Source organism: Eschrichtius robustus, chromosome 7 (assembly GCF_028021215.1).
Source record: "Eschrichtius robustus isolate mEscRob2 chromosome 7, mEscRob2.pri, whole genome shotgun sequence".
Classification (NCBI taxonomy): Eukaryota; Metazoa; Chordata; class Mammalia; order Artiodactyla; family Eschrichtiidae; genus Eschrichtius; species Eschrichtius robustus.
In genome coordinates this window covers 1,435,772-1,507,860 of record NC_090830.1, presented here as the reverse complement: position 1 = coordinate 1,507,860, position 72,089 = coordinate 1,435,772, and the positions used below count along the sequence as shown (strand labels likewise).

At 39.5% G+C, this 72,089-nt stretch overlaps 1 protein-coding gene and 1 non-coding gene across 2 annotated transcripts; both read left to right on the top strand.

The window, feature by feature from the left end:
- Positions 1 to 33,407: 33,407 nt before the first annotated feature.
- On the top strand, positions 33,408 to 56,692 carry ZNF365 (zinc finger protein 365). The gene is made up of 5 exons (XM_068547469.1): positions 33,408 to 33,465; positions 35,154 to 35,909; positions 47,959 to 48,139; positions 54,393 to 54,430; positions 55,164 to 56,692. Exons 2-5 carry the CDS (start codon positions 35,167 to 35,169, stop codon positions 55,423 to 55,425), a joined length of 1,224 nt encoding a protein of 407 aa, XP_068403570.1. The 5' UTR covers positions 33,408 to 33,465; positions 35,154 to 35,166; the 3' UTR covers positions 55,426 to 56,692.
- A 1,966-nt stretch (positions 56,693 to 58,658) lies between these two features.
- On the top strand, positions 58,659 to 58,765 carry LOC137767901 (U6 spliceosomal RNA). Its single transcript, XR_011074592.1, has one exon. It is a non-coding gene; the product is annotated as a U6 spliceosomal RNA (small nuclear RNA).
- The last annotated feature ends 13,324 nt before the right edge of the window (positions 58,766 to 72,089 follow it).

The window sequence follows — 72,089 nt, the reverse complement described above, 5'->3', positions numbered from 1 at the left end:
ACAAAATAAACTTCCCCAAATTTTGTTTGCTTGACGGTATTCAGCTGGAAAATTTGGGCTGGTCTGGAGGGTCCAAGTCAGTTTCATTGACATTTCTATTTCCTTGACAGGAATGGATTGCTGGGAGCCTGGACTCAGCTGGGACTGTCAAGTAGAGTGCCTACTCCAGGCCTTTCCAGCATGGCAGATTCAAGTCAGATTTCAGTCAGATTTTTACATGCTCAAGGCTCTAAGAAGAATGTGCCAGCAAACAAGGCATAAGCTATGTGGCCCTTTATGACCCAGCTTTGGAAATCACATAGCATCCCTGTGCCACTACTGTATGTCTGAAAGCTGTCACAAGCTTGTCAGATTCTAGGGGAGGGGCTAAGACCCCACCTCTCAGTGGGAGGAGTGTCAAAGAGTTTGCAGCCATGTTTTAAAACTACCAGAGTTATTCTACTCTTCAGTCTCTGTCTTATTACTGCAGAAGTAAAGGAAAATTGGTAGGTGTGAGTAATATATTTCTCTCCACAGTCTTAGGAGAAGAATATTACAAGGGATTCTACACTTTCTCGAAAATTCCATGTTGGGATTAAATGTACCACACCAAGCCAAATGACTACTGGGTTTCTTGAGTTCCATGCTTCAGGCAAGCCTCAGACCTGTGCAACAGAATGTTTTGGCAGAATTCTTTACCATTGGTATCATTCACTATAAACAAGGCTTCTCTAGTTAGGACATACTAAACCACTCAACCATTGCTTAGATAATGGAAACAGGACATGCACATTTGGAGGGCTGCTTCTAGAATTGCAATTCTAAGAGTTCCTGGCATGTAGGTTTTGTTATGCAACTAGAACCATTTGGATATTTTTTTCCTGCCTCCCAGTAATATTAGAAACAAATAAGTTGAAGTCATAGAATGTATGTTGTCTGGGGAAACAAACTGAATGCACTTTTGGACACAACTCTTTTCTTAAAAATGTCTTATAGTGTGGAAAGAGAATGTGAAAGTGTTTAGGAGGCTAAATTTCTTATTTTCCTTTGTACTGATAAATGGACTTGGCTGGACTTTTTCTACACAAATGAAAGGTAACAGGGAGTATTGTTTCACTATCAGAAATGATCTCTTTTTTTAACCTCTGTTAACTCTACACGTTGCCTGGAGAATTCTTCTCCTAACGTGGAATATATAACTCAAAATTTTTAAAGACACATAATGGAAAATAATTTCAGGAATCAAATTACATTGGTGGAAAATTGCCACAGAATTGTTTCACAAAACTAATGAGAGAGTTAGTTTTAAGAACCAAGAAATATGAGAGATTTTCTTAGTGTCTTGCACAAGACCGCTTTATACCAAGTGGATGTGCAGTCGATAAGGACATAAGTACCAAAATGTCTCTCCTAATCGTCACAGTTGTCTCTAAAATTAACAGTGCAGGTCAAGCCCTTTGTTTACATGAAGGTAATGGGTCAACTAGAGTTCTTGCTATCCCTCAGAGAGGTAATAATAATTATTGGCAGGTGCTGCAGTATTATTATTTAGATAACTTGCCATTACTGAAGGGAAGGGAGGGCAGTGTTCTGAAAGCCTGGGGCACAGAGAAAGTCACTGTGGCTAGAGCCAGGAGAACTGCTGGGATGGCTGACCAGAGAGAGGCATCAGGAAGGGAACCCTGCACCTCAGGAGGCAGCACTGGGATGCTGTGAGCCAGACGCGCAGAAAGGAAAGCTGGGGTGAGGAGCAAGGTGGAGGGGTATACCCATGAAAAATGCTGATTGTGCTGTTTTGTATAAGGGTGTGCCTATCTCTGTAAGCGTCCTGGTTAGGAACATAAAATATAAAATAAATAAATAATTCATCCACAAATCTTAAAATATAAAATAACCTAGTTAACAACTTGGTTATGGTTAACTTAATCTCTATTCTTCAGCCTTACTTGGTAAAGTGTTAACAAGAGTGTAAAGATTCAATGAAATGGCACACCTGGCAGTGTCTTAACACAAAAGGAGTTCTTGATAAAATGATAGTTGTGTCATTAGAAACAGATAGCCCATCCAATTGACTAATTTGAGGAGCATTTTGTAAAGGAACTCTTTATAAAGGCCTGGGAAGGATGTGGAGAAACCCCAAGCTTAGTGTAACTGTACTACTCACCTGAGGCCTGAATAAATAAGAAAAGGGGGCATTTACCAGAACCTGGAGACAGAGAATAGTTGGAAAGGGATGCCCAAGAGGAGCTGGGACTTTCAGTAGACGGATGAAGCCAGTGTGTAGCAATCCCACAGGAGGGAGCTGGGGGAATAAATAATCCAACTGGAGCCAAAGAGTAAGGGAGCTCACTGATGACATCCATATGGGTCAGCCTCCCAGGGGTACAAAGCAGGGTGCATGGAGAGTGGACTTGGAGGGGCAAATGGAAAAGGGACTCAGCATAACCATAATTATAACTATTTTTTTCCCCATTATTCCAATATCTAGTACCAGAATCCTCAACACTTAGCACAGTGCCTGGGACCTGGATTTTCAATAATAATCTGTTGAATGAATGAATAAATTCCCCACCCATGATTACATCAGTTAGGAATTAAGTCAGGTTGATACTAAAAGAAACCCAACTACAGTAGCTTAAAAACACAAGAGTTATTTTTTACGTAAGAGAAATCTGGAGGCAGATTTCCAAAGAGGTAGTATTTTTCTGAGTACATTTTTACCTTGAATAAAATCTGCTATGACTAAGGAAGAAGGTCAGCATTCTCTTGATCAAATAGGATGGACATCAAAGCCCAAATTTTCTCACTTGAGAAAAGAGAGTTATGGCAGAACCACGTAAGTTATCTCCCTTTATCTGTTTCTTAGTCTGAGTCTGAACTAGCCAAATAAACTAGTCATCTGCAACAACTATCTGGATAGTGGAAGATAAATAAACAATGACTGGGGTATTGTGTGTTTGTATATGTGTGTGGGGGGGTATCTTCCATTTTTAATTTTCTAAACCTCTCCCCACCTCACTTTTTGTGCAGCTCACAAACCAATCATGATACTGAATCAAATCCCAGCTTGTTCTCCCAAAATAGTTCTAAAAATGGCCCAATCAAAAATGGCTTGATTGAATTTTTGTCTTTAAATTTAAAAAAATAATAATTGAGAAAAAAAATCAGAAAAGTACAAAGGACAATACATCAAACTCTCATGTCCTCACCAGTTACAACAGAAAACATTTTAAAAATACTTGCTCCTTTTAAAAGTAAAACTTATAAAACAAAATCCCCCTCTAGACCAAAGCCAAGTGTGTGAGAAAACTGGACAGGATGCTAAGGGCAGGGGCCTTTGCCCAGGATCTCTTCCTGGGCCTCTTGGGAAGATAGCCTTGTAAGTTTCCCACATACCAACATGGAAGTTGGCCATATCAGTGTGAACTGGGAAGTTCTCTCTCTGGGAGATACATGCAGGAAGAAGGTTTAGCTTTCCAGTGCTCCTCTAATTTCTGCATGCCACTGATTGGGTCCAGGGTTTCCGGATAGAGGAGGTGGGGGATTGGGTCCAGGGTTTCCAGATAGAGGAGGTGGGGAATGGGGTGGGGGGCTGGGGGTCAAATCAGAAGATTACCCTGTGGAAGTCAGCAGGCCTGGGAAGGATGATCTTATAGTAGAGGCTGTGGGATCAGACTCAAAGCAGAGCCAGCTGGGGGCTACAGGAGAGACCCGGGAGGTCCTGAGCACCATCGAGTGCTAAGATAAGACCAAGTCAGCCTGGTAGCACCACTGGGCCAGACCACATTAAGACCAGATGGTAAAGGACACCAGTTGCCAACTTCAGCTGCAGTGCCAGAGGGAAGGCATGACCAGGCAAAAAAGAGAGATGGCCAGCAAGGGTCCAAGTCCCTCCCACCGCATTCTACCACCATTAGATGGCTTAATCTACCCTAATCAGATGCTATTCGTAGAGCATTAGGGTAAGTCTGAGGGATGGATCATTTTACTCAGTCACACAAAAGATACTATTTGAAACTATAGATTGAATGTTATTACTTTAAAAAATATGCTTCATTTTTATAGTAAAATATTGACATGGTCCATAGATTTATACAATGTACAGAAAAAACTCTTCCTTTCCCATCCACCCCATTTCTAATCCCCCAATAGCATTCCTCTCAAAGAACACAATTTTAATTGGCTTCTTGTGTATCTTTCCAGAGTTTCTTTATGCTATTACTAGAAATGTTAATACATATTTTTAATCTTATTTTTTCATTTTCTTAAAGCAAAGGTAGCATAACTATTTTTGACCCTTTTTCCCATTTAAAATGTATCACCGGGATTTCTGTATCAGGACAGTATATAGTGTACCCATTCTTTTGTTTGCTTTTTTGGAGAGTAGTATAAGGATACTTCATAATTTATTCAACTCTTTCCTTATTGATGAACATAGATAAAATTTTGCTATTATAAGCAATGTTGCAATGAATAGCCTTACAAATATGTTATTTTATCTACATGCAGGTACATCTTTAACAAAAACCAAGCGAGTTGAAATTTAAATAAATGTGTAAAGTGGATGGAAACATTTATGCCACAGAAGATTGGAACATTGCCAAGTCTAATTGCCCCAGGCACCCAGTGAGAAGTATCTTTTAGGGGATCAGATCAGTTAATGGAGAAATAAAGAAGCAACGTAATCTTGGTACATTTAAGAATTTTGTTAGTAAGTTGGCGACTCTACCTCATATCCATAGATACATGTAAGCAAACATTAAAAATAAAATTGGGCTCATAGTCTACACACCCTTGTAACAGTTGCAAGACAGCGATCCACTGAGGCCAGTCCTGAAAGGATTTACAAAGAATGACAAGGAAATTGTCTTGGAAATCTAAGAACAGGGGCCAGGTTAGGGCAGGTTCCTGTGCAAAGGGCTGGAGTCTGGATCTGGAGCCCAGGCATCTGCCAAGAACCCCACAGCAGGAGCTGGAGTCCCTGCTGCAGAGCTGCGTTGACAGCATGGTTGGCTGCCCTCCATCTGCCTGTTTGCCCCGCCTTCAATTGCTCTGTCTACTTATTCTTAATTTTTGTTCCCTCATAGTTTCAGTTTACTACTTCTTACAGCAGTTTCTCAATCTTTAATCTACCTTATTGCCTTTTAACTGAGCTCTCACTCTTATTGTCTCATGATTTCTGGGTTTTTAGTACAAATTTCAAACTTTGCCCTGCTGTGTTTCATCCAGCGCATACAGACAATAGGTTGCTGGCAAGTCTACTAATTGGCTACCCTTGGATCTGTTACTCTCCTGAGCCAATCAACAATAGTGGAAGGAGGAAACGTAGTAAAGCAAGGCCCCCCTGCCTGGCTGCAAGAGGAATGGGTGGGGCTGTTTCCCTCACAACCGGGTGTGGCCAGGGCAGGCGTGTTAACATTTCCAATATATAGAATCATGTAACATTTTCCCATGTTGTTTAATATCCCCACATGATTATAAATAACTGCATAGTTGTCTATCATATGGAAATTCTGTAATTTATATTATGAATTCCTATTACTGGACTGTCTTAAGACTTAAGATTGTCTTAAGTTATTTTGATAATTCTTTTAAAATAAAATGAAATGAAGCCAGGTTTAAAAATCCCTCAAGCTGACAAAAACCATTTAAGCCACTTATGCAAAACTAAGTGGTTCATTTCATGAACGTAAGTGAAATGTAATTTAGGTTATTTCTTGTCAATGTCTTTGATAATCATAAAACTTAAGTCATCTTCCCCAAATGGTATAAGATTATCACTTTTCACCAACCTCCTGCAGTCTGGAAACCCTCAATGTAATAACTAATCATTGTAAAGGCTAAACAACTTCCTCCTTTTCACTTTAGAAGCTATCCTGTAATGCCATGCCTCTGAACTTTATACCAGTTTTGGGTGTGAAATCTCCCCGTTCTTGTTTCTCATTCAATAAATTATTCATATCAAGTAAAGTTCTCTGAGTTTTCTTTCGACAATACAAACAACACTCCACTAAAAATCAAGGAAAGAGGTGCTTTAAGGGTTAGAAACAGGGCTGGCTTCATGGGTGTGACCCAGGCCATTGTGTTCAAAAGGGCCCTGTGCTTGGTTTAATGTTCTGCTATAACTGTCTTGAAATTAGTAGTAATTTTTGAACAAGGGGCCTTGCATTTTTATTTTGTGCTGGGCTCCTCAAATTATGTATATGGTCCTGGTTAGAGAATATATATAACAAGGAGAAAGGGATGAAACAGTGATGAGCATTGAAGAGATGTCAAGAAATTGATCAGAACCCGATCGGTATTTCCCCCTTATGCTTGTGTAGAAAGATATGATACTGATGTATTAACTGATGCATTTTTCCCCCTGTCCACCTTTGTCTCTTATCAATCTCCTTACCTCCACTGGGGCAGCTTCTGGGAAGATAAGCAGGCAATTCTCTGAGTATTAAAATAGGCCTTGGGAATGATAGCAGAAACAACTGTCTTGAGATGAAAGGTGTTCTGAGTTGCAAGAGCCTGGATTCTGAAGGCTTCAGAACAGAATAATGGTTTTCGAAGAAAATATCCTCAGTTCAAGACAGTTTTCCCATCCTCTCAACTATGATATCCATAAGAGAGAAGAATCAGAGCACACTTAGATACTGTTGTTTTCTGGAGAGGTCCTCTGCCTTGGTGTCCACTGCTGGGGCATGCCCTTGAAAAGTTTTGGGGCTCCAGTGACAAAGAAGAGCTGTGCTTCACTTCCTGAGTGGAACTGGGAGAGACAGCAAGCTTCATGGGTCTCCCCTCAGCAGCATGGTTGGGAAGCAATAGATATGGTGGAGGACTGTCTGCCCAGGGGAGCCTGAGACACCCTCACATGGTCCCCCAAACCCAGGTGGGCTGGAAGCAGCTGAATGCTTTCCTGAGAGACCAAGCGACGGGCACAAGCCTCCAACAGAGAGGACCTAAGAGACTTTGTGGTCAGGAGTAAACAGGATCCATATGTACCCATGACCTGAGGCCAGGTGGGAAAGAGGATATTTCAGAGGATGCCATTGAGGGCAGACAGGATCAGGGACCAGAGACCCACCCTGATGCCTTGGAATTACCTACATACCCTGAGCAGGGTCAAAGTGCATCAGGTATCAGAGTAATAGAACATAAAAATAGAAATTAAGTCAGTTGAAGAAAAATGAAATACATTTTAAAAGCTTGCACTTATGGCCTGAGATTCTTACCTGCTACACATACTTTTCATAGGTGCAAATATTTGAGCTTAGATAGTCCCTTGGAGCTCATCAAACACCTGGAAAAAAAAATGTGATTTAAGAATAAACACTCCACTGTTCTTTTAAATGTTTTTACATTTCGTGAATAGTTGAACCAGTGTCTGGCTCCTGAGATACTTTGATAAGCATCTCAGAAATCGACACGTGATGTTCACCTTTTTAGAGGAGTGATTCTTCAGACTTGGCATACTTTTAGCAGTGGAACCTTCTCTTCAAATGAAATATGAAGTACCTCGATATACAAACAGCTAGGTGGGGTGTTCTGATGGGAGATTAGAGTCTCTCCCTTCCTCACTGTCCCCTTTAAGCCTGAGGTGGTCCTGGAGACACCCCCCCCCCAACACACACACACACAGACACACTTGTAATCCTAGTGACTTGTGTACAAGCTGGAAAACCACCACTTGTTCAGACTGTTCTAGTTTTGATGGCCTCATACATAAGAAACAAAATGGTGATGCACTTAGCCGGCTGATTCTCAGTCTACACGTCTGTAAAGGGAGCAGGATGGACTGGCTCAAAGGCGTAACTGTCATTAGAGTCTCCAAAGTGGCTTTAAGGATGTCTGTGCCTGCTTCTCCTTCCCCTGCTGAGATAGTCTGGAGTGGGGCCCAGGGATCTGCAGTGTTAAAAGCACCCCCACCTCATCCTGATATGCAGCCAACACGAGAAGGTGGAAGAAGATGACCTTTGAGGATTGCTATCAACCGTAAAATTCCATGAATAGGAATTTGGGGAGAAGAGATATTTTCTCACATTTTAACCAGATCTTTAAGTGACTGGAATAATTTGCTTGTTTACCTTAATTTGACAAACCAGTTGGAACAAACTCTGGAGGGTAGGAGAGTCTTTTGAGGACTCATAGGCAGTAGGAATAATATATTTTCAACTTCACTGGTGTTAAATCCAACAATGAAGCAGAACGAATTATATTCTCCTAAGAAAGTAAGAATGTCTTTCCAGCAAAAAAGAGTCCTTGGAATAATTATTTGTCCTTGGCTCTTTGGAAAATCATGGTTTACTGCCAGATGGGTATAGAAGAGGAATGATTTTATTCATGTGAATGTCAATATTGCCTTTAGGAGGTAGGAATGTTAAAAATAGTGTTTGAAAATTTTGGAGTCTAGTTACCATATAATGAAATCTCAGCTATAATCTTGCCCTCTCTGAGAAAAGTATTATTCTATTTTTGTTAAATATTTAAAAATTAACCCATAAGGAAATGAAAATCATCATTTTAATCTTGCCTCATATTTGTTTAATAATCTCAAATGATTAATTTTCTAATTAAGGAAATGGAATTGATTTTGGAAAGTTACCATGTAGTATTCATGGTTGAAGTGTTCAATATTTCATTATGACATTTAACCCAGTTTAATAAAAATTCTGCAGTTTTCTAGGAGAGCATTCCCCAAATGTGTCCTATTGCTGCTGTAAGAGATTAATAGAGGTCACACACAAAATATTTCTATATTGAAAGAAGTTTGGGAAACACCACATACCTATATATGTTTGGGTTTGCATTTCAATACCCTAATTAAAGCTCTTAACAATTTCCTTTATAACAGGTGCTTTTACTTCAAGACTATTTATAGACATAGAATAAAAGGCAAAGACAGATTTTTTTTTTAAAAGTTATTCTCAGCCCGTATTTATTCTCTATTTACTCAGAGACCATAACAAGGGGGAACCCACTTCTAATTCTTGGTTCTCCAAATGCAGAAGTTGACAGATTATATGGTCATTCTCAGCTGAGACTCTAAAGCAGATGAAGGTCTGAGTATAATGAGGTTCCTCTCAGAATTCTGAGGAGGAGTACAGGTGAAAAGACACAATTTTGGGTTGAGTTGTTGATTTTTATCCCTTCATCAGGATGATGAAGTCTGACATGTGACGTAGTGGCTACACTGTCCAATATGGTGGTCACTAGCCACATGGAGTTATTTAAATTTAAATGTAATTAATTAAAATTCAATAAAAATTAAAACTCAGCTCCACACATGCACTAGTCACATTTCAAGTTCTCAGTAGTCTCAGATGAATATTTCCATCATCGAAAAAAGTTATACTTGAAACACAGGTCTAGAATACTTGTCCCAGCCATTGAACCCTAACTCAAGATAAGAATTTTGTACTCTCCTGTTTGTCTGGGGCCTTCTCTATCCATCTACACTGAACTCCTTTGTCTTGACAATTGGTTTTTATTTTATATTTCACAAGATTTTCTCCCTAGGTACTATTTTAGTACCTACCTTAGTGTTTCAGTTATTTATTTTATTTTCATGATTCTGAGAGTTAGCCAGGCTCAGTTGGCGGTTCTTCCTCTTCACTAGAATCTCTTGTGTGACTGCAGTCAGCTGGAAGCTTCACATGAACCTGGAATGTCAAAGATGATTTCATCTACATGCCGGGCATCTCTGCAAGGGTGACTGGAGTGGCTGGGAGCTGGCTGGTCTCTCATTCTCTCTCTTACAATTATGGTTCAACTCTTGTTTTACTCTATACACAGGTGAAAGCAGAAGCTGCCAGACCTCTGAAGGGCAGGGCCTAGAACTTGCCCAACAATGCTTCTATCACATTCTATAGGTCATAGCAAGTCACAAGACCAACTGGAGTCAAGGGGAGGGGAAAGAGTTTTCACTGCTTGATGGGAGGCACAGTTATCTTTGCAGATGATCTATTATACTATCTAACCCCCTTTTTGATCATTACATAAGACATTCTTGAAGATAAGTATATAACAGAACTGAATAATGAATAACAACAAATAAACTTTTACTTTACAGTTTTTACATGCAGAAATTAATACTCGTAAATAAAATTTCCACAGCATTTAGGAGCCAGAGGTGGCGTCATCATAACTGCTGTGGTAAGAAAGGTTGGGGGTGGGGAGGAGTGTGAAATGATTCTCCTTCAAACCCCTCTTCCACCCTTTCTCTTACAGAATCACAGTGTTCATGACTGTACTAAAGAATCTGAGCAAGCCTGCAGAAGACAAGCAGTTTTTCCAAGGGAATTTGGACTTGTCTCCCTTCATATTTACCCATCATGAGATGATTTCCCCACTTTTCTCTGAGGTGCTTAAAATAAATTCTAGCTGGGCAGTTCAGTCATAAGTAAAAGAAATATGTGATGCTAAAATGCATTCATAATTTAAAGATGCAATTGAAAAGCAAGATAACATGTTTTACAAATAATACTTTCCATAATTAGAACATTAGTAATTTCCAGGATGAGAATGTGTGTGTGGAGATGGGTAGGGGTTCAGAATACCGTAAGCTTGTGAGAATATACATTTAAACAATTTTGAATGGCATTTTAACAATATTTATCAAAATTTAAAAACCAGGCCATTTAAGTCAGCATTTCTACTTATAGGAATTTATCCTCATTCCAATAAAGCCTTAGTCAAATCCCTCTCTTAACACACTCCATATATTTAATGACCTTTTCGTCTTTTGAAGAAAAAGAAATATCAAATTGAGAGATAATAATTGTTCACAAGTAAGATGTATCGGGATGGGAATGCTCTTTTCTTAGTAAAAACAGCTTCACATTATTGCCACAAATTGGATGTGTACAGATTGCAGAGTTTATGGAAAATGTCTGTTCAATAAACGGATCCAGAATGCTGTGTAATATTACTCTAACAATTAGGGTGAGAGACTTGGCACGTCCCAATGGATTTCTACCTCAAGGAAGGTAATTGAAAGAATCAAAACTTATTTGCCCTTTGAAGATGTCATTCATCTGTAGGCAGAATCTTCCATGATCATCCTGGTAAAACACAGTGAGTGCAGACAGCTCAGATATTTGAAAGAATTCTGCTCACCAGCAGCAGAATGAAGCCAGTGTGGTAATATCTGAATATTGAATAAAGTTGCTTTGAGTAGAGAATAAAGGTGCTATATAATAACTCTTTTTAGCTGGCTTCTGGGTCTCTTGGGTCCCTTGAAATTTATGCCCCATTACTTATTAGAACCAAAATTAGAACTTGCTTAGAAGGTAATCCTTGGTTTTCAAGCACCTAATTCAATCTGACAGATACTCACATAAGTATGCAAAGATATACATATAAGACTGATCATTCCAGTATGGTTTGCAATTAAAAAAAGGGAAGCAATCCTAATAGGAACTGGTTACCTGGATGATGTACATCCATACAATGGAATGCCAATATACATAGCCATTAAAATGAAAATGTAGAACTCTCTCTATATATTTCTGTGGAAAGATGTGCATGATATGTTAAGTGAAAAAAGAAAGGTACAGAACACTATGCAAAATAAAATATACATTCATCTAAGTAAAAAAATGTGTGTGTATGTGTTTGAATAGACAGAAAATTTCTGAAAAGGACTATGTAAGAAATTTAACAGTAGTCATCTATAGGAAGGGCATGGGATGTAAATAGGGGAATTAACTATACCTTCTTATTATTTGATCTTTAAAAAAAACACAAGCAAGCGTACTTTCATAACTTTTAAAAACGAATTAAATGGTGAAGAAATAAAATAATTGGCAAGGAAAAGGAAAAAGAAAAATTTTAAGTAATGTGTTCTAAAACAATCCCACATAATGTAGTTAAATGATCATTTGAATCTGAAGCACATGGCGGTCAATAGTTTTATGATACACAAGAAAGAATACAGGGTTTGGAGCCAGACGGATCCACGATTAAATTCCAGCTACCCAGCATTTAGAGTAGAGCTTTGGGAAGGTCACTTTCACTTTTAGAAACTCAGTTTTCACATTCGTCAAATGAATATAATCATACCTTCCTGACAAGGAAAATTATGTAGGTAAAATACATGGCATACTGCCTGTGCCATAGTATTTGCTCAATAAGGGTTGCTGCTGTCGCTACACTATATGCAAGCTGTCTGGATCTAAGTCTCAACTTCAGTTTCTACATCTGAAAACAAGAAAAATTAGTACCCATTATATGGGCTACAGAGAGATGAGCTCAGACAATCAGCAAATTGTATTTTTAATATCTCTGCACAAATTTCCTAAGAGCTACTTACAGGTGATTTCAAACTCATGGAATAAAGGCAAAAAATGTTAGTTTCCATTAAATCCACTTCATAATCAGCCTACAAAAGACCATTCTAGTTGAATACCTTCCCAATGGTATTCTCTTATTTTGTTGCTCACAGCCTGGTGAGTTGATTCCTGTGCTGAAGACTGCTGGCTCACATATCTGGGTACTAATGACAGTGTACACCTTAGCGAACTTATCTTAGTTCAAAATCTCCCCTTAGACCATGTTTAAGAAATATTTTTTTAAATACAATTTTTTCTTATGGGTTTTATTAGTCAGGATCCTCTAGAGAAACAGAACCAATAGGATACATATGGATATATATGAGGAACTTTGTAATAGGAATTGGCTTATGCAGTTATGGAGGCCAAGACATCCCACAATCTGCCACCTGCAAGCTGGAGAACCAGAAAAGTTGGAGGTATAATTCAGTCCAGGTCAGAAAACCTGAGAACCAGGGGAGCCCATGGTGTAACTCCCAGTCCAAAGCTGAAGGCCTGAAAACCAGAGGGCCACTGGTGTAAGTCCCAGACTCCAAAGGCCAGAGAACCAGGAGCTCTGATGTCCAAGAGCAGGATATATGGATGTCCAAGCTCAAGAAGAGAAAGAGGGAATTCACTTATCCTCCTCCATTTTGTTCTAGTCATGCCCTCAATGGATTGGATGATGCTCATCCACAATTGGTGAGGGTGGACCTTCTTTACTCAGTCTACTGAATCAAATGCTAATCTCTTCCAGAAACACCTTCACAGACACACTCAGGGATAATGTTTTACCAGCTACGTGGGCATCTCTTAGCCCAGTCAGGCTGACACATAAAATTAACCATCACATGAGTTTTCTGATTTCACTCTGAAAATATTCCCACCCATCCACAACTGCATATACTATATTATTTTTTTCCCAAAATATTTGCTGCTCACATTTAGAAAAAGAAAGAAGGATCATCTATTAGTGGTTTAAAAAAACGGAGTATTTGTCTATGTTTGACCAAGGCCTCTGACAAAATTCCAAGCCAGCTTTCCATGGGAAACGAGGCAGCTTTATTTATTTAGCATGTGATAAATCATATCTTTGTCAATCATTTCTCTATAATATCTTTGTGTGTAGGAAGAGGCATTTGGTATAAAAATATTAAAGGAAATATATTTCTTAGTCTTTTCAATTTACTCTGGGAGCAAATTCTATAAAATGTTGTAAAATTTAACCCATAAACCTTTTAGTCTCTATCTCCAGTAGATATCACCACATCTAACAAATTTAGCAATGATTCCTAAATATCATCCAATGTACAGCCTATGTTCAAATGTCCCTGGTGTCTTAAAACACATTTTTCAATCACATTACAAACAAGTTCTGCATATTATATTTGGCTATAAGTCTCTTAAATATATAAAGCAAAACTTACAGACCTAAAAATAGGAATATCCAAGTCTACAAGAATAGTGGGAGAATTTACATACTTTTCACTAGGTGATAAAACAAGCAGTCAAAAATTCATCCTTGATAATGTTGGTGGGAGTATAAATTGCTACAGCCATGATGGAAAATAGTTCCTCAAAGAATTAATAATAGAACTACCAAATGATCCAGCAATTCCACTCTTGAGTATATATTCAAAAGAAATGAAATCACAAGAGACACCTGCACTCCCATGTTCATTGCAGCATTACTCACAATAGCCAAGACATGAAAACAACCTAAGTGTCCATCAATGAATGAATGGATAAAGAAGATGTATATATATATACAACAGAATATTATTCATCCATGAGAAAGGAGGAAATCCTACCATTTGTGACAACCTGGATGAGTCTGGACAGCATTTTGCTAAGTGAAATAAACCAGACAGAGGAAGACAAATAATATATGGTATCACTTTATATGTGGAATCTAAAAAAATCAAACTTACAGAGACAGAGAGTAGAATGGTGGTCGCCAGGAGCTGGGGGTGGGGGAAATGAGGAGATGTTAATCAAAGGGTACAAATGTTCAGTTATAAGATAAATAAATTCTGAGGATCTAATACACAGCATAGTGACTATAGTTAACAACACTGTATTATATACTTGAAATTTGCTAAGAGTGTAGATCTTCAGCATTCTTACCAAAAAAAAAAAAAATTGTTTTTAAGGTGAAAATATCATTAAACGTAAAGAAGATTTGAAAAAGAGGATTAACAGACTTGACATAAATGACATATGCAGAACACTCTACCTAACAGTGAAAGAATTCACACTCTTCCAGGTGTACATGGAACAAACCTTAATTAATCCCATGCTGGGCAATAAAGAAAGCCTCTACAAATTTGACAAGACTGAAAACATACAGAATATGCTCTTTGATCATGTTGGGATTAAACTAGAAATCAATAATAAAAAGAAAATTAGGGCTTCCCTGGTGGCGCAGTGGTTGAGAATCTGCCTGCCAATGCAGGGGACACGGGTTCGAGCCCTGGTCTGGGAAGATCCCACATGCCGCGGAGCAAATGGGCCCGTGAGCCACAATTACTGAGCCTGCGCGTCTGGAGCCTGTGCTCCGCAACAAGGGAGGCCGCGAGAGTGAGAGTCCCGCGCACTGCGATGAAGAGTGGCCCCCACTTGCCGCAACTAGAGAAAAGCCCTCGCACAGAAACGAAGACCCAACACAGCCAGAAATAAATAAATAAATAAATAAATTTTAAAAAAAAAATAGCTTTAAAAAAAAAAAAAAAGAAAATTAGAAAATAACCCCAATTGCCGGAGATCAATCACATACAGTTACATAACTTCGGAGCCAAAGATGTCACAGTGGAAGCATCTGGAGTATAACAAGGGAGAATACTTTAATAAACTTAGGAAGATTTCTTAAACTGGAAACAAAAAGCACTAATTATAAGGGAAGCACTGTAAAACTGAACTACATTAAAATGACAAATTAAGAGAGCTCTGGGACAACAACAGGCATACTAACATTCACATCATAGGGGTCCCAGAAGGAGAATAGAGAGAGAAAGGGGCAGAGAACTTTTTCGATGAAATAATAGCCAAAAACTTCCCTAACCTGGAAATGGAAATGGACATCTAGGTCCAGGGAGTGCAGAGTCTCAAACAAGATGAACTTAAAGAGGTCCATACCAAGACACACTGTAATTAAAATGACAAAAACTAAAGATAAAGAGCTAATCTTAAAAGCAGCAAGAAGAAAGCAACTAGTAGAAATCCTGCAGGCCAGAGGGGAGTGGCAAGATATATTCAAAGGGCTGAAAAGAAAAAACTACAACCAAGAATACTCTACCTGGCAAGGCTAGCATTCAGATTTGAAGGCGAGATAAGGAGTTTTACAGACAATTAAAAGCTAAAAGAGACCAGGACCACTAAAACAGGTTTACAAGAAATGTTAAAAGGACTTCTATAAGTGGAAAAGAAAAGACCACAACTAGAAATATGAAAATTACAAAAGGAAGAATCTCATTGCTAAAGGCAAATATACAGTAAAGGTAGTAGATCAACCAATTATAAAGTTAGTGGGAAGGCTAAAAGGCAAAAGTAGTCAAATCATCTATATCCACAATAGACTGTTACAGGATATACAAAACAAAAATATGTAAATTATGATGTCAGAAACAGTAAACATTTGGGGGGGGGCTAAAAATGCAGGATCGTTAGAATGCATTTGAACTTAAGAGATCATCAACTTAAAATAAGCATGTATTTATATAGGTTGTTATAAATGAACCTCGTGGTAACCACAAACCAAAAATCTATAATAGATACAGACACAAAATAGAAAAAATAAAAGAGAAATTTAAACATAACACTAAAAATAGTCATCAAATCACAAGGGAAGAAAGCAAAAGAAAGGGGAAAAAAGCACTACAAAAATAACAAGAAACCGATTAATAAAATAGCAATAAGTACATACCTATCAATAATTACTTTAAATGTAAATGGACTAAATGCTCTAATTAAAAGACATAGGTGGATGAATGGATTTTTTAAAAAGACCTATATATACGCTGTCTACAAGAAACTCACTTCAGAGCTAAAGACACACACAAACTGAAATGGAGGGGATGGAAAAGGTATTCCATGAAAACAGAAACAAAAAGAAAGCAGGGGTAGCAATACTTATATCAGAAAAAATAGCCTTTAAAACAATGACTGTAACAAGAGACAAAGAAGGGCATTACATAATGGTAAAGGGATCAACCCAACAAGAAGATACAACAATTATAAATATATATGCACCCACCATAGGAGCACCAAAATACATAAAGCAAATAAACATAAAGGGAGAAATTGACAGTAACACAATCATAGTTGGAGACTTTCACACCCCACTGACATCAATGGACAGGACATCCAGACAGAAAATCAAGAAAGAAACACTGGCCTTAAATGACACATTATACCAGACAGACTTAATATAAACCACAAAGCTATGAGAATAGAAATAAACTTCAAAAACCACAAACATGTGGAGGCTAAACAATATCCTATTAAACAACCAATAGTTAGTGAAGAAATCAAAGGGGAAACAAAAAAATACCTGCAGACAAATGAAAATGAAAACACAACAACCCAAAATCTACAAAATGCAGCAAAAGTGGTTATAAGAGGGAAGTTTATAGCAATACAAGCCTACCTCAGGAAACAAGAAAAATTTCAAATAAACAATCTAAACTCACACCTAAAGGAACTAGAAAAAGAAGAACAAACAAAACTCAAAGTTAGTAGAAGAAAGAATAAAATAAAGATCAGAGCAGAAATAAATGAAATAGAGACTAAATAAGCAATAAGAAAAATCAATGAAACTAAGAGTTGGTTCTCTGAAAAGATTTAAAAAAAATCGATAAACCTTTAGTCAGGCTCATCAAGAAAAAAAGAGAGAGGGCCCAAATAAATGAAATTAGAAATGAAAGAGGAGAAGTTACAACTGACACCACAGAAATACAAAGACTCATAAGAGTTTACTATGAGCACTTATATGCCAATAAAATGGACAACATAGAAGAAAGGGATACATCTTTAGAAATATGCACTCTCTCAAGACTGAATGAGGAAGAAATAGAAAATATGAACAGATTGATTACTAGGAGTGAAATTGAATCAGTAATTTAAAAACTCCCAACAAATGAAATTCCAGGATCAGATGGCTTCACAGATGAATTCTACCAAACATTTAAAGAAGAGTTAACACCTATCCTTCTCAAATTAGTCCAAAAAACTCATTCTATGAGGCCAGCATCACCCTGATACTAAACCAGACAAACTCCCCCCCACAAAAAAGAAAATTATAGGCCAATATCACTGATGAACATAGATGCAAAACTCCTCACCAAAATATTAGCAAACCGAATTCAACATGATTAAGTGGGATTTAATCCAGGGATGCAAGGATGGTTCATATCTGCAAATCGATGTGATATATCACATTAACGAATTAAAGAATGATCATCTCAATAGATGCAGAAAAAGCTTTTGCCAAAATTCAAAACCCACTTATGATAAAAACTCCCCAGAAAGTGGGTATAGAGAGAAACAACTCAACAAAATAAAAGTCATATATGACAAACCAACAGCCAAGATCATACTCTATGATGAAAAGCTGACAGCATTTCCTCAAAGATCAGGAACAAGACAAGAATGCATGCTCTTGCCACTTTTACTCAACATAGTATTGGAAGTCCTAGCCATAGCAATCAACAAGAAAAAGAAATAAAAGACATCCTAACTGGAAAGGAAGAAGTAAAACTGTCACAGTTTGCAGATAACATAATACTATATATAGAAAATCCTAAAGGTGCCACCAAAAAGTATTAGAACTAATAAATGAATTCAGTAAAGTTGCAGGATACAAAATTAATATACATAAATCTGTTCTGTTTCTATACATCAATAACAAACTATCAGAAAGAGAAATTAAGTAAACAATCTCATTTACAAGTGTATCAAAAAGAATAAAATACCTAGGAAATAACCCAACCAAGGAGGTAAAACATTTGTACTCAGAAAACCATAAGACATTGATGAAATAAATTGAAGATGACACAGACAAATGGAAAGATATACCGTGCTCATGGATTGGAAGAATTAATGTTAAAATTACCATACTACCCAAGGCAATCTATATATTCAATATAATTTCTATAAAAATACCAATGTCATTTTTCACAGAACTAGAACAAATAATTCTAAAATTTGTGCAGAAACACAAAAGACTCTGAATAGCCAAAACAATCCCAAGAAAGAACAAAGTTGGAAGTATCATGCTCCCTGATTTCAAACTATACTACAAACGTACAATAATCAAAACAGTATTGTACTGCCACAAAAACAGACACATAGGTCAATGGAACAGAATAGAGAGTCCAAAAACATACTCGCACTTATGTGATCAGTTAATCTATGACAAAGGAGATAAAAATATACAATGGGGAAAAGAAAACCTCTTCAATAAATGGAATTGGGAAAATGGGACAGTTACATGCAGAGGTATCAAACTGGAATACTTTTTCACACCATATACAAAAATAAACTCAAAATGGATTAAAGACTTAAATGTAAGACATTAAACCATAAAACTTTTAGAAGAAAACAGAGGCAGTATGTTCTTTGACACTGTTCTTACAATAATTTTTTGGATATGTCTCTTTAGGCCTAGGAAACAAAAGCAAAAATAAACAAATGGAACTACATCAAACTAAAAGGCTTCTGCACAGTGAAAGAAACTATCAACAAAACAAAAAGGCAGTCTACTAAATGGCAGAAGATATTTGCAAATGATATATCCGATAAGGGGTTAATATCCAAAATATACAAAGAACTCATACAACTCAACATTAAGAAAATAAACAACCTGATTAAAAAATTGGCAGAGGACTTGAATAGATATTTTTCCAAGGAAGATACATGAAAAGATGCTCAATGTCACTAATCATCAGGGAAATGCAAATAAAGACCGCAAGGAGATACCACCTCACACCTGTCAGAATGGCTATTGTTAAAAAAAGAAAGAAAGAAAGAAAGAAAGAACAAATATTGGTGAGAATGTGGAAAAAAGGGAACCTTAGTGTACTGTTGATGGAGAGTTAAATTGGTGCAGCCACTATGGAAGACAGTATAGAGGTTTGTCAAAAAACTGAAAATAGAACTAACATATGATCCAGCAATTTCACCTGTGGGTATTTACTGAAAGAAAACAAAAATATTAACTTGAAAGACATACGCACTCCAATGTTCATTGTAGCATTATTTACAATAGCCAAGATATGGAAGCAACCTGTGTCCATCAATAGATGAATGGATAAAGGAGATGTGGTATACATGTTATAATGACAGATTACTCAGCCATAAAAAAAATTAAATCTTTCCATTTGCACAACATGGATGGATCGAGAAGATATTATGCTTAGTGAAATAAGTCAGACAGAGAAAGATGAAATACCACATGATCTTACTTACATGTGGAGTCTAAAAAACAAAACAAATAAATAAAACAAAATGAAAACAGACTCAAAGATACAGAGAACAAATGGGGTTTGCCAGAAGGGAGTGGGGTTGTGAAGTCAGTGAAATAGGTGAAGGGGGTTAAGAGGTATAAACCTCCAGTTATATAATAAATAAGTCATGGGAATGTAATACACAGCATAAGGAATATGGCCAATAATATTGTAATAACTTTGTATGGGGGCAGATGGTTACTAGGCTTATTATGGTGATCTATTCATAATGTATGCAAATGTCAAATCATTATGTAGTACACCTGAAACTAACATAATATTGTATGTCAACAATATTTCAATTTAAAAAAGAAAAAATAAAATAGATATTACAGATTTTGCTCGATTCTAAGAAGGAATCATAGGATTCTGTAATGAAAAAAATAACTCAGGTGAACTAATACAGATAGCAAAGTAGGGGGAAAGTTTTCCTAATCTAAGGGTGAGGACTCAGTCTAGATCTAGGACATTTGGGTGCGGTTAAGGGAAGACTTCTAGGATGTTCTTGAGGTCAGAAAGAGTATCGTGTGTTCAAAACACTCAGTTTCCATATCTAGGACCAAGCAAACAAGGATCGTATGGGGTAGAACTTTGCTTGAATGCATGAATGATATCACAGAATCTGTCTTTGCAAATAGCCACAGGGTGGCAACAAGAGGAAAAAGAAGAAATATATCTTATTACCAAGATATATACTATTGAAATATATTATATGATATTATTATATGTAGATACAAACTGGATAAAGAAGCCCTGGATAATATCTGAACACTATTCCAAAGGGAAAAATTTTTTTTCTCACTCTTGTAAGATTTCAACTCAGAGAATTCTACCTGCTTTGCTTATTTCATCATGCAACTTAGCACCATATATGTTAGTCAATTTCTGTGTGTCCAATCTACTATGTGGATAAATTGGATCCCCAGCAACCAGGAAGTATATGAATAATCTCTGTGAAGCTCTTACTCACAATGCGTTAGTGATTTGAATACTAATTAGTATTTGTAAAGTAGGAGGAGAAACAGGAGTTAAGTGTTGGTTGATTTTCTACCTGATAGCAACAAACATATCACAATATTATTGCAAAGAAGAGCATCCTACTGTCCTTTCGTCTTGCCAATTTAAAGAAAATGAGTCTTTACCTCAATCTACTTGGAAAGATTTGAAACAGATAAGGATAATTAAAACATGGTCTTCAAAAGGCATAAAAATAATAGTGAAACCTATGCTTCCACTCCTAAAATCTTTTCTACTTGTCACACCCACATACACAAGGACTTATTTTTTTTTAACATATTTATTGGAGTATAATTGCTTTACAATGGTGTGTTAGTTTCTGCTTTATACCAAAGTGAATCAGCTATACATAAACATATGTCCCCATATCTCCTCCCTCTTGCATCTCCCTCCCACCCTCCCTATCCCACCCCTCTAGGTGGTCACAAAGCACCAAGCTGATCTCCCTGTGCTGTGGTTGCTTCCCACTAGCTATCTGTTTTACATTTGGTAGTGTATATATGTCCATGCCACTCTCTCACTTCGTCCCAGCTTACCCTTCCCCCTCCCCATGTCCTCAAGTCCATTCTCTACGTCTGTGTCTTTATTCCTGTTCTGCCCCTAGGTTCTTTATAACCTTTTTTTTTTTTTTTTAGATTCCATATATATATACGTGTTAGCATATGGTATTTGTTTTTCTCTTTCTGACTTACTTCACTCCGTATGACAGTCTCTAGGTCCATCCACCTCACTACAAATAACTCAATTTCGTTTCTTTTTATGGCTGAGTAATATTGTGAACATTACTGGTATATGACTCTTTTTGAATTATGGTTTTTGCAGGATATATGCCCAGTAGTGGGATTGCTGGGTTGTATGGCAGTTCTATTTTTAGTTTTTTAAGGAACCTCCATACTGTTCTCCATAGTGGCTATATCAATTTACATTCCCACCAACAGTGCAAGAGGGTTCCCACAAGCACTTATTGAATAGATTCAGCTGGATATCCACAACTCAAACTTGTTCAAAATGTTAGTCATCATCTTACCCCCAACTCAAAAGGTACACCATGGAACTCTCCATCTCTCCCTCTAAATCTACTCTTCTGAATTTTCTATCTTCATATTCAGCACAAACACTGACCCACTTTCCTAATTTAGAAATCTGGGAGTCATCTTATCTCTTCAACTTTTGCCACATCCATAAAAAAAATCTCCCCCGTCCTATTGATTCTACCTCCTAAATCATATTTAAATCCCATATCTTCTTCATCTCCACTGCCACCACTTCAAGCCATTATCACAACTTTCAGATTTCTGTAATAGCCTCTTTATTTCCTCCTGACTCAACTTTTGCTCTTCTCCAATTTATTTGGTATGTATTGGTTCCAATCCATCCTTATAAAATGCAGATCTCATTGCCTCTCTCCTCAGTTTAAAATTCATCATTGTTCCCTATGATATTTTGGATTAAACACAACACTTTTAGTTTCGTCTCTAAACATATAGTACAACATATAGTAAATACTTTGTTGAATGAGTTAATGTATTCACAAATACCAACATTCTAACCCTGAACAATGAAAATATTCTAAGTGTATTAGCTGGGATATAAATTCAGCTGCATGTGACAGGGACAAAAAGCATTAATGGCACAAACCACAAAAAAGAGTAGATTTCTCTCTCAAGTAAAAGTCTGAGCTAGTATGGTGGCTCTGCTCCCTGAAAATGTGGGGGCCCCGGACCCCTTTTTACTTTTTTTCCTAAGGAGTTGCCTTTGTCCACGTAGCACAAGATGGTACATCACCATGTGCATAGTCCAACCTCTGGGAAGGGGGAAAAAGGAAGGGGAGAGCAGATACCGACCCTTTGACGATATGACCAGGAAGTTGTCCACATAATTTCTGCTCACATTTCAAGGGAAACCATATCCACACCTAGCTGCAAAGGAGGCTGGAGAATGTAGATTTTATTCTGGGCAGGCTTGTACCCAGGTAACAGTTGAGGGTTCTTTGACTATGGATGAAAGGGAGAATGGATACTGGGGGACAACAGTCAGTGTGTAGTGAAACCAATGAAGTAATTTACATATTGAGAGCAATGTAAAAATACGGTTTAAAAACTTCAATAAATCAGACTTCCATTTCCCAGTAAGACATGGAAAGTCCTGTCAGGGTAACACTCCTACTGCAACAACTAGGAAAGACCAAATAAATTTTTTAAAAAATCATATTTTTAAAAACTCAGTGAACTACAAAAGCAATGAAGACTATGCTAGTCTACTCAGGCTGCCATAACAAAATACTTTAGACAGGGTGGCTTAAGCAACAGAAATGTATTTCCTCACAGTTTTAGAAGGTGGAAGTCCAAGATCAGGTTGCCATTCGTCAGGTCATGATCAGGTTCAGGGGAGGTCCTTCTTCCTGTCTTACATATAGCTGCCTTCTTGCTGTGTGCTCCCATGGCCCTTCCTTGGTGCATGCTCATGAAGAGAGAGAGAGCAAGCTCTCCAGTGTCTCTTCCTATAAGGGCACTAATCTCATCATGAGGGCCCACCCTCATTATGTCATCTAACCCTAATTACCTCCCCAAAGCCCCATCTCCAGATACTATAACACTGAAGCTTAGGGTGTCAACACATGGATTTTGTGGGGGATATAAACATTCATTCAATAACAAGGCCTACTACTCATTGCCAAATGAGCTGTCAGTCACCAGCTGTTCTTTCCTCGGAGGCATTTGCTGATCCTGGGTTCAGAATGAAGGTCTGGCTTAGCCAAAAGGAGAGCCTCTGCTCAGGGAAAAGATAAACCAGTAAGCTTTTAGTGGTCATGTGGGCTGGAGTAACACATTGGAGACTTGAGGGGCCTCAAAAGCACAGTGAATACTGGAGCCAAGTGGGACATTGGGGAGTTAGGCTTCTAAAAAGCAAGATGAAATCTCCTGCAGTTTTACATACTTGAGAAAAAAAGATCAGCCAGGGGAGAAGTCCTGTCTCAAGCACAGGATGGTTTCCACATGAAGATATTTGAGTGAGGCACTGTCTTCATCCAAGGGTGATGGGGAAGGACCAAGCTATGTTCTGCGAGTGTATCATACTCAAGGCAAGAGAAGTACCTCCATCTTCAAAGAAGAGTCTTGGTAGTATACTCCAGCAGCCCCTGCACAATGAAAGTTAGAAGATAACTGATGAAATCTTCAGAGAGCTAAAATAAAATTACTTCCAACCTACAATTCCATATTCAGTGAAAATATCTTTTAACAATGGTGGTGGGACTTCTCTGGCGGTCTAGTGGTTAAGACTTCACGCTTCCAATGCAGGCAGTGTGGGTTCGATCCCTGGTTGGGGAAGTAAGATCCCACATGCTGCACAGGGCAGCCAATAAATAAATAAATAAATAAATAAATAAATAAATAAATAAATAAATAAATAAATAAAAACAGTGATGGTGAAATAAGCACATTTCAGACAAACAAAATTAAGGGAATTTGTTGGTAGAAAGTTTTCTCTAAAAGTAAAATTTTAAAGTGTCTTCAGGCAGAGGGAAAATGATCCCAAACAGAAACATGAAAATGCAGGAGGAAATGAAGAACACCAGAAAGGGAAACTAAATTGGTAAATATAAATGAGCATTAATTGTACAAAACAATAATCATAATGTCACATGAGGTTTACATTATATTGGGTTGGCCAAAACGTTCCTTTGGTTTTTAAGTAAATATAAAAGACACATTTTTCATTTTCTCCAAGAACTTTACTGAACAGTGTATTCACCGTTTTGTTCCACTACCTTCTGCCATTTTCCAGGCAACTTCATAATTCCATCTTCCCAAAACTTTTTATCTTTTGAGCAAAGAACCGTTCCAGGTGCCTTTTACAGTCTTCCAGGGAATTGAAATTTTTTTCCATTAAGAGAATTTTGTAAAGGCTGAAATAAATGGAAATCCGAAGGTGCAATGTCTGGTGAATATGGCAGATGAATCAGAACTTCCCAGTTGTAACTGTTTTTGCCTGGTCATCAAAGAAACATGGTCTTGCGTTATCCTGATGGAAGATTATGCGTTTTCTGTTGACTAATTTCGGACGCTTTTCGTCGAGTGCTGCTTTCAGTTGGTCTAATTGGGGGCAGTACTTGGAATTAATCGTTTGGTTTTCCGAAAGGAGCTCATAATAGAGGACTCTCTTCCAATCCCACCATATACACAACATCACCTTCTTTGGACGAAGACCAACCATTGGTGTGGTTGGTGGTGGCTCATTTCGTTTGCTCTACGATTTCTTCTGTTCCACATTATTGTACAGCACCCACCTTTCATCGCCCGTCACAATTTGTTTTAAAAACGGAACGTTTCTGTTACGTTTCAGTAGAGAAATACGGTCTCTACTGCATGCGGAAATACGGTCAAGAAGGTTTTTTTCACTTAACTTATGTGGAACCCAAACATCAAAGCGATTAACATAACCAGGCTGGTGCAAATGATTTTCAGTGCTTGTTGGATATTTTAAGTATGTTGACTATCTCTCGCATGGTATAACGTTGATTGTCCACAATTAATGTCTCGATTTGATTGCTATCAACTTCAACTGGTCTATCTGACTGTGGAGCATTGTCCAGCAAGAAATCCCCAGCACAAAACTTCGCAAACCACTTTTGACATGTTTGATCAGTCACAGCACTTTCTCCATACACTGCTCAAATCTCTTTTTGCATTTCAATTATGTTTTTACCTTTCTTGAAATAATAAAGCATAATATGCCGAATATGTTGCTTTCTTTCGTCCATCTTCGATATTAAAATGGCTAACAAAAATTCACCAATTTTGATAAGTTTTTTTTTTCCATTACAAATAATTGTAACTACTTTAGGATTTTTTTTATATTATGCTAAATCTTTTTTTTTATACAGCATGTTCTTATTGGTTATCTTTTTTATACATATTAGTGTATACATGTCAATCCCAATCTTCCAATTCATTCCCCACCCTCCCCCTGCCACTTTCCCCCTTTGGTGTCCATACATTTGTTCTCTACATCTGTGTCTCTATTTCTGCCTTGCAAACTGGTTCATCTGTACCATTTTTCTAGATTCCACATATATGCGTTAATATACGATATTTGCTTTCCTCTTTCTTACTTCACTTTGTATGAGTCTCTAGGTCCATCCACGTTTCTAAAAATGACCCAATTTCATTCCTTTTTATGGCTGAGTAATATTCCATTGTGTATATGTACCACATCTTCTTTATCCATTCGTCTGTCTTGATAAGTTTTTTTTTTAAATGCATGCTGATATGACAGCTGTCACAATACAATCTAACAAAATTGTTTTGAATGAAGTTAAAGACAACTAAGCACTACTAGAGCCATCTTACAGAAAAAACTGAATGAAATTTTTGGCCAGCCCAATATGTAGAACAATAATGCAAAGTGAGAGACAGGTAATAGTAAAAGTAACAATTTGTATTAATCTATTGTAAGAGAAGGATGTGGGTTGTATATCTAGGAGAACTGTTATATGAATAGTTAATGATAGATAATTACAAGAAAATGGAAGGGATCAATGAAATAATAATTTTAAAAGTTTAATTAGTCCTAAAGAAGGAAAGAAAAATAGAAAAAAGTAACAAAACAGCCTGAATAGAAAATAAATAGCAACATGATAAATATAAATCCAACTATGTCGGTAATTATATTAACTATAAATGAACTAAATACACCAAGTAAAGGTTTATGGTTGTCAGACTGTATTAAACAACAACAACAATATTGTGCTTAAAGTGTCACACTTTAAATATAAAGATACAGGAATGTTGACAGTAAAAAACAACAAAAAATATGCTATGCAAACACTAAACAAAACAAAGGTAGCATATCTATAGTAAAATCAGACAAAGTAGAATTAATGCAAAAAGAATTACCAGACTTGCAGACATAATGTAAAAAGAATTATAATTATGAAATGTCATAATTGTAAAAGGGCCAATTTAGAAGGAAGCTATTTACAATCCTAAATTTGTATGTACTCCATAACAGAGCTTCAAATGAACAGAATGAAAAGAAGCAATGAACAGATCCATACTCTTAATGAAAAACTTCAGCATACTTCATTTAGTAGCACATAAGATAGTCTAACAAAAAAATCTGTAAAAACAATACACAATTGACCAGCTTGATCTAACTGGCTTATGTAGACCACTGCATCAAACATTTACAGAATTCACCTTTTTAAGTGCACATGGATTTTTTACCAAAAGCTTGAAGAATGACTCAACAAATTTGAAAAAAAATGAAGTCAATCACAGTGTGTTTTCTTTACACAATAGAATCAAGATAGAAATCAATAACAAAAGTATAACTATAATAATGCCAACTGTTTGGTAATTAAACACTTTAACACCAGTAAATTTGACAGTTTGGGTGAAATAGATAAATTCCTAAATATATATATAACTTACCAAAACTGTCAGAAGTATAAAATCTGAATAGCTCAATATCTATTACACATATTTTATCTATTATTTAAAAATCTCTCCCAAAGAAAACTCTAGGCTCACATGGTTTCACTGGTAAATTCTTACCTAAATTTAAGGGGAAAAAATAAAACATGAATCTTGCACAATCTCTTCCAGAAAACAAAAAGACAACTGTTTTTCTAATGCAACATTCATGAGAGCAGTATAACCAGAATTCCAAAATCTGACAAGGACATTACAAGAAAGAGAATTAACATACCAATCTCTCATAAACACAGATGAAAAATCTTTAACAAAATATAGACAATTGAATCTAGTGATACATAAATTGAGCTTATTCTAGGAATGCAAGATTGGCTGCTTAACATTTAAAAATTAACCCAACCACATTAACATAAAAAAGGAAAAAGATTATATGAACATCTTGATAGATGCAGCAAAACAATTTGACAAAATTTATCTCTCCCTCATGTATTACATATACATATATGTATATATATACACAAAGCCTTCACAAAATGGGAATAAAAGGCAACTTTCTGAAACAATTAAAGAATAATACAAAACAAAACAAAACAAAAAACAGCAAACATCATACCCAATGGTAAAAAATTGAAAACTTTCCTTCTAAGACTGGGAATGATACAAAGATGCCAGCTCTTACTACTTATAACTGACATTTTACTGGAGGTCCCAGCCATTGCAATATATTAAATGTGTATGTATGGATTTGAAAGGAAGAAAAAAATGTCATTATTTGTAGATAGCATGATTACATTCCAGAAAATCCAAAAGAATCTATAAACTATGTGAACTAATAATTGAATCTGCAATGTTGCTGGATAAAATGTCTTTAATTAAAAATCATTTGTGGGGCTTCCCTGGTGGCGCAGTGGTTGAGAATCTGCCTGCCAATGCAGGGGACACGGGTTCAAGCCCTGGTTTGGGAAGATCCCACATGCCGCGGAGCAACTAGGCCCGTGAGCCACAATTACTGAGCCTGCGCATCTGGAGCCTGTGCTCCGCAACAAGAGAGGCTGCGATAGTGAGAGGCCCGCTCACTGCGATGAAGAGTGGCCCCCACTTGCCACAACTAGAGAAAGTCCTCGCACAGAAACGAAGACCCAACACAACCAAAAATAAAAAAATAAATAAAATTTTAAAAAAAAAGACCCAATAGAGCCAAAAATTTAAAAAAATAAAAAAAAAAATCATTTGTATTTCTATATCATATGCAAATAGAAAGTTACACTTTAAAATATACTATTTATAATAGTATCAATATATCAACGACACAAAAATAATTCTCGCAAAATAAATATCACAAAATATTTGCATTTCCCCAACACTGAGAACTATAAAAATCCTTAAGAGAAACTACATGCCTAAATACATTTAGAAATAAACTTTTGGGACTTCCCTGGTGGTCCAGTGGCTAAGACTCCATTCTCCCAATGCAGGGGGCCCGGGTTCCATCCCTGGTCAGGGAACTGATCCCACATGATGCAACTAACAGTCCGCATGACACAACTAAAAGATCCTGCATGCCGCAACTAAGACCCAGTGCAGCCAAATAAATAAATATTTTTAAAAAATAAATAAACTTTTAGTATCTAGAAAGCTCAATATCATAAAGATGTCAATTCTTCCCAAATTAATCTGTAAAGTAACACTATTCCAATCAAAAACCTAGCAGGATTTTTTTGGAGAAGCTGACAAAGCTGGTTCTAAAATTCATATGGAAATGCAAAGGACCAAGGATATATAAAATAGATAACTACTAAGGACATACTGTATAGCACATGAAACTCTAATGGCCTCTATGGGAAAAGAATCTAAAAAAGAGTGGATATATGTATATGTATAACTGATTCACTTTGCTGTACACCTGAAACTAACACAACATTGTAAATCAATTATACTCCAATAAAATTTTTTAAATTAAAAAAAAATTAACTATCATACTATACTAAAAAAAAAAAAAAAGGCCAAGATATCTAAAGAAACTGAAGAAGAAGAGCAAAGCTGGAAGATTCATTCTACCTGAGAACAAAACCCATCATAAAGCTATAGTAATGAGGACCTCATGGGATTGATATAAAGTTATATGAACTACCAGTGACTACATTAGAAGGCCTATAAACGAATGGTCATCTGATTCATGACAAAGACAACAATGCAATGGGTGAAAGAATAGTATTTTCAGTAAATGTTGCTGGATTAATTGGATATGTGAATAATACATATATACATATGTACCCCTTCCTATACCATTACCTAACAATTAATTCCAGATGGATTGCTGATGGATTGCTAAATGTGAAAATAAAACAATACAGCTTTTAGAGGAGAACATAGGAAGACATCTTCATGACCTTGCAATAGGTAGAGATTTCTTAAAGACATAAAGGGCATTAACACAGAGAAAAAAATCCCCATATGTATATCTAACAAAGGAGTGATATCTAGAACATGTACAAACTTTTACTAATCAATAAGAAGAAGACAACACAAGAGAAAACAGAAAAAAACTTTTTGAACAGACACTTCAGAAGAGGATATCCAAATATCCTAAACCCGTGTGAAAAGGTACTTCAACCTCATTAGCCATCAGGGAGGGACTTCTAAATTAAACCACAGTGAGATTATCACTACACAGCTACCAGAATGGCTAAATTAAAGTCAGAAGATTCCAAGAGTTGAAGAGGATGTGTATGTAGCATTTGGAATTCCTACACACTGTTAGGTTTGTAAATTGGTATAACATTTTGGACTACTATTAGGCAGTATCTACCCAAACTAAAAAAGGGTCCATACAATAGGATTTCGTTTACATGAAGCATACAGAGGCAGGCCTGTGCCATGCTGTTAGAAGTCAGGATGATGGTTACCCTCGTGGAGGAGGGCACAAGTGCTTGCTAGGAATACCAAGGAGTATTCTGAGGCAGGGAATTGCTGTCTCTTGATCTGGATGCTGCTCACATGCATGCTTCTAGTTGTGAAAATTCATTAGGGTTTTCCCTTACGATATGAAAAACTAGTATATGTATATTCGTCTCCAATAAAAAGTTTAAAGTACACTAACAACTCATTTTTAGCGAGATGTTAGACTAGAAGGTAGAGACTGAAGAACACTACTAATTTTCACCTTGTAATAATACTGTTCCAAAGAAGTTATCTTTTCAACTCACCTTATGGTCTTAGCACAACCTAGGACCTGCTGTGGGAGGCTGAGACAGGGGAGGTGGTGGGAATCCTTCTTCCCAATCAGATTTATTTCTATAGCCTATATGTTATTCGCAAGTTCAGTTCTCGCTTGCCCATAGTTCTAAGTGCCCTATTTTTCCTCTCTGCTTCTAAAAACAAATATAACTTTTGCCTAAAATAGTAGGAGAAAATTGCCTGTGTATTCTAGGTCCTAGAAAACAGGCCTTATTTTGACAGAACATCAGTTCCACAATTCATTTTTCACATCATTACATAATTCAGACTCATTACCTAACAATACTCATATTTTAACTGTATATTTTATTTCAGAGCAACGAGTTTTCTACCTCCTCTACAACCATTTCACTTAGGGCAGATATCTCAAAGGTTTCTCCTCACATTATAAACTACTAAGAAAGGAAGGGGCTTTGAAGCTTTGTGAATAATATGCACTGAGAACCTTCTAGCATAGTGGTCATTCACTGCACATTCAACAATTAGTTTTTGAGGGCCCTTAGGGGAACAGGCAATGATCTGGCACTGGAGATACAATGGAATAATGGTCAAGCATGCAGGTTCTGAATTTAGGTAGCCTGGGTTCAAATTTCAGCTATATAATTTACTACCTATGTAAAAACGATCTATTAATTCTACTATTTTTATGACTCAGTTTACTCATTTATGAAATAGGGATACTAGTAATCTCTCTCTCTTGGCCTTGTTAGGAAGGTTAAATGGCATATTATGTGAAAATCACCACTGTCCTTGGCATGTGATAAGCACTCCGTACGTCAGCTATAATTACCAGAGATCACACCTAATGATTTTTGCCAAATCACTTGTTGACAAACGACAAACTTCACCACCACCACGCCTGCCTGCCATGTCCTCTCTGCGAGCCACCCCATCCACACTAGCAAGGAAATGACAAACACATTAACTGAACTAGCAACTAGGACTGTGGCACTGGAAAATCCTTAGTCCATTCCAGCTCCTGCCTTTTACAAATGATGGCACTGAAGCCCAGAGATGTTGCCCCTCTTGCATTGAATCTCACACAGCTAATTAGGGAGTGAAGCTGGTATTAGACCTTGGGTCTCCACATTCCTAGTCCAGGCACTGGGGTGGAGAAATCTGTAAACTGGAAGATTAGCCCATTCTCTCAACTGGCTCCTGTTTGACCCCACCAAAGGGAGCAAGTAAGTCACACTCCTCCTCGTGGGGGAGGGGAAACCTTGCTGTAAAATTGTCTATTTTTAGTCTCTGTATACGGCCTGCTCTCTGCAGACTCACTCTGGCTAACAGACTGCTGTGGGATTTAAGGCATGGTGTTGCGTGGTGGTTGCCATGCCAACGAAATTTAACAGAAATAGAGTTTTCTAGTAGATTATTCGGGTGGAGGCTTGAAAGCCAGATTACAGCTCTGACTCTGAAGCTTAAATGATGCAAGTGATTAGTACTGGTAGATGGTAGGTACACAATTACACTGGTTGAAAAACAGAAAACATGAATGCAGTTAGTTGCATTAGAGAGATGAAGATGTAGCATCAGATGCTACTTAATCCTTACGGTCAGTCTGGAGCAAGTTCATTCATAACCTCCCTGGATTTTCATAATTACCTGACACTTGGTGTGTGAAATGATTTGTCTGATTCCAAAGGACTGCCTCTGATCTTCAGGCCATTTATGAGCTCTGCAACCCAGGGGACTCTGCACACATATGCGTGTTGCAGACATGGAGACGGTATAGGAACTGATCTGGGTTCCCTTCTCAGGAGCGTATTCACATCTGCGAGGGTCCCTGTTCAGTTCTTCTAAGGTCAATTTTTGGTTAATGTAATCACCATATTTAATATATTGTAAAATACATTTCAATTCTAGAACTAGGATTTGAATCACACCTAACTCCAGAGTTTGTACTCTTAATTACATTGATGTGATGATTCATTTGCAAAACAAAACAAAAAACAAAATAATAAGACAATTACTGAGATATTTACAGTTAAAATAAAATCAAGGTTGAAATTAGTAAGTTCTGAGAAGAGAGACACCCTATGGAGTCAAGAAGATTCATTGAGTTAAGTGTCTGCAGATGAACAAAACCTCTCCTTTTGACAAGAAAACCCAATGGTAACTTTTATTCTGGTTTCATATTTCAACAGTTAGACTAGGAATATTCCAAAAGAGGTTTTAAAAAAAAAAGCTGAGTCATCAGTGTCCTTTAGAAGGAAAGAAACCTCCCTTTAGGATGATAAATCTTCACTTTTGCTTGGGGGTGGGGGGGGGAGGGTGCCCCTCAGAGATGGGGGTGCGAATGGTGCGGGTCTCGTTTCTTTATTTATTCACAACCCTGTACTTTTCTAGATTTAGTTCTGCCGGTTAACTTAGCACGAGGACACTCCGCCAGGAAGGTTAGGGTAGACTCTCTAGGTTAGTTATTTGGGAATGTTAGGATGAAGAGGTCCTAACATATACACCCGGATCTTCCTGCTGGCAGCTTTTCAAAGAAGATGCCCATCCTGATGCACACTCTCCCGCTCCCCAATAACTGTAAAGTGAGAAAAAACCCTGCCAGGGCCTGCGGAAAGCGCAGCGCCTCCGAGGCTGGCACGCTTTCCTCCTTCCTCTCCAGGGGAGCGATCCCAGCACCGCTCCCGGTGATGTCAGTGGAATCCTGAGCCCGATCCCGCTCCACGGCTGGGGGAGGGCACACGGTGCTCTCGGCAGCTGAGCAGAGCACGGGTGTCCCCTGCGGGACCACGGCAGTCCGGGACCCCCAGGGCATAAGCTCTCTCAGCGCGCGGGTCCCCGGCGACCGCGCACGCCGCCCTCGCTGGCCCGCGCCACGCTCCGCCCTGGACGCCGCTCGTCCCGGAGCGGGGGTGCGCGGGGGGTGGGAGCGGACCAGCTCAGCCTGATTTACGGCTCTGCTGAAAACCGCTTCGCACCCGCAGCAGTAGAACCGTCGCGGCGGCAGCGGCAGCAGCAGCTGCAGGTGCAGCAACAAGTCGGGTAAGTGGGCACCTGCGCCCGCGGCCCGGCCCAGGGGGCGCGGCAGAGGGGGCCGTCCGGGCTAGGCAGTAGGTCCCGTCCCCGCACCACGGCGGGGAGCTGGGCTTCTCGGCCCCCGCCTGCGGGAACTCGTGTGCGCATGTATCCACTCTGGCACCGGCGGGCTGGCACGCTGCGGGGCAGGGGCGGGGACAGCCGGGACCCCCGAGGCACAGTCATTTCCAGCCTGCCCTGATTAGGCAGAGGAAATTAGGGCTTGTCCGCCCACCCTGTGAACTGGAGCTTCCTCTGGGCCATTGAAACCTTGCGTACTCCCGGAGTGCGTGATTACCCATTTCCCCATGCAGGGATTCACCCCTTCCCCTTGCTCCCTAGAATCCCGAGTTCCCCTTCTTCACCTCTGGCCTGAGTTTCCGGCCAGGGTTGGCATCCTATCTCCAGAAAACCCGTGGTCCAACAGCCCGGTGTAGCACAGGAAGTAGGTCCCCTCTTTGGGGGCCAGAGGCTTATTAACCTGGAAGCTTTGCCTAGCTGTGTGGGGACCTTTGGCGCCTCTACTTCTGAAGAGGTTGAGGGGCCTAGGAACAACATTTCTCAGGCTAGACCTCTGTTTGGGGCCCAGCGCTTGTTACATTTAAGAAGAAACCCTTACTGGAGGGAATAGATATGCGCTGCTTGTGGAATTGGGTTGCTAGCAGTCATCTGTTGCTAGGGCTAAAGGTAATAAATGTCTGCAAGGAAATAAGAACTTCCCGTTATTAAAAGAGTTATGCTGATACCCACCTGGTTCAAACTTTGGCCATCGTAGAGGTTGTCATCTTAAAACAGAGACAAGACAAATCCATCCAGAACACTCTGTTTTAATAAAATCTTGTACGTGGCCCCCACTTACGTCCGATAGTATTTGACACATTGGGTTTCCAGATTTCAGTAAATCTGGAGTATTGGGGGGGCATCATTATTATGATAACACTTTGATTTAAATCATCATGGCAATAATTTAAAAACAAAATTAAGGGCAAAAATCTCAGGTTGAAAATTTTTCAGCTGATTGTGTGCTTAATGCCACTGCACCTAGTTTGAGTGATAACCTTTCCTATACTTGAGGAAAGATTGCTGAGCTTGCTGTCTTAGGACCTGTTTTGGCAATTCATGTGAGTTTTTCTCATTTTTTTGTATTCATGCTTATCAGTGTCATCAGTAAAATAGGACACTTTTTTGCAGTTACTGTACTAAATTCAGGAGGGCAGGAAACTTGAATTCCACGTTGCAATCTGACACTGTCCATTTGACCTTGGATTAATTACTTTACCTCCTTGCTCCAGTCTTTTCATCTGTGGAAAGGGAATGTTACCCACCTTTTTTGTCCTAAGCAGGGGTTGGCAAACTTTGTCTATAAAGGCCAAGTAGTAAGTAGTTTTGATTTAGCCTGCTGTAGAGCCTCTGTCTCAACTACTCACCTCTATCGTTTAGTGCAAAAGCAGCAGTAGACAATATGCAAATGAGTGGAACGTGGCTAGATTTGGCCCATGGATTGTAGGTTTTTAATTTTAGTAATAAGATATTAAATGCAAAAGTCATTTGGAATTTAAAAGCCTCTGTCCTCATGGAGATGATCAGCGACAATCATTTCAGTAGCATTTTTTAAACAGACGTGCCAATTACCTGTTTTATTCTCTCCTGCCCAGGACTTTGAGAGTAATGCAACAGAAGGCTTTTGAGGAAAGCAGATACCCCTGGCAGGAGTCCTTTGAGAATGTCGCTGTGTGCCTGCCATTCCGCTGCCCGAGGTGTGGGGACCATACCAGATTTAGAAGCCTGTCCTCATTGAGGGCCCATCTGGAATTCAGTCACAGCTACCAGGAAAGAACCCTCTTGACAAAATGCAGCCTCTTTCCGTCCCTCAAAGACACAGACCTAGTCAGTTCCTCAGAACCCCTGAAACAGGGAAAATTGCAGAGCTGTGGCAACATAGTGAAGCAGAAACCGAGCTATGTTAACTTGTGTAGCATTTCGCATGAACACTGCAAGGACAGGAAGCCATTCGAGGTGGTGGCAGAGAGGCCTGTGTCCTATGTGCAGACCTACACTACGGTAGACCTACGTGCAGACTCGCTGGATGGCCCGAGGTCCAGTCCTGGCCTTCCCACCTCAGACACCAAAGCAGCTTTCGAGGCACATGTCAGAGAAAAATTCAATCGGATGGTCGAGGCCGTGGACAGGACCATTGAGAAGAGAATCGATAAACTCACCAAAGAGCTGGCCCAGAAAACGGCTGAACTGTTGGAAGTTCGGGCAGCTTTTGTGCAGCTGACTCAGAAAAAGCAGGAAGTGCAGAGACGAGAGCGGGCCCTGAATAGACAGGTGGATGTGGCCGTGGAGATGATCGCAGGGCTGAGGCAACGCCTGACGGAATCCGAAGAGGAGCTTCTCAGGAAAGAAGAGTAAGTGGCGTTGAAACAGGATGCTAACCCCGTTGCTTTAGGCACTTCCCACCCCCTCCCAAGTTACACTCGAATGTTAAGCAAGGTTTGGTTTTAATTACTTGCAGGTACCTTGGCTACATCTCCCATTGATATAGTTGAATGTAGGAGGCATAAGGCTTTTAATACTATTTACCCTCTCCACTGTGGCCTCCAGCTCAGCAACATGAAAGTCGAAATATTGAATGCCTTATCACCTTGGAAACTGTAAACCACTACAAATAATTTTTTTAGAGAGAGGAGTAGTGCAGTCTGTTCATGGGACCCTTTCCTGGCCGCGGTCGTGGGTGGGGTGGGGAGGGGGTTGGGAGGGAGTTGAGCGGGAAGGCAGCAAGGGAGTGCTAGGGGACCCTTTCCGTCTCACTGACAGTCTCCAGGCAATAAAATCAAGAACATGAGAGGCTGTCTTATTCAAGTATACTCTAAATATAAATAATTTTGGCTTCTTTGCCATTTTGGATTACCTGTCCATATTAATTACATGTCAATAGCGGATAATCTGTTAATTATAATTTTTATTTTGAAGAAGCAGACATTAGGAGACCCAGAGGAAGCTTCTGAGATTTCCATACTCTTCTGATTTAAGTTTGAGAATTTTCTTTTTGTAAAATACTAGACTAAGTCATGCCTGCTTGCAAAGAGTTGACACGGGTTTTTACCAGTTATAGGTGATCAGAGAAGCTATTACTTTAAAAATTATCACACTTGGAAAAGCATTTCCTTATCAATGAGTATGGATTCAACCCAAACTAGAAAAGTATATGTAACAATGCAGTGTTATTTCCCAAATGCTTAATGTTGGGTTTAATTTTAAATGGAGGCTCAGAATTCACAGAACCAAAGGACGTAAAAATTGATTGACTGAAACAGCCTAAAAGGCAGGTTTTCAAATAAGTTGAGTTCTATTATACAGATTGACTTAATTTCATGCTTTCTTTGCCCTGTGGCACTCTTCTATTTTGTGTTGTCTCTTAAAATGTAGTAAATTAAAGCTTCTCTACTTGGTAAGAGGCTGAGAAACCCTATATATTAAAGAGATCATCACTTGCTATTACTAAATGCTTACTGCCCACCTAGAGGGAAAGCCTGCTCTGCTCAACTAGATAATTTTAAAATCATGTAGTGAGGACGGATTTGAATCAGCCATTGATTCATTGATACTTTGCTCCTAGGGAGATGATCTCCATCGAAAAATGTTTCTCTCTTGGCTCTTGACGTTTCCTGGTGGGAAGCTAGTGCCTTGACATGCTATAGCACCCAGGGTGACTAACACTGCACCACTGAAAAAATGGCAGATGGGGTTGCTCTATGTGCAGAGAAAAGCCTAGAATTAAATTAGTGATATTTCTGTTTGATTGACGAGCACTGAATTTAAAAGGCAACCAGATTAATTGTGTGCATTTACTTGTTTGTCATGTTTTATTTGTTAAGTACACAAGTAATAATGGACATGGAATTTGGGGTGGTGGTTGCCTGGAGTATGGGAAAACAATATGATGGTAGGGAGGAGCATATGGTTAGATCTAGGTTATTGTCAAGGATGTACCTTTTATTTTGGGTGGTGTGTTCAAGGGTGCTTTATTATTAAAAATAACTGGTTAACTAACTTTAGTAAAAGTGGGCCATGCATGAATCCATAGTGATAATGTTATATATGGTTAATCCAGTGCTGTTACCTGAGGACCAATTAAAAAACTAAATATACTTGTAAAAAAAAAAATTTAACAGGGTAAAATTGTATGTGTTAAAATCCTCCCTCCTCACCAAACATCCCCCACCCCACCCTCTGGAGACAGCCACTGTTTAGTTCAGTGACTGTCCTTCTAGACCTTTCCTGTGTCCATACAATCACATGTACTTTTTATGCACATACAGAGTTACTGTGTTTTCCCAAGTGGAATCATGACACATAACTATTCTAATCAGTTTGTTATTGATGAATACATGGTTTTGTTCCATTTTTCCTGATATTAAAAATAATGTCTCAGTTAACGTCCTTGTACATATATCTTCATTCATGTTTTTGGGTGTATACCTGCGGGTAAATTATGAGTTGATTTTTAGTATGACATTTTTGAACTACCAGGGGAAAAAAAGCAATGACGTTTAAAAAAACACTTTAAATGAAAATTCAGTGAAACTGCCTTAAACTTTTAAACATAAAATAAACAAAGTCTTCATTTTGTTAAGCCTTCATTTGGCCTGTGCCATTAATTTCTGTATTCAGGCCTCAAATAATCACTCTTTCTGTACATAAAATAGAACTGAAAGAGTCTTCTTTCCAGGAAGGACAGTGGAGCTCTTGGTCAGAGAGAGCAACTGTGGCCAACAGCCTCAGTGGCTACAATGTCTAAACCCCCACCTCAAAATGGGGAGCAGAGCAAGCCAGCTGCCCATCTGTCACACTCCTGAAACCAGGGTGATTTGACTACATCTGCCTGGCTGGGCCATGCTCCTTCCTTCCACCACTCCCTCACAGTGCTAAGCCTTCCACCCAAGAGATGACCTTTCATATATGGAAGACCTGCTTGGCCAACAAACATACCAGGAGCTGTGCTCTCCTGTTAAACCCCTCCAACCGAGCTCTCAAGGCCCATTTGTGAGAAGAAGTAGGTCGTTACAGTCCCATTTGAAATTGACTTAAACTCTGGGGACCCTTTAAGACACAGATAGTAGATTTGGTTTAAAAAAAAGCAAACACCTAGTATTTGACATTCACATGAGGCTCTCTTGCTTATGGATTTTCCCCATAACTTTAAAATTCTTTCTTTCATACTGAAAAAAAAAAAAAAAGACTTGAGGGCTGATTCTGCCTTGAGGCCATCTGTAGGCGGAATCAACTCGGATTACAGAAGTCACATATATGCTCTGTAACAGAGGAGATTGTTTGAATTGGCAGTGTTTTGTACTTTTGTCCTGAGTCTCATTGTACCTCCACAGAGAGATGTCTTTATGTTTCTGGAGTGCAAATCCAAGAAACTGCTCATTGTCTTCACAAAGTTTGTGCAACTTTAAAAGTCCTATGGAAACAGGTACTGTATTTACTTGTTCAAGAGTATTCAGAGCTTGTAGGGTAGCACTCCCCATAATCAGGTAAATCAGTCCCAGCCAACCTTGCAGTAAGGTATCCCTTAACAAGAAAGGACAGATTGTAGCTGATTCCTGGCTGAGTTGGTGACCTGGGGTTTGGAGAACATCAGTGTGATAGCAGTAATCCTAAACTTACTTGCACACTCATCTGTTGGTAAGGTTGGAAGGCCCTGACTGAGCACCTGTGATGTGCCCAGCACTGTGCTAGGTGTGTTTGGGGGACATGAAATTCTTGGTCTTTTTCCCTAAGGAACTTACATGCTACATAGGAAGAATAAAACATACCCATGTTCAAACTCAGGGTAGTTTGAACAAGTGCTTAAATACAAGCCACAGTTTCAAGTTGATGAACATTAGAGAACGCGTTTTCCCATGTGGTGAGGCCAAACTGAAGGAGTGAGGAGGAAGGGTGGGATTTGCATTGGTAGCTGGAGGACAGTGACATATTGAAGGACATCAGAGAGGTGACTGTTAGAAACGAACCCTGAGGGGACTGTGTAATTTTAGTTCTGGAAGGTACCCACCTTCATTTTACAGATTTGGAAAATAAAGCCCAGAACAGTAGAATGACAAGGACAAAAATTTAGTAGCAAAGCTGAAACGGGAAACCAAGTTCCCTATCTCTCTGCTGAGGGCTTTTTCCATTAATTCACTATGTTTCAGCCAGACTTTTGAAAATACGGTATTTGCCCAGAGTATCAAGACTTAGGTAATACCAAATCTGGCCCATTTTGGAATGGGCTTGCTTCTCTGCTGTGTTGGGAGGGCTGCCATGGTGACATAATTTATTTTTCTGATGAGATTAAAGAAAATGTCAGGTGGCAGCAAAGGTGTTGGGAAATGGGGAAATGGTGGCGTCATCAGTATAGCTGTGGTATTAAGCTTCTGGAACACCAACCCAGGACTTGTAACTTCCAACAAGGGCTTTTAACTTGACCCTCTGGATGTCTGTTCCCAGTCAGGGTAGAGTATGTGCCACTACCAGCCTTTGATGGCAGTGAGGGACCTCTTTGTAATTCCATCTCTAATTTCCATCCTGCTCCCTTGCGATCTATGACAGATAGGATCTTTCCCTTCTTCCTTCATCATTTGACTTGTTCCCAGCCTGGTGTCAGCCAGAAGGCAAATCTTTATTGAGTGCTTGCTGAGTGCCAGGTACTGTTCTAGGTTCTGGTCATACAGTGATAACCAAATGAGTCCAGTTCCTGCTTTCATGACAGGAGTAGACCAGCAGATAAATTAGACATTAAACATCATTAGGGGTATGTTAAAAGAGACATCGAGGGGTGGCTTGAACCAGGAATGTCCATTTAGGTTTCTATCCAAAGCTGGCTGTAGAATGCTGTCCTTTGAAGGACAAGTTTGACTTGGTAACTTGCTTTGCACAACTAAACCCTCTTGCCACTTAATTACGTCTTTCTCATTTTTGATCAGCTAAAGCAGTGAGTGGACAGCATGGTCTCCAGGCTGATCCATAGCTAGGAAGCAGGCCAAGAAAAATCATGTTAGATGCAGAGTTCAGTGGGACAGGGAGGTGTCTGTTTGCTCCACATTTTCCTGCATTTATGTAAATGGGGTCCTCTCTATCCAGGCTGTGTTCCATGCAGACTTACAAACCAATGTAGGAAAAACTGGATGTCAAATATTCCCTCTTAGAGATGGCATCTGGTAAAATTTGGAGACCCCCCCCCAAAAAAATGTCTATTTGTCTCTCTCATGTCTGTCCCTCCCTCCCCATACTACCCTCTCTGTCTGGACTGAGGGGCTTAGAATGTGGTTTTGATCTATTTATAAGAATAATTTGACCTTCTCCTTAGAGTTATTTTTTAAGTTCTTAATTAGAACCATATATTACACTTTTTGGTGTGTTCCAGGAAGTCAAAAAGGAGAGATGAGGCAAAGGGCTGACAAGAGTAGAAATGTGACATGGCTCCCGATGTGTGGCAGGTGCGGATTCCACCCTGTGGGCCCCGCCAGGGACACAGGAGCTGACCCCGAGCTCTGAGTGTGCAGCCTGGCTTCCAGTGCTCGGAGGTGGTTGGCTCCAGCTTTATGATTTGCCTCGTGGCTGACATTACAGTCTGTCTGAGGTGTTCTGTGATCAGTAGCTAGGCTATTTTTAGCCAGGGGTATTTTTACTGTTTCATATACCTCTGAAGAGGTTCATAAATCAGTAATGCAAAATGAAATTTAAATAACTTGGTAGAACTTTGCCCTTGGGATAAGAAGCTGTTAAAGTGTTGTTTAAGAACAGGAGAGAGGCATCAATTTTAGATCCCACCTCCATTTCTGCAGCAGGTACCTGTGTTGTAGGTTACTTACTGGTTTTATGCCCCAATGCTTGTCTGGAAAAAGAGACAAGGAAACCTAAGTATCTTTTAGTCAGCTAAAGATTTTTGACTAGAGATGTAGTTAGACATCTCATGCATTCAGCAGAAATTTGTGGAGTCTCTGTTGTGTGCTGGGCTCAACACTAGGTGCTGTGGGAATCACAGTGTAGGAGCAGGCCAGGGCCCTGAACTCACTGATTTTGTGATTGACGGCGTCAGTGGCATGACGAGTCCCTGCAGTGTGTGCTGTGATAGGCTGCATGGTCTGCGGGAGAATACAGCAGGTCACCCAGCCCACACCTAGGTGAGTGGAGCCCTCAGGTTAGAGGGATCATTAGAGTGGGGGCTTGGGAAGGGACCCTGGTGGAGGGAACAGCATCTGCAGAAGAAAGCATCTGGCTTGTAGGCTGAGTGGAGTTCACTGATGCTGGAGCAGAAAGGAGGTGATGTGCAGTGATGAGACCCGAGGGGATTGTAAGGCTAAAGGATGGCCACGAAAGGTGGAAACGTAGGGAGATAGACATGATAAATGGTTTGTTGATAGTAGATTACAGTGAGTGATATGATCAGTGTGTCGTCCCTCATTAACAATGCATAGTTTGGGACTTCCCTGGTGGTCCAGTGGGTAGGACTCCGTGCTCCCAATGCAGGGGGACCGGGTTCCGTCCCTGGTCGGGGAACTAGATCCTGCATGCCGCAACTGGGAGTCTGCATGCCGCAACTAAGAAGTCCACATGACGCAACTAAAGATCCCACATGCTGCAACGAAGATTCAGCGTGCCGCAACTAAGACCCTTCACAGCCAAAATAAATAAATAAGCAAATATTTAAAACAAACAAACAGAAACAATGCATCGTTCAATGCCAACGTAAAATCGCAATGAACACCACGGTGCATTAACGTGCATTTCCCTCTATCTCTACACCTGCTTCTAGAGTGTGTTGTTCACATGATAGTATATCTTTGATTTTTTTTTGAAATTAACCCATCTTTAACCCACCTCAGGAGAAGGAATTGAAGGGGTTTAATCTGTAAAAAATAAAATATTATCTATGTTTTAGACCTTATAACCATCCTGTAAGTAAATGAGTACGTGAGTGAACAAATATTTTTTTCTCAGTAAAACTTTGTACTGAAGGGGCTTTTTCACTCAGTGCCTCCTTCTACTGTGTTTGTTTCTGAATGCCTGTGAATCTCAGGATACTGAAAGATTTCTAGGTCTGCAAGTCATTCAGCATGATAACGAACTTCAGGCCAGTTTCTTATACTATAGTGGTATTCTGGTATTTTTTCCTTTAGTATCAGATATTGCTTTAAATAAGCATATTTTCCACTGAAACTTAAAACCTTGATTTCAGTCATTTTTAACCTTTTTAAAAAAAATAAATAAGAAGTCAAAGATAGGGCTGGAAGCAGCCTAGAATCAGTTAATTTCCCCAGAACTGGTCTGCACCCACACCTGGACTGAATTTCAGGTTTGCCCTTATCTTCCCATCTGGCCTTCCAGCTTTACATTGTATTCTGAGTTAGGGTTGAGAACTTGAAATAAAACCACACAGGTCTTTTACTCTGCTGTCTGATAGCATGTGTTATTCTTTTTCTTAGTCATATTCAGCCCAGCTTTGTAATTTTGTATTTATTTCAGTATTTGTTTCTTTTAATGTCTGCTTCCCCCACTATGTGAGGGGTCTGTGCACGACAGCCAGATCCAGCCTGCCACCTGTTTTTGTGGAGCCCCGTGCTAAGAATAGTTTTTATATTTTTAAATGCTTGAAAAAATTCAAAAGAGAAATAATAATTCGTGATATATGAAAATTATATGAAATTCAAATTTCAGTGTCCGTAAATTAAGTTTTATTGTTACACAGCCTCTGTGGCTCTTTTGTGCTAGGCAGACTTGAGTAGTTGCAACGGAGACCGTACGGACTGCAGAGCCTAAAATTTTACTCCCTGGCCCTTTACAGAAAAAGTTGGCTGACCCCTGGTTAGACAGTAAGCTTCATGAGGACAGCCACCGGTTCATGAATGCCCTCGCACTAAGCCCAGTACCGTGTAGCGTTCAGTAGATGTTTGTTGAGTTCCTGAATAATGGAGTAAATAAATGTATGGATTGTGGCTGCATCGTACTAGAGTTCTAGCCCACGTCGTCCACCCTTACCAGAGTTCTGAGGTTTAGGATCACCCTGTACATGGCATGGCAGCAGTTCTCAAACTTTTTGGCCTCGCTTCCCCTTACATTCTTAAAAAAATCTGAGGACCCCAAGAAGCTTTTCTCTGTGTGGGTTTTATCTATCAATATTTACTGTATTAATAATTAAAATTTAGAAAGTAAAAAAGACACTAATGCATATAAAAATAATGATATTAAATCCATTACTTGTTAACATAACATATTTTTGTGAAAAAGAACAATTTTCCCAAAAACAATTTAGTGAAAAGAGTGGTATTATTTTCAAAGTTTTGCAAATACTTTTAATGCCTGGCTTAATAGGAGGCAGCTGAACCTTAGTTCTGCCTTTAATCTGTTGCAAATTTGTTGTTTTGGTTGAAGTAGATGAAGGAAATCCAGTCTCACACAGATATGCAGTAGGAAAATGGAGAGGTTTGTTAATAGCCTTTTGAGAGAATAGTGGATATTCTGCTTTGATATTATGCCAGAGATTGACAATTGGTAGTTTCTCAAAGGTTAATTGCAATGTGGAATCTGAAACCACATCAGTGAACAAACATTTCCTTCTCCCCTCCATTGAAATCCATTGGTCTGTCTTGCACTTTGAATGGATATTTTACTGTTTGGAGTATAATTATTAAAGAAAGTACAAATGCAAAGTAGTTAAATCTCTTTCTTTTTCATTCAGGAAATTCACAAGATTCCTTGGGAAAATAAGAGGTGTTTCTGGATACTGTTAATCCAGACTGCACAGGATGCGAAAGGGGGATTTGAAGTTGTGTACATGTGCTATTCCACAATTAATCACTAGGTTCTGTTCCTGTTTTTATCTAATACAGATACCCAAACACAATCTCAGTATGAACTTCTCCAGCCCTTCTCTCGTGTAACTTCTCTTTTAAAATTAAATCATCACTGTTTTAACTGTCTTTTTTTTTTTTTTTTCTTAGTTGATGTGAAACATCCATAAACTGAAATTAGGTTAGCATGGGTGCCAGGTTGGTTGGAAAAAAGGGTATTAACTTCTTAGCTTTAGGGGACAAGATAACTGAATGAGGGAGGTTAGAAAAAGATGCTTCAGTTTTACAACATGACATAACACTCCACAATCAACTAGTGGCATTAATGTTTTAAAAAATTTTATATGGAACTGGTAATAAAACATCACATGATTTAAAAATGCAGCCACAATCATAAGCTGTATTGCATTCAGATTTGTTTTCTTGCTTTTGAGATGTTAATTCTATGGGATTAAGCTGTCAAATATTGCTGTCTTATATTCTAAACTGTACAGCCTGAGAGCTCAAGAATAGTAAATATGCACAGAGAAAAAAAAAAGACTGGAAAAAATACACCAGAATGTTCACAGTAGTTACCTCTGGGTGGTAGCATTATGGGTCATTTTTTGTTCCTTCCCTGTCCTTTTTAAACATTGACTACAACAAATATTTATTGACTATTATGTGTCATGTATTATACTGAGTGATGGGCTTACAGGAAAGAACAAAAAGCTGATTCAGTCCCTGCTCAGTTAGATCTTCCATAGGTCACTTTTTGTATTTCCCATAATAAACATGAAATACTTCTGTAATGAGATAAATATAGTAAATATTATAAACCAAAATGAACTGAAAAAATACACTGGCTCTTTTTTCTATGTTTTTGGTTTTGGTGGGCGAGAGGGTTGTGGGTTTTTGGTTGTTTCCTCTGTAAGTACCAATTTGGAGACTGGTTTATGAGTCTGTTATCCTAAACATCACCAAACATCACCACTAAACATCACTTGACTCCAAATGAATTGAAGCCTTGGTGTTGGAAAGAGGAAGGAGCAGCCATTTCCTGGGCTTTGTTTTTTGGTGGTGCTTTTGAGCTGTGTGAAGATATTCCATCCAAAGGTTCTCAGTTGTAACTAAGAACCATGACAGGGCTGGATGTGGCACCTGGATGGACCCTCCACTGTTTTGCTGCTGGTTGGGGTTTGTGACTTACCTAGGAGGCAGGTCAGAGCCAAATGACGGCAGAGCTTGAAAACTGGCTTGTGTCCGTGGCTTGAACAGCTTGGAAAGTGCACATCTTCTATTCAGGGCTCATACGGAAACATCTGGAAATAAACTTGAAACTTAATGATGAAAGAGAATTTTCCAAAAGGACTCTTATTTCCTATATGTGACTACTTCTTAGCTACTGAAAGATAATGGAATTATTATGGGCTCTGGGTTTATGTTTGATCTGGATAGGAAACTAGAAAAAAGGGGACTGGTATGATGAGCAATTTTTGGAGTGAATCATTGTTAGAACCAGTGTCTTTTCTGTTTTTATAAATATATAATTCCCAAGGTTTTACAGAGACGTTTGACTCTGTAGGAAGTGTCAGAAAAGTTTCAGTATGGCCAAGTGTGATGTAATATATTTATGAGAGAAAAGTCATGACTAATTGTAAAAGTGGCTCCCTGACTAGTTATGGATCTGGAAGCCACCACCAACTGTTTTGCAAAGACCTTCTTTGAAACTATGACTTCCTGAGGTGAACATCCCTGAAGTTCTACTCTCAAGAAATTATGGAGCTTAGCAGAAAATAAAAATCAAGTGGAGGCTGAGAAGATTCAGAGAAGGCAATGAATTTAATGAACTCTCTAGAACAACTGCATGAGGTTAGATTTAAAAAAACAGGATTTTTTAATCTAAAATGAATGAAGTTTAGGGTGACAATGATCAGAGTCCTTAGAATCTTGGTTCTGCGTGAGTAGAACATGGCCAGAAAAATGAGGGACCACTCTTTGAAGGTTAAGAGTTCAAAGACACATAAAGGAAATACTATATCCAACAGGTAGTGAAATTATGGAATTCATTAGCTCCAGTGAGTGTGACAAAACATACAAAGGGGATGGCCAAAAAGATCTTCATGATTTCTTATTAAGTGAGGCAAATCAAATGAGAGAATTGTGCTACTGTATACCTATTGGTAGTACTGATTTGTGTGTGTGTGTGTGTGTGTGTGTGTGTATTTGTAGAGATGTTTGTGAGGATGGTTACCAAAATGTAAATAGTGGTGGCCTTAGGATAACGGGGTTTCAGGTGATATTTTCTTCATTATATTTTAATGTGTTTGAATTTTTTATAAAGAACTTATTTAGTTATAATTCAGTACAGTATTATTTTCATACTTGCATTAGAAATAAAAAGAAGATATAAAATAGTAATATAGTTATTAAATTTTTTTTCTGGATTTCTGAATCACAATGAATTATGTAGGTAAAGGTATTTTGCTCAACTTTTTAGAGAAGGGCAACCTGAACATTTCTTCTCCTATGTCAACTAAAGTAGCCTCCCCAACAGACCTTGGATCTACCTCAAGATGGCAGTTCTTGGACTGTTTCATTCTTAGCTCAAAAATATACTATTGGACATGGTGACTCATTTTATATGCTTTGGTGCTCAGTGTGGCCTCTTGCTTCCATACTTCCTTCCCTGTAGTCTTTTCTTCCCCAATAGCTGGACTTACAAAATGTAAGTCAGAACTTTTCTCAAAAGTGGCCAGTGGTTTCCCATCTCATAATAAAATCTGGCACACTGACCTGTGAGGCCCCACCTGGCTCCCTGCTCTGGCTGTCCTCCCCTCCCCACTCTGCTCTGTCCTTGCAGGCCTCCTTGCTGTACCTCAGACCACTCTGCACATTCCCACTGAGGACCTGGCTTGCTCTTCCCAGCTATCTGCATGGCTGTTCCATGCTTCCTGGTGTCTGTTCAAATGCTGCCCCATCCAAAAGGTTGTCCTGACTTTGCTTTCTATAGTTTCACTTACTCCTTCCCTTCCTCCATCATTCGCTGTCCCCTTGCCCTGTTTCTCCTTAGCACTTATCGCCATATGACATATATGTTTATTTGTATTTTTTAAAAATAAATTTATTTATTTATTTATGGCTGCGTTGGGTCTTCATTGCTGCACGTGGGCTTTCTCTAGCTGCAGCGAGCGGGGGGGCTACTCTTCGTTGCAGTGCGCGGGCTTCTCATTGCGGTGGCTTCTCTTGTTGTGGAGCACGGGCTGTAGAGCGCATGGGCTTCAGTAGATGCGGCACGTGGGCTCAGTAGTTGTGGCTCACGGGCCTAGTTGCTCTGCAGCATGTGGGATCTTCCCAGACCAGGGCTCGAACCCGTGTCCCCTGCATTGGCAGGCGGACTCCCAACCACTGCGCCATCAGGGAAGCCCTTATTTGTATATTTTATAGTGACTATCTTCTTCTACTAAAATGTAGTCTCTAAATGTATCACTTAAAATGTAATTTTCTCTCTTTTATCATGCTGTGGCCATACTGCCTAGGGCAGTACCTGACACATAGTAGGCACTCAGTAAATATGTATTGAATGAATGAATTCCTGTCTCGCTTCTCCATTTTGTGTTCTGATGTTCTTGCCTTGCAGAGAAGTGGTTACATTCAACCATTTCCTGGAAGCAGCCGCTGAGAAGGAGGTTCAAGGGAAAGCTCGGCTCCAGGACTTTATTGAGAATCTGCTGCACCGGGTAGAACTGGCGGAAAAGCAGTTGGAGTACTATCACAGCCAGCAGGCCGCTGGCCTCCGCGGGGACACCAGTGAGCACGTGGTGAGTCATGCAGGCCCCGCACCAGGTGTGAGGGCTGTGATAAATCAGGTGGGGTCAAGGACAGAAGAAAAGGGAACTGGGGAATGATTTGCAGGAATTTTCTAGACATCATTTGAAAGCACTGCCCTGGCCATGCCTGTGTCATGGAAGTGATACAGGTGAGTTCAAGACATTTGGAAGTAAGCAACATCCTGGATGCATGGTCTCCATTTCTTCACCCTCCAGCTCCACACCAAGCGGAGTTGGTAGAAATATTTTTATATTGTAGAATGACAGTTTGAAGTATACAAAGAAATCATCCGTCCCTACCTTGGTGTCAAGTATATTGGAAGTTATTATCCTGTTTTGGAGCTCTTCAAGGAATCTTCTGAAAACTTTCATGCTTCTTAGTTAGCAAAATTTAACCACATTTTTTCTTTAATAGGAAGGAAAACACTATTTGGTAGTCTCTATAGGTGAAACATTCTTTAAGTAGATTTTCAAAAAGACTAAGAAAAATTCACAGGTGATATGCTATAATACATTTTTGCATACAATTTTACATATGGTTTCAGGGACTTAAAAAACGCCTAGAGCTCAAATGAGAATCCTGAATATGGATGAAGGTCCAGACTCTCATAAGTGGCTTTTTTTTTGGCTGCATTGGGTCTTCGGTGCTGTGCGAGGGCTTTCTCTAGTTGTGGCGAGCGGGGGCTACTCTTTGTTGTGGTGCACGGGCTTCTCATTGCGGTGGCTCCTCTTGTTGCGGAGCACGGGCTCTAGGTGCGCAGGCTTCAGTAGTTGCAGCATGTGGGCTCAGCAGTTGTGGCGCACATGGGCTTAGTTGCTCCACGGCATGTGGGATCTTCCTGGACGTGGATTGAACCCGTGTCCCCTGCATTGGCAGGCGGATTCTTAACCATTGCACCACCAGGGAAGGCCCTCATAAGTGGCTTGATCAAGATTACCTGGTCTCTTTGGAGGGTGGGGTGTTTACAAATAACCATGCTGTAGGTGACGGAGGTGGATGGTCATATTTGCCCTCTATACAATTTCCTCGGTGGTATAAACAACAAAGCCAAAGAATGGATTTTTGAAAACCTGAAGTGGTTTATTTATAACATTTTCATTATCCATTGAATTTTATTTATGCTTACCACCTTCCCAGAAGATTTAAAGATGATTCTTTAACTAACCCCCAAATGGACTATGTATATGAGGAAAAGAAAAATAGGAAACATTTATGCTAACCAGAAGGTTAGTAAGGTTGCTATTGGTTGATTGAAAAGTTTAGGTTGAGCAGTCTGGAAGCCAAGATTAACAGGAAACATGATTAAATAATCGAAGAAGGAATGAAATGAAAGGCATGTGGATAAAAGAAGGAAGACCAGAGGGAGAGAGACAGCAGGAAAGAACAGAGACATGGAGGAATGAAAGAAATGAAGAATCTTACACAGTGCCTCCTGTAGTAACGTTCCCTCAGCCTGCAAGCCGTACAGTTGGGCAAGCGCCAGAACTTCCCAGTCAGGAACAAAGTAGACTGGAAGGAAGTAAATGTGTTATGTTTGTGAGGTTTCAGTAACTGTCATCAAAGCAGTTTCAGCTACCTGACGTATTTATTATTTTCCAAGTGGGTGTCTGTGGTCTCCTGAGAAGGAACATTTATCCCCCTCCTCGATTCCCCTGTCACCTCCTTGGGAAATGCAGGAGTGCAGTCTCGGCTGGAGGGACACTCTGAGCCCTTTCCTGCCTCCTTCTTCCACCTTGCCATCTCTCAGGGGAGGGTTGTGGCATGAGGTCACCGAGCCCAGAGGTGAGGTGAGAGGGCCTGGCTTCTAGATCATTCCCACCCTGCTTCTGACTGGATGAGACAGTTTGTCTTCCTGGGCCTATCATTCTTCTATAAAATGAAGCAGTTGGACTAGATGCTGTATAAGGGCTTTTGGCCTCTTAAATTCTCTGATCATCACCTGACTTTGGTGGTTAGAAATTCTAAAATTAAAATGTAGCCATGATATTTTCAGTATTTAGGCTTATTAGTAACCCAGAACGAAGAAATATATAAATTATTAGTAACCCAGAGCTAAGAAGGTCTCAGAGAAAATAACGGAAGGCAACAAGAAAGAAAGGAAGCCCATTAGTTCTCGCCTTTATTTATATTTCTGTGCTCACTTCTTCTGCTGACTTTACTTTTCCAGCTTGGAAACTGAACACCTTTTAAAAGACATGGCCAGTCATTACTTCTCATCCTGCTGTATCATGTAATCAAAAGTTGAACAGCATCTCAGCTCTTCTAGTCAGATGTATAGATATAAAATTATGTGTGTGTATGTGTACACATAACATATATATACACACACGTACACATAAGTATGTGTATATACATACACACACACACACATATATATATATACATGTACATACAAATATGGTAGGACATTTATTTAATAAATATTTGTTTTTGTTCTTTATGTCCCAAAACCTGACATCATCTGCCTTCTTCAGATTTGATCTACATAAGGAAGAGTTGACTAATTCAGATCAAATAAAGTGCAGTTAAGATTGTAGCAGGGAATTTAGAAGTGAGAGCTGTCTGTGAGTAGGGCATGATCAGGCTGTAGTGAGGTGAGCTGACTTTTGGAGGGAGGACACATTGCCCTGAGAAGACCAAGAATGAGATGTTTGATTTCTGAAAGTACGGGCAGATGTGGTTTCCCCTGTTTTCATGTATAGTCCTCTAAACTCTACTTTGGACCATAGTGTACCACGTTATGAGACAGTCTACAAACCCTAAGACCATTTTACCTTTTTACTTAGTCTATTTCATCATAATAAAATACATTCACCACATCTTTGATGTAATTAAACTACTCAGTCTGGCCTCTCTGGTATCTGTGGCTATGGATACATGGAAGAACTTGGATTCTTTTAGCAGGAAAACCTTTGAATCGTATCTTTAGTAACCTAATTGGCCCAGCTGAATGAAGGTGCAGGGCACCAAGAAGCCTAGGCTTCTGGAGCCTCAGCCCCGCCCAGGAGAGCTCCTTGCCGCAGTGCGCCCCAGGATGGAGCAGAACTTTCTGACTGACTGCCCCCATCTCCGCTCCCTCCTCCAGAACAGTGGGGAATGCTGTCAGGAGCCTGGCTGGCTCTTGCCGTCTCCAGCAAGGCTGCTGTACAGAAAGAGTGCAGCCTTGTCATCTCCCTTCTTTTCCAACCCCCAGTTCCCTCCCTCTCTCCTCTTCCCTCTTTTTCTCATTACCACCTCCAGAGAGTAGTGACATTTCTAGATTGACGTGTTTAAATTGCTCCTTTCTAAGATGTCTTCTAGCTTTAAGATTCTTTTGTGCTCTAGAAAAATTTCCTTCCCCCTCATATTTAGTGCCTTTTCTGAAATAATGTTTCGGCATATGTATCTTTCTTTCCCTTAATCCTCTTGAGCATTTATGTTCTTTTTCACCTGGCTGATTTCTAAAAATGTAACATGCTTACTCAGATAATTTGTCTGTATGCTCAGAAACATGCTGTCGAATTAGACACAAAGTGACCTAATATCCCATCTGCCAAAATCACTCAGAGAACTGCTCAAATGGAAGGTCATGAAATAGCTTGGATAATCTTATTTTAAGCATTGCATTTATTTCCTGCAGGTTGCTAAATTAGGACTAGCAGTAATTCATTTAACATATTTACTGGGGATGCAGTGCTTACTGGGTGCTGAGAAAACTGCTGTGAACGAGATTGATGAGGTCCCTGGTCTCAGGGAGGAGGGGCACACAATAAGCAAACAGATAATGAAGATAATTTCGTATAGTGATAACTACTATAAAGAAAAAAGTAAGATGATATGTTTGAGATGGCCACTTTAGCTTTAGCAAAAAGCTTTCAGAAAAAGCCTTGCTGAAGAGGCAACATTTGCACTGTGACCTGAATAACAAGGACGCAGCTCTGTGAAAATTTGGAAGTGGAATATTCTAGGCAAAGGAATAGGAAATGCAGCTGCCTCAGGAGGGAACAAGCTTGGCATGTTTGAGTGGTGGGTGATAAGTCAGAGAGGTAGGAAGGATCCAGATCAGGCTGGGGCTTCTTGGTCATATAAGGAGTTTGCATATGTTCCGTTGCACACGGGGAAGCCATTGGAAGGTTTTAAGTAGGAGGTGATCTGTGTTTTAGCAAAATCACTCTGCTGCTCGGTGGGGAATTGACTGAGCGACAAGTTAGAAGGCTCTTCTGTTGTGGCAGGTGAGGGGGGATGGCAGCTTGGGTAGAACCGAGTAGAGAGAGGTGAAGGGTATCGGATATGTTTTTGGAGGAAAATTGACAAGACCAGTTGGCCTTGCTGAAGGATTAGATTTAGCTGGTGAGGGAAAGTGAGGAGTCAAAAATGAGTCCAAGGTTTTGGCCTGAAAAATTGAGTATATACAGAGCGGAAGTTGGAGGAGGGCTAGGTGTCCAGTTTCCCAAAACCTATAATAACCTGAGACACCATATTTGTCTTTTAGAAGTACTTAAATTGGCTCTCAGTGCAAGGTTATTTATATTTTTTCAACCCGAAACCTTGACCAAGGACTCTCTTGATCCCCATCTTCATACCCTCCTCTCCCTAAATAAAAAGAAGACAAAGTAGTTGGACCAGGAGAAAATGGAGGTAGGTAGTTGGGCTAAGTGGGAAGAGCATTTCCATCTGCCTGAGGCTGTGGAGGCCAGAAGGAACACTGGCCTCTTGTGTTCATAGGGAGGAGAGCACATGAAATTCTTTGGTGCCTGTGATATCAGCCCCACCTCCACCCCAAGCCTCATAATGTAGTAGATCACTGTTGGCCTTTTCCCCGGTGAGAGAAGCACACACACACGCTTTTGCATAAAATTCCAAAGGGAATTATGTACCCATATGCAATACATCATTACGCTATATGCTTGCATACATACATACAGTAAAGTTGAAAACATTTTGTCATGCCTCAATAATAATAATTTTTTTTTAAGTGGGAAAGTATTTAAAGGAAGAAAAACCCTGTAAGTTTTTAAAGTTTATATACACACTAAAATCCATTCAAGGAGCCCAGCTGATGGGGAGCGGGGGCAGGCGGACTGGGAGAAAGAGGGTAGAAATGCTGATGCCTTTGGGGTTCCCGGAAACTACCAGTCTGGTGTTTGCCGGAGCCATCTGTTCCCCCTTCTTTGTATACTGCAAGACCTCATGACCCTCATGCAAGGAATGTGCCTTTTCCTGTTCACGTTTACTACTCTCATGCCAAACCCAGCCAGCATGGACAGGGTCAGCAATAATGCTGACTTTCAATTGTGTCCCAAGGCAGAAGGCAGGAGTCCCATCTTACCTTCTTAGGCACGTGACCCTCAGAAGTCTGCTGAAGAAAGCTGCTTTCTGATTTGCTCCTGACTAAAGCTCAAGCTTCACACAGAAGACATGGAGGAAGATCCTGTTATGCTGAGCGTGGTTTTTTGGGTGATTTGAGTATAGCAGGGATGCATGTCTTGGCCACGCTGCGCCAGGATGGCCCTTTCTCCACATTCTCTTTGTCGTCCTCTTCTTCTGTCAGTCTGCCTGCGGATGTGACTCCACTTCTTTCAGTACAGGCTGCATGAGGGAGGTTGGGAATACGCTATAAATACACTTGCCTATAAAATGTCTGGTGACATCTGGAACACAAAATGATAATTATCATTTATTCTGCAAATGATATTGTGAGCCCAGCCACAAAAGTGCATGCAGATATTTTATTGAGAGTGGAAAATAACCTCAAAGATAGATGGCCTCAGGACATTTGTGGAGTTGGTCTTCGTATGCTCTCATTTTAGAAATGATGTATTTTAGGCAATAAACATTTTATGCCAATTTTCCCCGTAGTTGATACACTGTGACCAGACATAGCTGTAGTAAATTAGCTGCAAATACAGCCTGAATCAATCAAGAAATAATGGCACATTATTCCAGTTTTTAAAAACATGTTTCTTCAAGTGTTGTTCTCTGGAGGGGCTGTTTAACTTTTTCAAATTTTTGAGATCTGCTGATACTGGCTTCTTGGAAATCTCAGCAGAGGGAGCCACAGAGGCTTCCTGAGTAAGCAGAGCTGAGCATGAAACGTTCTTGTTCTCCGCGGTGATGGATGGTGCCATGGGCAGTGATCCCGATACCAGTTACCGGCTTCTTTAATGGGAATACAATTTCTTAAAAATACAAGCAAGGAGGATTTTAAAAACCGAATCCAACCTTTAAGTGAAGTAATGTTTTGTCTTATTTGTTTTCCTTCAGCTTACAGATATCTCCTCAAATAGGAAATCCAAATGCCTGTATGTATATCTTTTTATACTTAGGCTATTTGATAATGTTTGCATAATATGTTTTCCTGTTGTACTTTATATGATATCTATAATATAAATGGATTTGAGAGTTTCAGGAGAAAATTTACCTGCTTGTGTACCTAACTTTCTAAAATGTGGATGTGACTTTTAACTCTGCTAATAGTCTGTGAGTATATGGCAGTATGATAGTACTGCAGGAGTCTTTTACAAATATTGTATAATATAACTTTCTCTTATTGTGCTATAGTGTAGTCGTAATATCTCTATAGCACTATTAATGTAGTGTGCACACTAATTTATATATATATATAAATTTATACTGTGAATCATATACTTTATGATAGCTGTACTACAGATTTGTTTGAATCCCCTAGAAGTCACTTAAAGAGTCAAGAGATATGGGTTCTGGTCCCATCTTCTCCATAGACCACTGTATATATTACCCTGGATAGTCATTTAAGTTTTCTATACCTCAGTTTTTATCACTGGTAAATAAGACTAGTAATATCTCCCTGGGAATTTAGTATCATGAGATCACTTCATGAAGGCCATAGAAGTTTTTGGAAGAAAAATATCAATATATATTATTTGTTTTACTGTCAGTATTATTGCCACCTTAGCATGCAGGAGTGATTGTTCCATGAGTAGTTGTTATTCTTTTAAGGACTTAAAGAAATCTTTCTTTCTGCTCATCTCCCTCCTCCCCCCCAACCATTTGTAGAAGCCGAGGGCACCCACATTCTGTGTGTAACCACCCTGATCTCAAGACCCATTTCCATCCAAAGGGAAGGAGCTACCTGAAAAAAGCCAAGGATGACAGAGCCAGCATGCAGCCTGCTAAGTCCATGCACGAACAGGCCGAGTCCCCAAGAGAACTCTGCAGACCAGCAAAGAAAGGGGAGCCTCTAGGATTTACCCGGAAAGGCAACATAAGGCCCAAAATGGCCAAAAAAAAGCCAACAGCGATTGTGAACATCATCTAAAGGGGTGGGTGGCTCTGGACAGCCACCACTGGGCTTTGGGAATGTTGTTCTAGGGGTCAGTAATGTTCTTTTAGACATAAGCCATCATAAAACACATTTCATGTCCATACAGGCACCTGGATTAACCAGAATTTAACAAACGGAAATCTCGGTGAACCAGAATTTTTTACAAGTCCCTTTTGGAAGCAAAAGGCAAATTACAGAAAGAATTTTTAAAAAATGAAAGCAGTCTTATTCCAAACTTTTAGTAAAATGAAGCTCCAACTTCTAAGATGATTAGCCCGTCTCCAGCCGTTTCCACATCTGGAGTTCTGTGCAGTGGTTAATTCTCAGGCCCAAGGCCAAAGAAGATGTCAGGCACTGGAAAAAAACTCAACCTGTGCCCCCTGCTCTCTGAATTGTGAGGCAAGGAACGGGAATGTAAAGTTCTGTTAATAGTAGTGAAGTAAACATACTTTTGTTTGTTTTTAACCTTACCCTCAATTAATTTGGGAGCTTCCAAAATAAGGCTGTTTCCCTGAGTGTTCTGATTAATCAAGATTTCAGTGTTTGGGTTGCTTCAAGGACTCGTTCTGTCAGTTGTCATTTCGACAGACTGTTTTCTAGTTTGTTTCATTCAGGTTTTTGTTTCCCTGGATGCATGTTTATTCTTATTTTGATGCACCTCTGCTCTCTTCTTTGGCTGAGTATTCTGCACCCTAAGACCAAGCTGCCAGCCTCTATCTTAATAGCTGCTTCTACTGCTATGGTTGGGGAGGATAGTAAAACACTTTTGATCGGCACCCATCACCAATTCAGGGTCTGAATGGTTGGATGCCAGTGGATTGCACATTTAGTGCACTGTGAGCCATCCCGGAGACACCACAGATGTTACTCAGCCCTTTCCTAAGACCTGCTTCCCGGGGCGGGGGTGTCAGCATCCTCTCTGTTAGCTGTAGGCGTGACTTTCTCCGTGCTGGCCTAACTTCTTCCACCTCCTGCTGCTTCTGTGCCCTTTTACGACTAAAATACATGTTCTTACCTTTCAACCAAGTATCTGATGTATTTGTTGTATACGGCCTTCTAAAGTAATTTCTGAAATAAACAGTGCATGTGGGATCCAGAATCTGAGATTGTCCTCCCCTCCCTGCCTCCCTAAAATGGCCTTGGTTTCCATAAAGAACCATCTGTTACGAACCTCCTGCTTTACAATTTTCTTCAAGAATGAATTTCCGTGTTACTTTTTTTTTTTAATTAGCAATATCATCAGGTCTCCTGCAGAGTTTACAAGTGCTGACATTCTTTTGGAAATAAGAACAATTATGTCCACAAATATATACATTTATTTGTATAAATGTACAGCACATAACACATACAAAATATATATGTCAAGTATATTAATAATTTATTTTAAAATACTCACGAAAAAGGTGTGTGTTTGTGGTGGGTGGTTTTTAAACTATATATGTTCATGTAAATTGAATTCTCTTATTTTAAAAATTAAAGCTGTAACCTAATTAACATTAGTAGAATTATGATTGTTATTGCAATAAGCATCAGATTAGCAATGCATTAAAAACAGGTAACAAAGCAATTACTTAAAATGCCAGTAAATTGAAAAGTGTAACTTATACAAATGCTTTGAACCTATCATAGTGAAAATGTTAATTTTTGAATCTTCACCTTGACTTTTGGCTCATGGGGGTGGGCTTTTCATGTGGTGTATAGGCAACTATTAAGTGGGAAAAAACATTTCTGTGAATATCACTGTTTAGGCTAACACTAAAAACTGTAACGTTATAATAATTATTTATTTGGAGAATTAATCTCCTTCAAGGTTATTTATTATTGATGTTTATACCATGATTGCACTTTAGCCTTTTACATACTAAAAAATTGACTTGTTTGTTGTACTGCATGCTCTTTGTCCCATAATGTGTGTGTGCAATGACAACAGTTTGCTTTTAAAGGTGGTATAAGCCAGATTTTTTCCCCATTTTATTTAATGTAACTTACATTTTCAATTTTCATTTAATATGCCTAGAGGGCATGACAGCTCTCTTTGACAGTGGTACCCAGTGATCTTAAGAAAGCACCATAACGTCATATCTACTCTATGTACATTACACAAGAGAAATGATTTTAAGGTTTATTATATTAAAAAAAATTTTTTTAAGTTCTAACTAAATTCTGACTCTTACAGAAGGAGATGCATTATGTATATTGTGCTTCCTTAGAGACATAAATTTGCTTTTGAGACATGGGAGTCACCTCATTCTAAGGGATATCCCATTTACATGCCTTGGCCTGAGTCTTGTGCCATGTCCAACTTGGGTCTTATTTTTAAATATTTTCTTTGTCGTAATAGGCAGTCAACCTTAGAATTGCTTTTTTGAAGAAATCACCAAAGTTTCTGGGAAAACGTGTTCAAGTTTAAACTGAAGAATGAATCTAATTTTATTATTTGCTTTGTAAGGAAGAAATCTTTATTTCAAACCTTCTTTCATTCTCTTTTCCCAAAGTAGGTTACAGATTCTTAAATGCAAAGTTCAGATTACTTAGACACTGTTTTCCGGTATTCTTCAGGGTCATTCTGTTGTATGGAAGTAGGAATATTCTGTTCCCAGATTTTAAAAAAAAGTTTTTAGATTATGAAATAATAATAAAGCTATATTTATGACTAACATGTTGGTATGTTTTGTCTAGTTGAAGTGTTTCTAGGGAACCAAGTGTGCTAGTCTATTAACAGTGAACAAAATAGTTCTTCATGAATAAGTTGTTCATTGTACATATAAACACTATGATCTTGTACCTATAAATTTTCTTGAGAACTTAGCTTGATCTTTTTTGTTTATCGTAATGCCTCTATCTAAAGGTTCTTTTTACATATGTTCACACTCAGAAGTCCTCATTAAAAGCTCATTTGGCACTCTTCTCCCATCTTCCTTCACAACCATGAGTAATTTTCCTACACTGTATTTTTAAACTTATCAACTCTTAGCGAAAACCATGAACAGATTTCACAGTGTATATCCCAGCCAATATGTGCTATACATTCTAGTCATTACAAGGCTCAGAAAGTGATCAGGATAGTTAACAGAATTATATCATTGGTAGAATTCCTCAGCCATTGGTCTTTTAAGAACCACGGAATTAGGAAAATTGATGGGATTCCATTTGTTCAGAAGCTGTTAGAGCTGTCAGGGAGATGACCTCAGTCTGTTCTTATGCTTACTCCTGTTAAAGTTAATGGGGTGCTCGCTTCGGCAGCACGTATACTAAAATTGGAACGATACAGAGAAGATTAGCATGGCCCCTGCACAAGGATGACACGCAAATTCGTGAAGCGTTCCATATTAAAAAAAAAAAAAAAAGTTAACGGGTTCACCAGGTCATACTGTTCTTGAGAAATAACTGTGGCATTCTTGATTATCTCTGGGCATTAGAAAACATAAATAAATCCCCATATCTCAATTCTGTTCAACCTGGATCCTTGAAAAATGAATTCCAGAGATGGCATGCATGCATGACCTAAACACAATCCCTGGAAACATTTCAAATATTTAAAAGATGGTGGACTTCAGAAATTGGATTCCTTTTGGTGAATTAAGGTGGTGAATTTTTTTCTTTTTTTCTTCTTTTTCTTTTTTTGTCCATGTTTGGCATCAGTAAAATGCACAAATCTGAAATTTTCATTTAAGAAAGTGATCTTCAACCTGCCCTATGATACATTTACTCTGGGTTTGCAGCCAATATTCCAAACCAGAAATGAGTTTTTTCCATTCAAGGAACCTCACACATAGGCAGGCCCGGCTCTCCTGTCTGCCCTGTAATAGGGACGTTGGTAAATAAATTTTGTATATATCTGGGATGGTGAATGAAAGCTTTGGTACTCATGTCCTGTGAGAAGAGGAGACACAGCTGCTGTCCTTGAATATCTGAAGTGCTGTCACAGGCAAGAATACTTATTTTTTGTGGCTGCAAAAGACATTACTAAGACAGTGAGTGAAAGTTCTAAAGAATCAGATGGTAAGTTATTAAAGGAAAAATGTCTAAGTGCAACACAGAGTAGGTCACCTTGTTGAAAAGTGAGGATCCTTCGAAGAACACTTGTAGCCCTGGGATTCTGTCATATGTATACTGCATTATTGTAAATGTTGGCTGCATAAAACAGCGTTGACGTGACAAATTGATTTTGGAGATTTTTCCCATTGACTTGGACTTTGTACACGTATCCACAGTTATCCTCATAAAATGCATTTGAGGTAGGTAGGGATGAGGAGGTATCACTTTCTTCTCTTAGCAGATGCAGAAACAGCAGCTGGGGAGATGAGAGAGATACATGTGGGCAGTGTTACCTCAGTCAGAACCAGGTGCTTCCCAGGAAGCATCACACCTCACTGAAATGTAGCTTTAGTGTTTAAAGAGAAGGTACATTTTTTGTTACAACATGGCTCCTGAATGCAAGCCAACCACTTCATCTGGTGTTCAGTTGAGTCAACAGCAATTCTGTCCAACACTGGGGGAGAAATGGGCAATGCTGGACTTACTAAGAGGTGGTGTGGTGTGTCAGGTTGCAGTATTGCACCTTCCTCAGGCACTTTCTTCCTCACACATTTTTCAGATAATTTTGATGATACTTAACTTCTGCCATTCTTGTAACAATACTTATGACTTCACCGTATTTTACAATGAAGGTGGGGCTTACGGTGGTTTGAAAGAGTTGTCCAGGGGCCACGAGCTCCTTCATGACAGAGCCAGAGCAAGAATCAGAATATTGTCTCCATGAATCTTGGCCAGTGCTCTTTCACAACATTGTGCCTCTTCCTTGACAAGAGTCCCAGATAATGGTCCTAAATGCATGCATTTGTTGATTATACAGTGGCTCTCAATGTCCTAAAATTCATCTTAGTATTTATTATCAATTATTGCACCTACTTAATGCAAGCCACTGTGGAGGATATAAATATCACCACTCCATAATTTCTACACAGCCCCTGCTTTGTAACAGAGCCACCCCAACTTGCCAAAGAATTCCAGAGTTTCAGATCTAAGTCTGTTAGAGTTTAGTGCACACATTTTTGGATACTTCAAATTGGTAGTTTGCTGACTGATGAGAGGGGCACTGCATTTACCTTGGTCAGATATATCATAGAGAAACAGCTGATTATATGTCTCAATCCCTCCTCTTTGTTCAAGGGGGAGCATCCATTTCCCTTATTCTCAAGAATGTACCACTTCATTTTTATCCCTACTTAAGTCTGCCTGTAATTTGACACCACAGCTGAAATTTCTTATACTAATATAATCCTAAACACAGAGGGCTGGTAGAAGGAACTGGGATTCTTATTAGGTGAGGGACACCCTATCATAAACACAAAGGAGCTTACAGGGGGTAAGAGCAAATGAGTGGATGCACAGTTAGTTACTGGGACTCAGAACAAAGTCCTGAGCTTGCCTGCAGGCTCTGGCTCTGGCCTACCTCTCCCACCTCCTCTAGCCCCACACCTCTACTCACCCCTCTCCAGACCAGCTTCCTTCCAGAGCCTCACCAGTACCCTGCTCTCCCCCTGCACCACAGTTATGCTGGGTTAATGCCTTCTGCCTGAAATGCCTTTTTCTTTCTTCTCCTCCTGGTTAATTTCTACTCAGCCTTCAGATTTCAAGTCGTCACTTCCCCAAGGCAGCCTCATAACTCTTAGAACGCCACATACGTTCAGGGTCAGGTACAGCATATCTCACCATTGCCTTATCATTTAGAAGGGAGCTGTTCATCAAGGTGAATGCCCAGTTTGGCCCAATAGCTTCAGCAAGTCCCGCTTTAAGTTCTCACCAAAGAGGTCTTGTCATAATCACTGGAACTAACTACGCATCCAACAATCCACTTATCCATCCATCCAGCCAGCCAGCCAGCCAGCCAGCCAACCATTCACCAGTATTCACTGGGGGCCCTTTATGAGCCAGTCACTGTAGTAGGTACAAGGGATATAGGCTGCCTCCTAACCAGATATATTTGGGGTAGCTGGTGAAGTTTTCTGAACCATTAAGGCCAATCCCAGTCACTGTTGGCCTTTCTGGAATGGGATCTACATTACCCGGACTGGCCCTAGGACTTTTGCAGTCTTACAGGACTACAGTATCTAAACGGAATCCCTGACTCAGTCATCCTCCGTCCCATGATATGTGGCTGAACCACACTGGCACCATTTTGTCAGCTCCATCTTAGGCCCACAGTCCTACCCCATCCCTTTTTCTGAGTGACTGAGCTTTAGCCTAACTCACAAGGAATGCACCAAACCAGAGGAGTTTCCTATCAACTTTTACCCTTACCTTCAACTAATATGAAAACTTGAAGGGTGTTTTTTGCTGACGCAGATGGTTAATAGTCATGAGACACCTGCCTGCCCCCGCCCCAGGGGGAAGGCAAAGCCCCCAGTTCCAGTTGGTGTGGATGTGCTTCTCACTTGGTAGTCAGATTCTGTTTTTATCCTTAGCCCCTTTATATCCCCCTGTACCCCTTTGGCAGTGCGGAGTGAAGCTGTGAGTGCCTCTGGATCATCTCTCTGCCTGATCCTTCCTGCCTGAATGTAAGTTACCCACAATAAACTTCATAATTGCACTTTATGGAGTTGCCTGCTTTGTTTTTCAGTCACAGAGTTCCATCTTAGTTCAGATGATATTATTCAATATCTCCGCTTCCCAACATGTGACATTATTTTCTTCACAGCATTGATTACTATCTGAAATTATTCATTTACTTGTTTATCGTCTGTTCCCTACTGCTGCCTCGTGGGAGTGCGTGTCCATCTTATTCACTGAATACTGCCAAAATCCTGACTGATGAAAATTTGTTCAGTGAATCAGTGAATTGGTTCTAGAGAGAAAGTCCTTCTCCTGAGCTCTGATTTGGAGCAAGGCTAATGGATAGCCACTGATGACTGGGAGATTACAGTGAAAAAACCTGGAGGAATCCCTGCAGTATGTACAATAGAACATAGAGAGGAATCTTTGGGGTGCCCCACCTGGTCTGAACATTCTTCTTCCTTAGATGAAGGCAGTTTGCAGCCAATGCTGGTCCTCCCAGGGATAACATAGGCTTCTGCAAAAGGGAAGCTGGGCTAACAGGCAACCCTGCCTCTCCAGATGGTAACAGAAACTCCTCTGAGATGACTATAGCAGTCATTCTAAAACTTTGGTGGGACTAATAATCACTTGGGGAATTTGGTGAAAATACAAAGGTCTAGGATGTATCCAACTTCACCAAGCAATGAAATTGAGCAGGACCCTGTGGAGGCCCCTCTGTGTCCCCCAATTCTTGTTTGTAGAAAAAGGCTTTCGTTTCCTAGGCCTTCCCTGAGTTCCAAAGAGCCAGACACAAGCAGTTACTAATTAGGGAAGTGAGGGAATGCAGAAACAAAGGAAAAGCAATTAAGCAAGAAAAGTAATGATAATAGTTCAATGATAAAACAGAATCCTAGTTCCTCCTCAAGGAATATACATAACAATCTAACACATATCTTTGAGTTGTTCTGCAGAAACTAAGACCCCGCCCGGTAGAGGAGGGTGACTGCAAGCACACAGACCCCAGACTGGTTGGAACCAGAAGGTTGATGATTAAGACTCCTAAAACACCATCCTGTTACCTCACTACCAACCAATCAGAAGACAGTCATGCACCCTGCAGCCCTCACCCCAAATGTTGCCTTTAAAAACCCTTCCCTGAAAGCCATCAGGGAGTTTGGGTCTTTTGAACATGAGCTGCCTGTTCTCCTTGCTTGGTGCCTGCAGTAAATACTGTACTTTACCACAACCCAGTGTCAGTAAATTGGCTTTGCTGCATGGTGGGTGAGCGGACCCAAGTTTGGTTCAGTAACAGCATCTGTGTTCTCTATTAGCTCTCTAGCTAATTCCGATACAAACCAAAGTTTGAAAGCTACTGCTCTGTATGGCTGCATATCCCAAAATTTATTCCATGGGACACTAGTTCTCCGAGTGTTAATGGTTAATTAAATAAATTATCAGATTAAATGTTTCCCTACTGCAGATGGTTCAGAATCATTAAAATGCAAATGTGCATCGTGAATCTCTCAGAGGGGGAAAAGTGTACTATGCTTCCTAAACTTATTTGGCCATGGAACTATTTCTTCTCGGGAACATGTATTAACATCTTCTGCAACTACTGTAGTTAGTATTCAGAATATACTTTGGTAAACATTTCAAAATTGCAATCACTGACTGCGGGCCTCCCCACTGCTGCCCCCAGCCGCCTTCTTGGGAGAACTTCAGATCTATCTTAAGGCAGTGCACATTTAACAGCCAGAGTGGCCAATTTTAGGTGATTTGGGGGTCACCTAAAACCTTGCTTTTCAAAGTAGTCTGTGAAGCAATTTCCTGCATCACTTGGGAGTTTGTTAGAAATGCAGAATCCCAGATCCGCCCCCCCCCCACCAGAGCTACTGAGATGGAATCTGCATTTTAATAGGATCTCTGGGGGATTCATTCGCACCAATATAGAGAAGTGGTTCTTAATGGGGGCAAGGGTGGGGAGGAGGGAGACAGAAATACATGGGGAGCCATTCAATATGCAATTACTAGCCCTTTCCTCATCATCCCCTATCAGAATTTCTGATTCACTCTTGGAAAAGGAGAGAAGGGGAAAAAGTCCCCCTTGGTAATACTGATATACTCTCTGGATCTTCCTTTCTTTGGCTCAATTTTTCCAAGCCTGGGCTCCTGACTGAGAGAGTCGGGGACAGCAGTCCTCACAGATTCAGGAAACCCAGCAAGAAGCAAACCCTTCCTGAAATTTAAAGTGTTTATCAAACAATAAATTATATAAATGAACTTATTTGGATATAATAGAGAGAGAAAAAACTTGGTTGTGACTCAAATTAATTAGTGTAAAAATTGCGTGGGATTTCATTATTGTTCTTAGGCTTCTTAGCACAAGTGAACTAAAAGTAAAACTCAAAGTTAGTCTGTCTCTTTATTCTTGAGAGCTTTCACCTCTATCTCTGAAATACTTTGTCAAGTGTACCACCCTGTGGATCATCCAAGTAATCCAGCTTCTTTTTTTCTGTTACTATGGCCTTTCTCCAGTTTCTGGCCTTTTGCTGTAAACCTAGATTCTCTCCTTTGCCTTGCCTTTTGATTTTCAGCCAGTATTATCATGATGTGCCTCGGTGTGGTTTTCTTTGTATTTATTTTGCTGATGGTTGCTCCTTGAATCTGTGGCAGAGTTTCATAAATTTGTGTGTTGCTATCATTCTTCATTTGGAAAATTCTTGGCCATTATATCTTCAAATATTCCTTTTGCGTCATCCTCTCTTGTCCCTCTGGGGCTCATGTGTATTACACATTTTCATTGTGTCCTACATATCTTTTGTGCTTTATCTTATGTTTTCCATTCCTATTTTCTTTGTGCTTCAATTTAGGCGTATTCTATTGATCATTTTTGCTGTTCATTAATCCTGTCTTCTGTTTCTTTTTTTTTTTTTTTGTCCATATTTATTTATTTGACTGTGTTGGGTCTTAGTTGTGGCATGTGGGATCTTTTAGTTGTGGCATGTGAACTCTTAGTTACGGTATGGGGGATCTAGTTCCCTGACCAGGGGTCGAACAGGGGCCCCCTGCACTGGGAGCACAGAGTCTTCGCCACTGGACCACCAGGGAAGTCCCCTGTCTTCTGTTCCTAAGCTCTATTAAACCCATAATATCATATATTTTTAAATTCTAAAATCTCCATTTGATTCTATTTAGATTATAATTCTCTGAAAAATTCTCCATTTTAAAATTGATTTTCTCTATTTTCTTGAACATATTAGACATAGACATTTTAAAGTTCTATTTTCTTGAATATATTAATCATAGTTAAAGTCCTTATCTGCTAACTCCAATGTCTATGTCACCTGTGGTTCTATTCCTATTGAATGTTTTTTCTTGTGGTTTTTAGTAATATGGTCCTGAATCACAGTATGTCTAAAATTTTTTTTATTGAATGCTGCTCATTGTGTGTAAAAATTATATAGTTCCAAATGACTTTTTCTTTCTTCACGGTGGGTTTATCCTTTCCTCTGCTAGGCAGATGAAATTGAAATTGATCATCTTAAACCAATCAGGGAATGAACTGCGTTGAGGCTGACTTTTAGTTTTGGTAAGGTTCAGTCTGCCTCTGACTTGTTTGTGTTACTAAGATGTTGTCCTTCAGGATTTTCTCAACTATCAATAAATGTCTGGTGTGTTCACTGGTCTCCCTTCTCCTGGCAGGTCTAATTTTTGTCTCTTTAGCATTATGAAACAGCGGAAAATTTCTTTCCGATTTTCAGAAGTTTTTGACATAGCTTGCAAGTCCTGAAGTCTACTCTTTGTTTCCCCAGTACCATAAGTCTATGAAAAAAATGTTAGTGTTTCAGAAGTTTTCTGCTTAGCTTTTTAATCACCTGCCCTCACAACTTCAGAAATTTGCAAATGTCAGGTGTATTGAGGGTTTTGTGTTTGAGGTCCCTTAAGCCTTTAATTATATCTCTATAGCCCCACAAGACCATTCAAATCTCTGCTGGTTTTTCTTCCTCACAGCAGTCTGGAAAAATCTCAGATTGACAATCTCTTATAATTTGCATATGCCCCAAGGGAAAAAGTGACTGCAGATGCCAGAGAGCTGAAGTTCTCTCCTCTTGAGAAATTTAGCCATTTAAAAAAAAAATTAAATTTATTTATTTTATTTTTGGCTGTGTTGGGTCTTCATTGCTGTGCGCTGGCTTTCTCTAGTTGTGGCAAGTGGGGGCTACTCTTCGTTGTGGTGTGCAGGCTTCTCATTGCGGTGGCTTCTCTTGTTGTGGAGCACGGGCTCTAGGCACGCAGGCTTCAGTAGTTGTGGCGCGGGCTCAGTAGTTGTGGCTCGCAGGCTCTAGAGAGCAGGCTCAGTAGCTGTGGCGCACGGGCTTAGCTGCTCCGTGGCATGTGGGATCTTCCTGGACCAGGGCTCAAACCCATGTCCCCTGCATTGGCAGGCGGATTCTTAACCACTATGCCACCAGGGAATCCCGAGAAATTTAGCCATTCTTGTACTCTTTGATTCAGCAGTTGTCTGATGTCTTTAAACAAGTGACCTTATCTTATCCAGTGTTTCTAGTTGTTCTTGAAGGAAGCATTGGTCAACCTCAAATTATACCATTCTACCCAGAACTGAATATTCTTTTTTTTTTAAATTAATTAATTAATTAATTAATTTTTGGCTGTGTTGGGTCTTCGTTGCTGCGCAAGGGTTTTCTCTAGTTGCAGCAAGCGGGGGCTACTCTTCGTTGTGGTGTGCGGGCTTCTCATTGCGGTGGCTTCTCTTGTTATGGAGCACGGGCTCTAGAGCGCAGGCTCAGTAGTTGTGGCTTGCGGGCTCTAGAGCACAGGCTCAGTAGTTGTGGTGCATGGGCTTAGATGCTCCGTGGCATGTGGGATCTTCCCGGACCAGGGATTGAACCCGTGTCCCCTACATTGTCAGGCAGATTCTTAACCGCTGTGCCACCAGGGAAGTCCCTCAGAACTGAATATTCTTATCTTGCCTTTTGGATGGACACTTTGATCACATAATTTCTCTGGCTTTTCATTTTGGTTTCACTCTGGATGCTATTTCTTGGATCACCCTCAGCTCTGAGCCATGCTTATCTCTCAGTCCCTCCCCCAGCAGAGGTTCCCAACACAGATCGAGTGTTTTAGGCTACCACCTGATCAGATGGAAGATTACCAGGAAAAAACTATTATGAAATTAAAACAGTATAAGCTGAACACAGAGTGAGCTAAATGTAAGAAATCACTTTTGGTGGAAGAATGATTTTTGTATCCATAAGTAATGTTCACCTAACAAAAGAAAAGGAAGTATTTCCTCTAGATATTCATTATTTAAAGAATGCTTTTCATCTGAAATATTACCATGTTTTCCTAATACTGAATCCAAAAAGCACACGTTTGATATCTTGAAAGTAGAAGCTATTACTTCCAATCGCTTGATGACAGAAAATAGGAAAAATAATGTATTAAAGATTTTTGAGAGGCCTCGGATCCTGAAATATTAGATGGCAACTTACAGCTCAAAATAAACTTTTCCTATTCACATTGAAATCTTATGAGAGAGAGAAGGGGAGAGAGAGAAAAGGAAGTTGAACAGACATGTGCAGTAATCACACAGCATGAGGTTATTACTGGTCTGATGTACTTCTTCAAACCAGTTATATGAACCCTTGAAGGCAAGGTCCCTCTGTAGCTCAGTAATCCAGAGAATTTCAGATGATTTGAGATCTAATAGACCTATTTTATTAGCAGAAGAGTTATAAGAAATAATACTAAAATGTGTATTTCTTTTTTTTTTTTTTTTTCTGGCTGAGTTGGGTCTTCATTGCTACACGTAGGCTTTCTCTAGTTGCGGCCAGAGGGGGCTACTCTTCGTTGCGGTGCGTGGGCTTCTCATTGCGGTGGCTTCTCTTGTTGCGGAGCACGGGCTCTAGGCGCGCGGGCTTCAGTAGTTGTGGCTCAGTGGGCTCTAGAGTGCAGGCTCAGTAGTTGTGGCGCACAGGCTTAGTTGCTCCATGGCATGAGGGATCTTCCTGGACCAGGGCTTGAACCCGTGTCCCCTGCATTGGCAGGCGGATTCTTAACCACTGTGCCACCAGGGAAGCCCTAAAATATGCATTTCTACTCAAGAGAATCAACCTCAATAAATGTACTTACTTTGTTTACCAAATGACCACTTAAACTGTTCCTCAAAATTTCCAACATTGGTCATCAACTCCTTGAATCCACTTGAGGTAAACATACTATTCTTTCTCCTCATTTTGCGTCATTATAATGTTTATTCATACATCAGCCTAATGCTGATTATTACCGTGCATCCTGTCTGAAGAGCTTGGAGTAGATAGTTTTAGTACTTCGTGCCATAGCAGTCATTTAAAAATTACTAGTCGGGTTTGAGCCCTGGTCTGGGAAGATCCCACATGCCGCGGAGCAACTAGGCCCGTGAGCTACAACTACTGAGCCTGCGCGTCTGGAGCCTGTGCTCCACAACAAGAGAGGCCGCGATAGTGAGAGGCCCACGCACCGCAATGAAGAGTGGCCCCTGCTTGCCACAACTACAGAAAGCCCTCGCACAGAAACGGAGACCCAACATAGCCAAAATAAATAAATAAATAAATAAACAAATGTCTGCTGAAGGAACACACACACATACACACACACACAAAATTACTAGTAATGATTCCAGTGGATAAAACATTCAGTAGTCTTTCATAAATAGAAACTGCTCTAAACATGAACAAAATGTCCATCTCATTTCTTTGCTAATGCCATGTTTCATTCAACTAAAGATATTTCCTGTAGCCTTTACCTCTAAAGGGTTGGCATAGAAAGTGAGAGAAAATTAAGATCAGCTCATCTCAATCAAAACCTTGGGACATTTGCTAATATTCTTCAGAGCTATTGCAGGGGAGGAAAAATAATTTTCCCTCTACCCTTCTAGGTTCTTGGCTGAGACTCCCCTGTAATAAAGGACAGATTAACAAGAGAAAAACAATTTAAAACACATATACAGCTACGTATAGATATGAGAGCCCCACAAAGATATGAGACTCAAAGAAGTGACCAAAGCACACAAAGAAACAATAAATTTGTGGAGAACTGACAAGACAATGGGGTTTTGGCTAGGGGTAGTAAAATGATGAAGAAGTAACAAGGTTTGTTTAATACAGCCTTGTTGGCCGTAATTTCCCGGACTCTGGTGACAATGATGCCTTTTACCCTCCTGGTGCAGGGAGTGTAACTTTCATGTGGAAGATTTATCTTTAAGGGGGACAAAAGGGTAGGAGAATCCTTTTCGCACCAGCTGTTTCTCAAGTACTTTTATTCAAAATAATCAATATGGGGCTTCCCTGGTGGCGCAGTGGTTGAGAGTCTGCCTGCCAATGCAGGGGACACGGGTTCGAGCCCTGGTCTGGGAAGATCCCACGTGCCGCGGAGCAGCTAGGCCCGTGAGCCACAATTACTGAGCCTGCGCGTCTGGAGCCTGTGCTCCGCAAGAAGAGAGGCCGCGATAGTGAGAGGCCCGCGCACCACGATGAAGAGTGGCCCCCGCCTGCCACAACTAGAGAAAGCCCTCGCATAGAAACGAAGACCCAACACAGCCAAAAAATAAATAAATAACCTAAAAAAAACCCCCAAAGCCTGGCTTTAAAAAAAAAAAAAAAAAAAATGTCAAAGTGGCATATAGATTGGGGTGACATATTCTGAACCCCTACACTATTTACCTAACTTAAGCTAGATGTGCTTCATCATCCACAACTCAGACACTGTTGTGGCATTTTTGCCTTAAAGATGGACAGGACTTTAGAGATCTTTAGTCTCCTTCCTATTTTATACTTGGGGAAACTGAGATATGGACTGATATCATGACTTTCTGAGAATCACCTAGAGAGTAGCAGAGAAAGAAGGACAATCTGAGTCTCTTAATTTTCTTAAACTTGAAGCTCCTTGAGAGCAAGTAACAAATTTACTTTTCTTCAGAAACGTACTTTTCTCTTACACTGCATCTCTATATAAAAAAATACCTAAATCAGATTCAGGATTTATATTGTGTATTGTATGTTACCTTTGTGCAAATAGAAAAAGGAAATAGTGGGAAATATATATTTGTAAAAGGAAACAATGGAAAGATAAACTAAAAACTAAAAAATTAGTTCCTTTTCTTAGGGGAGGGAGAGAACAGGAAGGAGGGGAGAGGGATACAATGAAGACTTCTCTGAATTACTTTGTTTTATGATTTTGATTTTAGAATCATGTAAATGTTTTGCATAATAAAAAACCAATTTAAACGTGTAAAAATTGAAAATAATGACAAAAATTCACAAATAACTAAAGGAATGAAAAGTAGAAACCAACATAATTACAGTTAGGAATGATTTTTAGTGGTCTACCTTCCAGTGGTGATATTCAAACATAACGATGAAAGACTCAACGCTGATGAATATTTCTAATGAAAGGAAAGCCAGCAGCAAATGTATGTATTCTGCTTCGATGCAGTCTATTTATTCTCAAAAATTGTGTAATATATGTTTCATGGCCAATCTCAGACTGTGTCATTCTTAAAGATGGTATGTACTAGTTCTGATTTGGGCTGTATAGGCAGATTAAATTCAGATCCACTATCTACCACTCATGTCACCTTGGGCAAATTAGTTAATTTCTCTATGCTTTCATTTGCATATATATAAAGTGCAAATAGTGATGGTTCCTACCTTAAGGACTTGCTGTGAAGATTAATGTAGATAATCCACGTAAAGAGTTTAGCACAATCTCAGGTATATAGTGAGAGCTCAATAAATTTTAGCAATTATTTAAAGAAACACTGCTTCAACAAGTAAAAATAACTAAAAAATAAAAATAAATAGATCGATTTTATATTAAAAATGTTAACTACATTATACATACAAAAGAGTATATATAATATATGGGCATAATTTTTTAAATAATAAAATGAACACTCAGGTACTCCTACCCAGCTCAAGATACAGAACATTTATAAGTAATTTTCAAGTCCTTGCAAATAATATTCTTTAGTTTTGTTTTAGAAATTTAAAAAAAAAATGAGATTTTACTGTATCTTTTGTGATTAATCTTTTCTCAACATTTCTTTATTTAGGATTCATACTAGCTGCATTTCACTCAGTTTCATGGTTGTAAGGTGCTCTATTATATGAATGCACCACAACTATTTTAAGAATCCACTCTACTATTGATGAGCATTTGGACTGATTTCAGTTTTTTGCTATTACTAGTGTCAAATGACAAAAATAATACAATTTAGTAAGGAGTGTGATGACTTAACTTCCAGAGACAAAGTATACGTGGTTACTGTAATCAGAATGGTTTTACCCACAGACACCTTTCGTAGCACCTTATTGATGTCCCTTGGGCTGAAATAGATGGGCAGCCGTTTTGTTTGGTAACAGAGATCTAAGTCATTGACAACCATGTTCTCATCCCAATTTGCAACCTGAGCCAGCTCACAGGGCCCTGTGAATGGAGGGGAATCTAGTCAACCTGATGAAGGATCCTGCAACACTGGCACAATTATGTACCGTAAATCTGTTATTAGCCTTTCCCACAGGAATCTGTGGCTGTTTACGAGTTAATCCACAGTAGGCAAAGTAAAATACCCAGATTCTTCAGGACTTACTTCTCTGAATAGGTCTCTTTTACTTCTCAGAGCTCTGAGCTGATACACAACCCCAAGGACCCAAAAGGCCCTTGAGTTTTATCAGTAAAAGTAGGGGCTTTGGAGTTGAGGTGAAAAACGGAATTTTAACCTAAATCCACATTGCAGTTGGCCTAGGAGGTCTGCAAAGCCATACTGTGCTAATCTTTGAAAGTATGATTGAAATAGATTTAATTAGCTACTGGAAACATCCCCACATTGGCATCCTCACCTTTGGAGTAAAGCTTTTGTGATAGGAGAGGCCCAGTAGAAGTCCGTAGATTTGCTTCCCCCAAATAGTATACAATAATTAATACTACATCCCTGAGGTAATTGCAAAGATCACTGTCACTATCAAATCTCGAAAGCTGCAGGGCCATTGATTCATTTCACATCAACATTAACTCATCTGTTTGGTCCATGCAGAATACAGATGAATCTGGAATAATGACAG

Excerpts from the sequence above, each read along its gene's own strand:
- ZNF365 (XM_068547469.1), top strand. The coding sequence starts at position 35,167 with ATGCAACAGAAGGCTTTTGAGGAAAGCAGATACCCCTGGCAGGAGTCC. Across the intron at positions 35,910-47,958 it reads GAGCTTCTCAGGAAAGAAGA|AGAAGTGGTTACATTCAACC; the intron begins GTAAGTGGCGTT and ends CTTGCCTTGCAG. Across the intron at positions 54,431-55,163 it reads AATAGGAAATCCAAATGCCT|AAGCCGAGGGCACCCACATT; the intron begins GTATGTATATCT and ends AACCATTTGTAG.